The sequence below is a fragment of the Mustela erminea genome, chromosome X (assembly GCF_009829155.1).
Source record: "Mustela erminea isolate mMusErm1 chromosome X, mMusErm1.Pri, whole genome shotgun sequence".
Lineage (NCBI taxonomy): Eukaryota > Metazoa > Chordata > Mammalia > Carnivora > Mustelidae > Mustela > Mustela erminea.
In genome coordinates, this window is record NC_045635.1 from 84,054,529 (window position 1) to 84,126,617 (window position 72,089).

At 38.6% G+C, this 72,089-nt stretch overlaps 1 protein-coding gene across 8 annotated transcripts; it reads right to left on the reverse strand.

The window, feature by feature from the left end:
- Positions 1-10,533: 10,533 nt before the first annotated feature.
- TCP11X2 (t-complex 11 family, X-linked 2) lies at positions 10,534-52,903 on the reverse strand. 8 transcript variants are annotated; one of them, XM_032331595.1, is made up of 11 exons: positions 52,831-52,903; positions 52,231-52,368; positions 27,666-27,798; positions 24,677-24,797; positions 23,493-23,713; positions 22,922-22,945; positions 22,411-22,547; positions 13,924-14,141; positions 13,646-13,845; positions 12,670-12,833; positions 10,534-10,962 (listed from the first exon to the last, which is right to left on the reverse strand). In XM_032331595.1, exons 2-11 carry the CDS (start codon positions 52,355-52,357, stop codon positions 10,730-10,732), a joined length of 1,578 nt encoding a protein of 525 aa, XP_032187486.1. In that variant the 5' UTR covers positions 52,358-52,368; positions 52,831-52,903; the 3' UTR covers positions 10,534-10,729. The 8 variants fall into 8 exon arrangements, with proteins under 8 accessions (XP_032187486.1, XP_032187483.1, XP_032187487.1 ...); XM_032331592.1 differs by lacking the exon at positions 52,831-52,903 and adding an exon at positions 49,219-49,427 and having other exon boundaries at positions 13,646-13,827; positions 52,231-52,301; XM_032331596.1 differs by lacking the exon at positions 52,831-52,903 and adding an exon at positions 49,219-49,427 and having other exon boundaries at positions 10,534-10,764; positions 52,231-52,301.
- Positions 52,904-72,089: the final 19,186 nt, after the last annotated feature.

Consider the following 72,089-nt stretch of genomic DNA (forward strand, 5'->3'; position numbering starts at 1 on the left):
AACGAAACAAAAACAGAGGTCTGGAAGAGATTCTTCCCTCAAAGCTCCCAGAAGGAATGAAGTCTGCCAACACCTTGATTTCAGATACCTCACCTCCAGAAATATGAGACAATAAATTTTTTATGTGCATGTCCCAAACCTCCCAAACCTTTCCTCTTGTTTTGTGTTAGTTAGGTTAGGAGTACAGGCTTTGGTAACAGAATGCCTCTGATTCTGGGTTCCTTCACTCACTAGTCATATGATCTTATGCAATTTAACTTCACTCTGTGCCTAAATCCCCATCTGTAAAAAGGGATGCAATATTACCAATCTTGTGGTGTTATTTTAAAGATTATATGAGGTAATTTAGTTATAGATCATGTAATTGTAGCTCATGTTGTCAGTGTAATTTCTCATCTAGATGATGCTTGTGCCTGCACTCTTTGTAGGAGAATGGGTTCAGGATAGACACTGAGAAAGATAAGTAACTTCTAAATTCCAGATTTTGGGTTGTTATGCTTTCCTCCATAGCCAACTTGTGAGGTCATCCTGACTTTAAGAAAGGCATTTAAGATGGTCTATCAGCTATCCCTGAAGTTCCCAGAAGTCCAAGGCAATGGGCATCTCTTCAACTGGGAACTCAAAACAAAATCTCTCAAACCAGTGCTGAAGATTCAAATTCACATGAAGAAATTGGCAATAGGTAGACCCGAGTTACCAAGACCTTCTATTACCTCTTTGTCTCTGATTTTGGGGTTTTGAGGTGAGGTTGTATGTGAAGAGAGTCTTCTCACACTTTCAGACAGCATGTTTCTCAGAGAAATTGCCCTCCTACCTACTTATTCTACTGTTGAGGTACTCACCTTGGGAAGATAGCCATCACTCCAGCATAAAGTAGATAGTTGCCAACCATACTGCTTTGGTCCATTCCCCTGCCTAGACCATCTCAGGGCTAAGCCACCATAAGGCCATAAGGAACATGGTTTACCAAGGAGCAACTGGAAATGTAGATTAGTTACTAGGAATGGGGGCAATAGGAAATTGGGACTGGCTTGTAGTTACAAGCCATTTCTTTTTAAGATGATGGAAGTATTCTTGAATTAAATTGTGGTGATGATCATACAACATAATGAATACACTAAAAACCTATGAATTTTAAAACAGGGAGTTTTGTGTTATATGAAGTATATCTTAGTAAAAAATATAGCACAGCAGTGAAAGACTACATCATTTTAGAGAATACTTAAATTATCATAAATTTTTGGTAGAAATAAAAATATCAAAGGGCACTGTTGATAAGAGTTCAGAAAGCAATAGAGAACATGTTTGTGAAAACTGGAGAAAAGGGTAATCTTATAAATTGGCAGATAGCTCAACTTATTGTGTCTTACATTTGGGTAGAAAGCAGAACTTGTAAGGGAAGAACTTGATGATCTGAGGAGAATTCCAAGTAAAATGTTAAAGGTGTAGCCTGTTTTCTTCTTGCTGCTTATAGTAAAAAAGAAGGAAGACAGAAATTGAAGAATGTTAAACATAAAAACCCTAGTATTAATGATTTGGGAAATTCTCAGCCTATTCAAATTGTAAATGATGTCAAAACTAAGATATTCATGGGTGCCTGAGTGGGTCAGCTGGTTAAGCATCTGCCTTTGGCTCAAGTCCTGATCTCAGTGTCCTGGGATCGAGCTCTGCATTGAACCCCACATTAATCTCCAAAATGAGCCCCACATTGAGCCTTCTACTGGGCTCCCTTCTCAGTGGAAAGCATGCTTCTCCCTCTCCTTCTGCCCCTCCCCAACCCAGCTTATGCACTCTCTCAAATAAATAAATAAATAAATAAAATCTTTTAAACATAAATAATATAGTAAAATAAAACTAAGAGGTTCACTATGAGAAAAGCATGCTGTAAAGTCAAAGCCATGGGTATAGCTGGACAAGCGTTTGCTAGAGCTTTTAAAGGATGAAAATACCAAAATATTTATTTATACAGAGGTCTCTTTAAGGATATTAAACAAGTGACTCATGGAACCAATTAACCATTTCAGCAGAATCCTGTCAGAAACAAGTTTATCCAGGAAAGATTTGTGAAAGATTCTCTGGTCAAATGCAATGAATCCCTGACTTATACAAAGTAAATTCATAGCTTGATCTGAGTGGGATAGAAAAAAGATCAAATGAAGGAAGTCTGTTGGACTTCCAAATTCTGCAAGCAGGATAGAGACTGATAAAAATACTCAGCTTCAAACATGAACTCTCCTTCAAGAAAAATGGAAGAATGACCTTAAGGACAGAGCTTTGGATATAAAGGGGAAAGAGGCCAGAGCCTTCAGCCACAGAGAGTTATTCCTAGGCCTTCAAGCCTAATGGAGTTTGCCTGGTTGGATATCAAAATTGCTTGTAGGGAATGCCTCTGTTTATTTTCTCCCATTTGGAATGGGAATGTCTATTAATTATTATCTTATTCCTATTCTACCACTTTAATTCACCAATGCAGTGATAGAAATTTTTCCCCAGAGAGGCTCATACCCAGTTTCTCACATCCCTGATTAAATGATTTACATTTGAGATTTTGGACTTTTATCGATATGTAATGTGTTGGGACTTTGGGGGATATTGGGGTGAGCTGAATGTACTTTGCATGTAGGATAGATATAAATTTTATATCTATAAATGTCAGAAGGCAGACTATCATAAGTTGAATAATAATCTCTAAGGATATCCATGTCTCAGTCCCTGGAACTTGTAAATGTCTTACATGGCAAAGGGACTTTGCAGATGTAAATACGTTAAGGATATTTAGATGCAGAGATTATTCTGGTGGGATCTAAATGTAATAACAACTGTCTGTATTAACAGAAAAGGAGAGGGAGATTTGATGCAGAAGAAAAAAAAAACAGTGTGATGACTGAAGCAAGATGCTATGTGCCTGGTTTTGATGATGGAAAGATGGGTCATAGTTCAAGGAATCCAAGAATGCAGCTCTAGGAGGAAGCCAAGATTGTGGAGGAGTAGGGGACCCCATTCCAACTGGTCCCCTGAATTTAGCTGGGTATCTATCAAGCCATTTTGAACATCCATGAAATCAGCCTGAGATGTAAGAATATATATCTGGATCTCTACAACCGGAAAAGCAACTGCTTTTTGGAAGGTAGGACATGTGGAGTCATGAATCTGTGGGGAGATGTCAGAAGATAAACAAAAGGAGGGAGCCTCCATAAGCTGGCTCCTGGAAAATAATATAACACTGGAGCACAAAATCGGAATCCTTAGAAATCTGCTCTAGCAACAGACATCTCTCTCTGAAAGGGGTTCTGGAAATGAAAAGGCAGAATTCTAGGTATGGCATTGTGGTATTGGGAACTGAGGAGTCACAGACCAAACAGGAGTACCTGAACCAGTACAGTTCCTGAGCAGTGGAGCCTGGGAGCAGGTTATGGTAAGCAAGCCCAGGAGGGGACTCTCAGCTCAGGTTGCCATAAACCATGAGCCAGGCTAGTCGGTAATTCCTCTTTTTTTGAGCAGCTTGAAAAAAACTAGAACCTGTTCCCACAAATGGGCAAAAGCTTGCAGAGCAGTAGTGGCCTAGAAAGGACATTAGGACAGCACCCACACATGATCCATGAGCTTTGGGTGCATGCAGGAGCCCAGGACCACTCACAGTTTTAGAATCACAAAGGACAGTGGCACTCATGGGCCCCTGGGACTACCTCTGAGAGGGTTGCAGTGGGTGTGTACCATGGGAGGATGCAGTTAGCAGCATATATAGAAGTGGAGACTATTTGTCCTGAAGGTATATTAACAAGGGAAGACTGTAATCTTTCTGCTCTGGGCCAGAGGTTTGGGTGCTGCCATTTTTTCTCTGATCCTCTGAAGAGGTGCAGAAAGTGTCCAGGAAACAAAAGCCACACAGAGGACCAGTTTTCACTGAGACCATCCCTCTGACAGGGGGTGTGACAACTCCACTCAGGCAGGGATACTTGAGAAGCAGCATTGCATACCCCTCCCGCAGAAGACAGTCTGGAAGAACAGATACATGACAACCTATGAACCCCATAAGACTATACAATTCCAAAGTCAGGGGAAAATAATATATTGAGCTCCAGATGTTGCCTCACAACCATTTGTTTTTCTGATAAAATTCTTTTTTTTCTTTTTCCTACACTTTTTCTTTTTTTTTTCTATTTACCATTTTCTCCTTTCAACTAGATGATTAATATACTAACGTATTTCACTTTTTTTTTAATTTTTTATTTTTTATAAACATATGTTTTTATCCCCAGGGGTACAGGTCTGTGAATCACCAGGTTTACACACTTCACAGCACTCACCAAAGCACATACCCTCCCCAATGTCCATAATCCCACCCCCTTCTCCCAAACCCCCTCCCCCCAGCAACCCTCAGTTTGTTTTGTGAGATTAAGAGTCATTTATGGTTTGTCTCCCTCCCAATCCCATCTTGTTTCATTTATTTTTAACTTGTATTTTTTCATATCTGCATTTTTATAGAGATATGTGTTGTTTTAGTCTTTTTTTCACTCTATTCATTTTATCTATCTATCTATCTATCTATGCATCTATCCAGTTTCCTTGCAATTTTGAGATGTAGAGTATTATAAAACAGAGACCAAAATTCACCCAGGAACAAGTGGAACACCCTGCTTTGTCCACACTGCAAGATTATAGTCCTTCTTCCCCTCCCCCCTTTCTAAAATTTTCTTCTTGTGTATCATTTTGGCTTTGTTTTTCTGTGATGGCTTCTGACCTCTCCAGATTTTGCTAAGGTGCATTTTGCTTGGGTTGTGGTTGATATTTTGGATTATGTTCATTCTCCCACCATTGTTCTTTGGGCAAAATGACAGGGAGGAACTCACACAAAAACAAACAAAAGAAAGTGTTCTCTGCCACAGAGCTAATTGATATAGATAAAAGTAAAATGTCAGAGATAGAATTCAGGGTAGCAATCGTAAAGTTAATGGCTAGATTTCAAGAAAGCATAAGTGACAATATAGAATCTCAAAGAGCAGAAATAAGATCTAAGCAGGTCAAATGTAAAAATGCTATTAATGAGATCTGGCCTCAATGGGATACTCTAACAGCTAGGCAATGAGTCAGAAGAGAGAATAAGTGATCTAGAAGATAAGCTGATAGAAAGGATGGAACTTGAGAAAAACAGAGACAGGCAGCTAGTAACCCATGATAAAAGGCTTGGAGAGCTTAATGATGCCATGAAATGTTCCAATGTTAGAATTATTTTGAACCCTGATGGGGATGGAAAGAGAAAAGAGGTTTGAAGATATATTTGAGCAAATTATAGCTGAGAACTTCCATAAACTGGGGAAGGAAACAAGCATTCATGTCCTAGAGGCAGAGAACCCCTCCCAAAATCAATAAAAATAAATCAACACCCCAACATATAATAGTGAAGCTTGAAAATCTTATATCCAAAGAAATTATCCTGAAAGTCGGTAGGGAAAGGAGGTTCTTTACATATAGAGGAAGGTACATCAAAAGAACATCAGACCCATCCACAGAAACCTGGAGAGCCAGAAAGGCTGGCAAGCCATATTCAGGATACTAAATGAGAAGAACATGCAGCCAATAATTCTTTATCTAGGTAGGCTTTCATTAAGAATGGATGGAAAGATAAAGATCTTCCAGCACAGACAGAAACTGAAGGAATATATGACCACCAAGCCAGCCCTGCCATAATATTAAGGGGGATACTGTAAGTGAGGAGAAACCCCAAGAGTAATATAGACCAGAAAGTAACAGAGACAATATAGGTAATACAATGGTACTAAATTCATTTCTTTCAATAGTTACTCTGAAAGTAAGTGGGTTGAATGCTCCCATCAAAAGACACAGGGTTTCAGATTGGATAAAAAAGCAGGACCAAACAACATGCTGGCTACAAGAAACTCATTTTGAACCTAGCTGGCTACAAGAAACTCATTTTGAACCTAAACATGCCTCCAGATTGAAAGTGAGGGGATGGAGAACCATTTACTATGCTAATGTACCTCAAAAAGAAAGCTGGGGTAGAAATTCTCACATCAAATAAACTAGATATTAAACAAAAGACTGAGTAAGAGATGTAGAGGGACACTATGTCATACTTAAAGGGTCTTTCCAGCAAGAAGATCTAACAATTGTAAATTTCTATGCTCCCAACACCAGAGCGACCAATTATATAAACCAATTAATGACCAAGATAGAGTAACATATTGATAATAATAAAGAGTAAGAGACTTCAACACTCCACTCACAGCAACAGACAGATTATCTAAGCAGATGATCAATAAAGAAACAAGAGCTTTGAAGGATACATTGGACCAGATGGACTTCCTAGATACATGCAAAGAATTCCATCTTAAAGCAACAAAATACACATGAAACTTTCTCTGGAATAGATCACATACTGGGTCACAAATGAGGTCTCAACTGATACCAAAAGACTGAGATTATTCCCTGCTTATTTTCAGACCACAATGTTTTGAAATTAGAACTCAATCACAAGAAGAAATTTGGAAAAAACACAAACTCTTGGAGGTTAAAGAGCATTCTGCTAAAGGAAGAAAGAGTCAATCAGGAAATTAAAGAATTCAAACAATTCGTGCAAACCAATGAAAATGAAAACACATTGGTTCAAAACCTATGGGATACTGCAAAAGTGGTCCTAAGAGGGAAGTACATAGCCATCCAAGCCTTGCTCAGAAAATTAGAAAAATCCCAAATGCACAAGGTAACCATACATCTGAAGGACCTGGAGAAAGAACAACAAATAAAGCCTAAACCAAGAAGGAGAAGAGAATTAAAGATCAGATTGGAAGTCAATAAAATAGAAACCAAAAAACAGTAAACAGATCAATGAATCTAGAAATTTGTTCTTTGAAAGAAATTAATATTGATAAACCACTAGCCAGACTTACCCAAAAGAAAAGAGATAGGACCCAAATTAGTAAAATCATGAATGAAAGGGTAGAGATCACAACCAATACCAAGTAAATACAAATAATACCAAAGAAATAAAGACAATTATTAGAACTTATTACCAGCAGTTACATGCCAACAAACTGGCAATCAGGAAGAAATAGATGCATTCCTGGAAACTTATAAACTACCAAGACTGAAACAGGAAGAAATAGATAATCTGAACAAACCAATAACCCACAAATAAATTGAAGCAGTAATCAAAAACCTCCCAAAAAACAGGAGTCCAGAGCCAGATGGCTTCCCATGGAAATTCTATGAAACATTTAAAGAAGAAATAATACTTATTCTACTGAAACTGTTTAAAAAAATAGAAATGGAAGGAAAACTTCCAACTTGTTCTATGAGGCCAGCATTTCCCTAATCTTAAAACCAGATATCCCATCAAAAAGGAGAATTACAGACTAATATACCTGATGAACATGGATGCCAAAATATTCAACAAGATCATAGCCAATAGGATCCAACAGTACATTAAAAGGATTATTCACCATGACCAGGTGGGATTTATTCATGGGATGCCAGGGTGGTTCAACATTCACAAATCAATGTGATGGATTACATTAACAAAAGAAGAGACAAGAAACAAGATCCTCTCTATTGATGCATTAAAAAAAAAACATTTGACAAAATACAGCAACCTTTCTTGATTAAAACTCTTCAAAGTTTAGGGATAAAAGAAACATATCTCAGTATCATAAAATCAATCTATGAAAAGCCCACAGTTAATATCATTCTAAATGAGGAAAACTGAGAGCTTTTCCCTTTTTCACTTACAAAAGAAATTGAGAAAGACACAAATTGATGGAAAAATAATTCATGTGCATGGATTGGAAGAATAAACACTGTGAAAACGTCTGGAGAAATCTACACTTTCAGTACCATTCTTATAAAAATATCATCCACATTTTTCACAGAGCTGGAACAAACAATCCTAAAATTTTTATGGAAACAGAAAAGGCCCCAAATCGCCAGGGGAATGTTGAAAAAGAAAACCAAAGCTGGGGACATCACGATGCCTGACTTAGAGGCATATTACAAAGCTGTGATTATCAAGACAGTGTGATATTGGCACAAAAACACATAGATCAGTGGAACAGAAGAGACTCCAGAAATGGACCCTCAACTCTATGATCAAATAATCTTTGACAAAGCAGGAAAGAATGTCTGAGTTTGTGGTAATTTGTTAGCAGCCACAAAAAATAATATCAGAACCTTTAGAGATCATCTAGTGCAGTGGTTTTCAAACAATCCTCAAAACTACTTTTTTTTCCAGCTCTGCTTCTATTCAAGGTGCCTACTTTTTATCTTATTCATGGCCTTCTGGAAATATTTTTTTAAATTTTTTTAATGACCATGTAGGATTAAATAATACAATCACTGATTTAGTCCAATACACAACTTTATAGATGAAGCAAAAGCAAAAGCCCAGAAAATTTAGAAGATTTTCTCTTATTCATTCAGTCAGAGCCGACAAACAAACAAACAAAAACAAAACAAGTTCTAACTCCTAATTAGAATCTCTTGTGTTACACTGCACGAGTACTAGAAAAATAAGCTGGAGACAAACTGTAAAGGAATAAACTGTGTATGTAGAGAGGTCAGAAGAGCCCCTGGCACATAGGTGCTCATAAATGTTATATGTTATTATAATATGTACTTGCATTTGCATAGAATATTTCTGGAAGAAGACACAAGAAGTCTTGATTTCCTCTAGCTAGGAGGAATGAGACACAGGGGTGGGAGAGAAATTGACTTTTCACCATGTCTTTTTTTAAGAATGTGCATATATATATATATATATATATATATATATATATATATATATAAAACCCCTAAACAGTGAGAAGGATTGGATGGAGATATCTTATCTTGTTTAGTATTAAGGTTCCTTTCTCCTCCATGTGTACATGGAAAACAGAACCTCTAAGAAATTAGTTTTCTGGAATTGGAATTAGAAAGCATAAAACAAAGCTTCATTTCAGTCTAATGTCTATATCTACCAAGTACCTACCCATCTCTATAAAGATCCTTTCAGAGAACATTTTTCTAAGATAATCAGGTTTCCAAGATAAAGATTTTTTTAAAGATTTTATTTATTTATGAGAGCTTGAGCAAGGGGAGAGGAGGGAGGAGGGACAAGCAGACACCTTGTTGAGCAGGGAGCCTAACACATGGGTTGGGAGAGGGGATCCCAGGACCCTGAGATCATGACCTGAGCCAAAGTCAGATGCTAAACCAACTGAGCCACCCAGGTGCCCCCAAATTAAGATTTTTTAAAATTGTATAAATATTGGTAAATCAAATTTGAAAATCCAACTAGACAAAGTTCACTACCTGGCATTACATATACCACACTCACCAGCATTTGTCACTTTTCTGAGACTAAGTCACAAGATTAGAATTCCTGAATAATCCATTCCTCAGCTCCTCTGTTTCCTATATCCATCCAAAGTAAAAATATCACTCCATTAACCTAGCTGTATTACCCATCTGGAATCTACCTCTGGAGAAATTGCCTAGGGACTAAAGGAACTCAAATTCCATCTGTTATGTTTTTTTGAGTTAAGTAAATTATCCTCAGTTCTTTCCATCCCATGAAACAGTGAGGGCATTTTTTATTACCAGTTATAATGTCCCATAAGTAAATTTTTATTTTTCCCTGTCCATTCCAAACAAGTCAAAATCCAAAGTGAATTTTTTCCTTAATCTCCTAGATTGCTGTTGGTCTGTTGCAGTTGGCCTAAGAATGATAGGATGAATCTCTATAATCTCAGAAAACAAGCCCATGTCCTTGTGGACCTAGAACAATTGTCATGTGTGATTCCAGCTGAGATGATAATCATAGCCTTGTAGTTAGAGTTCCAGGCTGCAAATGAGAAGTGTGGTGGCTGCTTCCACACTTGAATACCCACACCACCTCTGTCAAGAAGAATGGGGTGTCCTAAGCCTAGAGATGTGGAAATAAGAAATAAAATAAGCTGTAGAGAAGTTCCAGGGATGAACCTGAGGCAAGTCAGTCACTGACCAAATGCTTAGATTTGGTGTTACTATAGGAGACTCCAAACCTCACCCTCAGGATCAGTTGAGATACATAAGTCCTGTGGAGGCTGAGAACTGTCCTCAACTGAATGCTTGTTAGCAGACAATATCAACTTACATCTAGTCCCCAGTTTTCATACTGCTTCATGCCACACTCCAGTACAGGAAATGGGGGCTCTTACTATTGCTACATCATTTAAAATGATAGGGAAATTTGAACTGGAAATGGGGTTCTATGTCCTCTCTTGTTCTGTAGCTCAGTAAATTTCTGATCTCCTGAGCCTATATATTCATACTCTAGATAATTCCAGTCCACAAAGAGTTTTCATAGCCCTCAAGGAAATTATTTTCTATTATGGAAAATAATGTCAGCACCTGGTGCCCTGATGTTTGCTCAACCATCAGCATACTGAAGAATTATCAGTCAGTAAAAGGAAAACTGAGGGTCTGCTGCCTTCTCAGATAATTAGAATATAAGAATACAGAATCTAGATTCAGTTGCAGCACAAAAGGAAATGATGTTTTCTTGCAGCTTGGAAGTTTATTAATAAAGGAGGTTGAACCAGTCGGTGTTACTTTCTTGAACCCTTCATCTCTGTGTCCTGGATGTAGTGAGGAAGAGGTCTAGCTGCTCTCCTGGCCACAGGTGATGTCATCCCAGGAACATTCTGAGCCCTCTCTCCTGGGTCCCTGTTGCCATAGCTAGGGTCCAGCATTATCAGACAGACTCCATTTCTGTTTCTTGTGCCTGGGCTGGAGGGATGATATTTCTTAGGATTCCAGCATAGTAGGGGCTAAATACCTGTTGATTGTGATGCATCAAATTGAAAAACTTCCAGCCTAGTTCAGCCAGTTCTCCTTCAATGAGACTAAGGCCTCCAGGGAAGTCTCGCAGAGACTCCTGCATGCCATGAACCAAACAACATTTGAGAAACAAACGGATTCGCTGATCTGTGAGCAAGGAAAAGGGGGAAGATCAAAGAGGTTTCAGGAGACATTCACAATGCTCTTGTGCTCTCTGCTCATGAAAGTTAACTAAGATATTCACTGACCTACCCATTCATTTGGATAAACTGTATAAATAAGATTTGTTTGCTTCATTTTGGAGAAGGGGTTGCTATCAAGCTCACAAAACCAATGCATGATCAAAAGATATTCAGCTAGCAAATTTCTGGATGTTCATAAGATTGTGTGGTTTTAAGTGAGCTCCTGGTATGCACTGACCTAACAAGAGGATCTCAGATATTGTACCTGATGTTAAAAGGGCATACATTACAAATAACATGGAGGACATAGGGAGATGGAGAGGAGAAGGGAGTTGAGGGAAATTGGAAGGGGAGATGAACCATGAGAAACTATGAACTCTGAAAAACAATCTAAGGGGTTTGAAGTGGCGGGGGTGTAGGAGGTTGGGGTACCAGGTGGTGGGTATTATAGAGGGCACGGATTGCATGGAGCACTGGGTGTGGTGAAAAAATAATGAATACTATTATGCTGAAAATAAATAAATTTAATTTAAAAAAACAAAATAAAAAAATAAAAAAATAAAATAAAATATGCATACCACTAAACTGGAAAAAAAAAAGATTTTTTTCTCCTTGTAGCCTAATCACACTACACTTTTTATTCAATCAAGAATGTATTTGGCAATGCTAGAAAAATAAAAATCCATGAAACTTCCTTTAAGGAAGATTGAAATTAACTTTCTATTTACTCTATAAGAGAAAATAATCAAAAACTTTCATAAGATTATGCTACCAAATAATTTAGGAAAAGTATTACAGAAGTGTTTCAAGGAATTAATTTTTAAAATATGCTATTCTTTTGCATTGTGTTATATTTGTAATCCTTCTTGGTTATATTCTGATGTGATTTCTTTACTCATTCTAAATAAATACTGTATTTTGTAGAAAAAAAAACACATAAAAACAGAGAGGGAGGCAAACCATAAGAGACTCAATGATAGGGAACAAGCTGAGTGTTGCTGAAGGGGAGGTGGGTGAGGGAATGGAGTAAGTGGGTGATGGGCATTAAAGAGGGCACTTGATGTAATGAGCACTGAGTGTTACATGCAACTGATGAATCACTAAATTCTACCCCTGAAATTAACAATTTTTTTTAAAAACACATGTATGAAATATACCTCAATAAATAAAATATATGTGGGGAAAAAAAGGCATACATTGCAACCAGTGCCCTCACATCCAAATCAGACTGTTAAAATGCAAAAGTTAGAAGAAAGCTCACCAAGTTCACTGCTTCCTTTCCAGCATGGAATATGTCCTACAACCTAAGTCAGTATCAGTTCCTTGGAGGGGAGTAGAAGCCCACACAATAACTTTTAAAGCAAATGGTTTTCCATCATAGATCTTGGACTATAGCTAGAAAATGACCAGGGATGACTTGGTAGGGTTGGGCAGACAGTATTTCACACCTGCAAAGTACATATCTTAGCTGCAGGTCCACCTTAAAACCATACATTCACTCTTCAAACTGAAAGAGATCCATTTCAATCTTGTATATTATAGATGAGAAAACTAAAGCCCAAAGACTTTCCCAATAATCATGCTTGTCAGTAACTGGCTTCCAAGGTTAAGTCTACCTCCTCATCCTAAACATTCTTGACACCCCTCCCTATCACTACTATGGGACCCTTACCAATGATGTTACGAACACAGTTCTCTTTCTTGGCAATATTCTGGAGTTGGCCTTTAAGAGATGATGTGTTTTCACTGCTCAGGGCAGTAAGGTCCATGTCTTTGAGTCCTTGATGGATTTCCCAGGACAGTTGTTCACTCACACTCACCATAGTCTCTTGAGGCCTAGATAATGGACAGAAAGCAGAATAACCCTGGCATAGGGTCAAAGCCCAGAGAGCCCCTAACAGAAGGTTGGTCCACTCTAAGCCCCCACCACTAGTAGACAGTAGGAACCCATGTACAGATTAAAAACCTTCATTGTTACTCTCAAGGTGACAACAAATTCACAAATATAGCACTATTTTAGATTTCAAAAAGAAACAAGATAAATTGGACAAGGGTTCAGGTCTATGATTGAACCCACTCAGTATACTTTAGTTCCTTAAATATTTTTTTAATTAATTTATTTATTTTCAGCATAGCAGTATTCATTATTTTTTCTCCACACCCAGTGCTCCATGTAATTCATGAGATTTTCTTGGGGGATTTTCCATAGTTGTGTTTTTCCTATTTCATCAGTTAAATTATAAATAAGTTAAGAGACCTAAACTTCTGATTTCTCTTTTTATTTTGGTTGTGGTACCCTATATGCAGTGATGATAAATCAATATTAATGATCAATTGATAAACTTCTGGATATACATACACAAACCCAGTGTCACCCATTCAAATATGTAATGACTCATTTTTAGGAAACATGATAATGAATGCTGTGTAGTAAACTAGCCTCCACACTCTCCTCTTGAGAATTTATTTTTCTCTATCCCAAGCCTCAATATGACTTATCAAAAGGCACCAACAATAATTGCAGGTGGTTCCCAGAGTCCTTTTTGTGATGTGTGATGACAAATAACCAATAATTACATTATCTGCCTATGTCCCAAAAACCATATATTATTTTCAACTCTAAAAAAATATCTGTCTATGAAGATTACCTGGAGTTAAATTCTTTTGTCAGGGCCTTGGTTATGCATTTCAGTTTATTCACAAATTCAGGTGAGCTGAATAAAACATTACCAGAGAAACTTCTGGCTACTAGCAAGACTGAGGCCAGGATGGTTAACTGGTGCAGCTGGGACTCCATCTCCTGTAGCCGTATTCTATCCATCAGGAGAGTCTTTTGAAAGAGGGAAGACTAGGTCAAGAGAGGAGGGTTCTAGTAGAGACATTAAATACTAAACAAAAAAAGCAATGCTCTAACACACATCCTTACCTCAGGGAAATCATCATTGTCAGGATCCCAGAGAAGAAGATTTAGGTAACCCTGGTATAGCACCATTGTGGGATTGGGGATTTCTGAGTTGTTAGTTGCCCAATTTGGAGGTGAACGATCCAAACTGGAGGAGCTGGGAGAGCCAAGAGAACCTGGAGATGATGTAGTGAGGTCTGTTGCTGCTTTGGTTAGCCATTTCGTGGTGCAATCAAGGAGACCTATGACAAAGAGAATATATAAGGGCTAAAATCTATGGTTTTAAGATATACTCTTGGTCAATAAATATTATTTTGTAAAATTTTCTGTCTTAGAGAAATATTTTTCGCTACCTCTTACTCAAAAAAAGAAACTTTTATTCACAATATATATTACCTTCCTCCCACAGCAAGAGTAAAAAAGGAAAATGAAATTAAAATGCCATATCTCTACCCAGAAGGATGGACTGTGAACAGAATATGTGGGGAGTAGGGGAAAGGAAGGTTACATATACTACTTAGATGTTGGTAAAGTTAAAGGATGTGTTAAAATTAGTGTTAATCCTTGTAGCTTGTGGAAGAGTAGGCTTTCTAAACTACTGGGGAGAAGAATGGAATCTGTCAATGTAACCATAGACAGGGAGAGGTGGGGTGAAAGTAAAAGAAAAACATAGGGGAAAAAAGGTAGGAAGATAAGTTAAATAGGAAAAAAATGCAGAAGTTGAAATTTTATCACAATAAGGTATTCAATTTTAGATTATTTGTCATGATGTGAATCTTAAATCTTTATATTAAATCTTTTTCCTTTGGAGAAAAAGAAATTTTATTCAAAAATTAGAAAATATCTTATTGAGAGGAGGGCAAGATGGTGGAGGAGTGGGGGATTCCATTTCAAGCAGTCCCCTTAATTTAGTTAGATATCTGTCAAGCCACTCTGAACACCCATGAAATCAGCCTAAGATGTAAGATTATACAGGAGTAGGGGATCATCAGTTGAGAGGTATGAAGGATGGAGCTGTGATTGCACAGACAGATGTCAAAGCATAAACGGAGGGTGCAGGGGACCACAAGAAGCTAGCCACTGGAAAGTAATACCACAGTGCAAAAGCACCCTGCACTTGGGGACCAGTGATAGCTTGGAGACCCGTGGTTGTGAGATGGGAAGGGACTGATAACAGCACTCAAAAAGAACAAGGGAGCTTAAGGAGCAGACATTGGGACCAGGTAGCTCCAGGCACAGCCCACAGCCCAAGGATCCACTGCAGCAGCCACCTGCCAGCTCGTGTAGAATTGAGTCAGCAGTCTCTGGGACTGGCAGCTCCTGCTGCTACCACCAAGAGGACCTGGATTGGACTGGAGCCCATGGTTCCAGGAATGGCAATGGCTGGGGCACGGGTTGCCTTCACTGGGATCTCTCCCAGTTTTGGTGGCGCTGGGGTATAGAGATAAGCTGGGGCCTTCGTTGACCACTGAGAGGGTCGCTATGGGCACATCACCTATGGGAGGCTGCAGTATTCAACGGCATTTGCAGAGGGGTGTCTGTGTGTTCTGAAGGATTCAGGGAGGAGCAGACTGTGGCTTCCCTCTGAGTCACTGGTCCAGGTGCGGACAGTTTATTTTGCTCTGACTCTCTGAAAAGGCAAAGGTGAGAAAAGCCACCAGAGGACAAAAGCTTCCAGAGAACAAAAGCCTGGAAAACTGGTTTCCATGGAGCCCAGCCCCTTGGTAAGGGGCAGGGCAACTCAGCCAAAGCAGGGTTAACTGAAAAGCAATGTGGCAGCCCCCTCCCCCCAGGAGACAAGCTGAAAGAACAAGAGGACAACAACCACAGGGTCCTCATAAAACTGTAAAACACCAACACTAAGGGAAAACAGTATATTAACCTCATTGTTTTGCCTCACAGCCTGTCTATTCCTTAAATACAACTTTTCTCTCTTTTTTAATTCTTTCTCGTGTTTCATATTTTTTAACCTATTTATCCTTTCAACTAGATGTTTAATATAACATATTCCATAGTAACTTTTTAACTTGAAATTTTTCATACATGTACTTTTTTCTTTTTATATATATATACAGACATTAGCTTCAATGTACTCCTTTTTCCTACTCTCTCTCTCTCTCTCTCTCTCTCTATATATATATATATATATATGCATACACATATACATGCACACATACACATATCAGTTTTAGTTTCCCTGTATCTCTGAGAAGTACAGTTCTCTAACAAAGAGAACAAAATTCACCCAGGAAGAATTGAAATACCCTTCTTGGCCCACATCAGGGATTATAGACACCTTCCTGTCAACCCCCATTTTTATTTTGGGTTTCTTTCTTTTGTTTTGTTTTTTGCTTGTTTTGTCAGTCTTTTTGTTTTTGATTTTGTACTTTATAAAGCTTACTCTTAGGTCTCTTCTTGGCTTTTCTTTTCTTTTTGGTGGTGACTTCCAATTGCTCCAAACCTTCCCAGGGTGCACCTTGCCTGGATTGTGGTTGATATTTTTGGTTGTATACCCCTCAAATACAACTCAATAGAATGACTAGGAGGAGGAACTCCCAACAAAGAAAAGACCCAGAGACAATGGTCTCTCCCACAGATATAATGGATATGGATCTAAGCAAGATGTCAGAAACAAGACTTCAGGGTAGCAGTTATGAAGGCAATAGTCAGTCTGGAGAAAACTATTAATGGCAACATAGATTTGCTAAGGGCAGTAATGAGAGTGGATCTGGCAGAACTTAAAAATGCTATCAATGAGATACAATCTAATCTAGATACTCTAGCAGTCAGGGTAAATGAGGCAGAAGAATGAATTAGTGATCTGGAAGACAAACTGATAGAAAAGAAGCAGGAGGAGGCCTGGAGCAAACAGTTCAAAATCCATGAAAAGAGAATTAGAGAAATAAATGACGTCATGAAACATTCCAATGTTGGAATTATTGGGATCCCTGAGGGTGTGGAGAAAGGGAGAAGACTAGAAGATATATTTGAGCAAATCGTAGCTGAGAACCTCCCTAATCTGGGGAATGAAACAAGCATTTGTGTCCTAGAGGCAGAGAGAACAAATCTAAGATCAAGGAGATCAGATTGACATCCAGGTATGTAATAGTAAAACTCACAAATCTTAGAACCAAGGAAACCATTTTAAGGGCAGTTAGGGGGGAAAGATTCCTTACGTACAGAGGGAGGAATGTCAGAATAATGTCAGACCTGTCTTCAGAGACCTAGTAAACCAGAAAGGCCTGGCAAGACATATCTAGGATACTAAATGTGAAGAATATGGAGCCAAGAATTCTTTATCCAGCAAGGCTGTCATTCAGAATGGATGGAGAGATAAGGAGTTCCCAGGACAAGCAGAGACTGAAATAACATGTGACCACTAAGACAGCCCTGCAAGAAATATTAAGGGGGTTCTATAAAAGGAGAAAGGTCCCAATAGTGATATAGAACAGAAATAAACAAATACAATCTATAGAGAAAAGGACTGCACAGGCAACATGATGACAATAAAATCATATCTTTTAATAATCACTCTCAACATGAACGGCCTAAACGTTCCCATAAAATGACACAGGGTTAGAGTTGGATAAAAAGACAGGATCCATCCACATGCTGTCTACAAGAGACTCATTTTGAACCTAAAGATGCACCCAGGCTGAAAGTGAAGGGATGGATAACCATCTTTCATACCAACAGACTTCAAAAGAAAGCTGGAGTAGCGATTCTCATATCAGACAAATTAGATTTTAAGCTAAAGACTAATCAGTGATACAGAAGGACACTACATAGTTCTTAAAGGGTCTACCCAACAATAAGAACTAAGAATTGGAAATATCTATGCCCCCAACATGAAGCAACCAACTATATAAGCCAGCTGTTAACCAAAATAAAGAGACCAATTGATAAGAACACATTAACAGTAGGAGACCTCAACACTCCACTCTCAGCAATACACAGGTATTCTAAGCAGAAAATAAAAAAAGAAACAAGAGCTTTGAATGACACACTGGACCCAGTGGACCTCATAGATATATATAGAACATTCCAGCCTAAAACAACAGAATACTCATTCTTCTCAAGCATGCATGGAACTTTATTCAGAATAGACTACATACTGGATCACAAATCAGGGCTCGACCAATACCAAAAGATTGAGATTATTCCCTGCATATACTCAGACTACAATGTTTTGAAACTGGAACTCAACCACAAGAAGTTTGGAAGGAATTCAAATACTTGGAAGCTCAAGAACCATGGTGCTGAAGAATTTTGGGTCAACCAGGAAATCAAAGGCAAACTTAAACAATTCATGGAAACCAATGAGAACAAAGACACATCAATCCAAAATATATGGTATATGGCAAAGGCAGTCCTAAGGGGGAAATACATAGCCATTGAAGCTTCATTCAAGAAAACAGAAAAATCCTGGAACACTGGAAAGAAATTTAAAAAAAAAAAGAAAAATCCCAAATGCATAAACTATCTTTACATCTTAAAGATCTGGAGAATCAACAACAAATTAAACCTAATCCACAGACAAGAATGGAAATAATTAAGGTTAAAGCAGAGATCAATGAATTAGAAACCAGAAATAACAGTAGGACTCATTAATGGAACTAGAAACTTGTTCTTTGAAAGAATTAATAAGATCAATAAACCACTGGCCAGGCTTATCCAAAAGAAAAGAGAAAGGACCCAAATTAATAAAATTATCAATGAAAAGGGAGAGATCACAACTAATATGAAGGAAATAAGTACAATTATCAGAAATTATTATCAGTAGCTATATGACAATAAATTAAGCAACCTGGAAGAAATTGATGCATTCTGAGAAACTTATAAACTATGAAGACTGAAATGGGAAAAAATGGAAAACCTGAATAGATCAATAACTAGTGATGAGATTGAAGCAGTGATCAAACACCTCCCAAAAAACAAGAGTCCAGGGCCTGTTGGAGTCCCTGAAGAACTCTACCAAACATTCAAAGAAAAAATAATACCTCTTCTCCTGAAGCTGTTTTAAAAAATGGAAATGGAAGGAAAACTTCCAGACTCTTTCTATGAGGCCAGCTTTACGTCCATCCCAAAATCAGGCAAAGAACCCATCAAAGAGAAGAATTTCAGACCAATATCCCTGATGAATATGGATGCCAAGATTCTCAACAAGATCCTAGCTAATAGGATCCAACAGCACACTAAAAGGATTATCCACCACAACCAGGTGGCATTTATCCCTGGGATGCAAGGATGGTTTGACATTGGCAAAACAATCAATGTGATAGAACACATAAGTAAGAGAAGAGAGAAGAACCACATGGTCCTCTCAATTGTTGCAGACAAAGCATTTGACAAAATGCAGCATCTTTTTGTAATTAAGCTCTTCAGGGTATAGGGATAGAGGCAACATTCCTCAACTTCATAAAATCCATCTATGGAAAACCAACAGTGAATATCAATCTCAGTGGGGAAAAGCTGTGAGCCTTTCCATTGGGATTAGGAACACAACAGTTATGCCCACTTTCATCAATATTATTCAACATAGTACTAGAAGTCCTAGCAACAACAATCAGACAAGAGAAAGAAATAAAATGTATTCAAATTGGCAAAGAAGAAGTCAAACTCTCTCTCTTTGCAGATGACATGATACTTTATGTGGAAAACCCAAAAGGCTCCATCCCCAAATTACTAGAACTCATACAGCAACTCAGTAATGTGAGAGGATACAAAATAAATGAACAGAAGTCAGTTTCTTTCTTATACACAAACAATGTACCTATAGAAAGGGAAATTAGAGAATCTATTCCATTTACAATAGCTCCAAGACCCATAAGATACCTTAGAATAAACCCAACCAATGAGATAAAGAATCTATACTCAAGGAACTACAAAACACTCATGAAAGAAATTGAAGAAGACACAAAAGATGGAAAAACATTTCATGCTCATGGATTGGAAGGATAAACATTGTTAAATGTTTATGCTGCCCAGAGCAATCTGTACTTTAAACACCATCCCAATCAAAGTATCATTGACATTTTTCAAAGTGCTGGAAAAAATAATCCTAAAAGTTATATGGAACTGGAAAAGACCCCAATCACTAAGGAAATGTTGAAAATGAAAAAAAAAAAACCAGGAGGTATCACATTGCCTGATTTCAAGCTATATTACAAAGCTGTGATCACCAAGACAGTGTGGTACTGGCACAAAAACTGATACATAGACCAGTGGAACAGAATGGAGAGCTCAGATATGGACCCTCAACTCTATGGTCAAACAATCTTTGACAAAGCAGGAAAAAAATATCCAATGGAAAAAAGACAGTTTCTTGCATAAATGGTGCTGGGAAAATAGGACAACTATGTACAGTAGAATGAAACTCGACCGTTCCCTTATACTGTATACAAAGATAAACTCAAAATGGCTAAAAAACTGCAGTGTGAAACAGGAATCCTTCAAAATCCTAGAGGAGAACACCAGCCACAGAAACTTCTTTCAAGACAGGTCTCCAGAGGCAAAGGAAACAAAAGTGAAAATAAACATTTGGGACTTTATCAAGATGAAAACCTTCTGCACAACAAAGGAAACAGTCAACAAAACAAAGAGGCAACCAGCAGAATGGGAGAAGATACTTGCAAGTGATAGTACAGACAAAGGGCTGATATCCAAGATCTATAAAGAACTTCTCAAATTCAACACCCAAAAAACAAATAATCAATTCAAAAAATGGAAAGAAGACTTGAGCAGACATTTCTGCAAAGAAGACATAGAAATATCTAACAGACACATGAAAAAGTGATCATCATTAGCCATTAGGGAAATTCAAATCAAAACAACACTAAGATACTACCTTACACCAGTTAGAATGACAAAAATTAACAAGGCAAGAAAAAACAAATGTTGGAGCTGTTGTGGAGAAAGGGGAACACTCTTACACTGTTGGTGGGAATGCAAGTTGATACAGACACTTCGGAAAACAGTGTGGAGGTTCCTCAAAAAGTTTACATTAGAGCTACCCTATGACCCAGCAATTGCACTACTGGGCATTTACCCCAAAGATACAGATGCAGTGGAAATAAGGGCCACATGCACCCCAGTGTTCATAGCAGCAATGTCCACAATAGCCAAACTGTGGAAAGAGCTGAGATGTGCTTCAACAGACAAATGGATAAAGGCGAGGCTCATATACACATGGAATATTACTCATCCATCAGAAAGGATGAATACCCAACTTTTGCATCAACATGGACGGAACTGGAGGAGATTATGCTAAGTGAAATAAGTCCAGCAGTGAAAGTCAATTATCATATGATTTCACTTATTTGTGGAACATAAGGAATAGCATGATGGACATTAGGAGAAGGAAGGGGAAAATGATGAGGGGGTGAATCAGAGGGGGAGATGAGCCATGAAAGACTATAGACTCCAGGAAACCAACTGATGGTTTTAAAGGGTGTGGGAGGATTGTTTAGCCTGGTTATGGGTATTAAGGATGGCACATATTGTATGGAGCACTGGGTGTTATACACAAACCATGAATCATGGAACACTACATCAAAAACTAATGGTACATATGTAGTGAAATGGTGCAGATGTAGTGAAAACAAAAACTAATGGTACATATGTATGGCCATCTGTATCCCAATGTTTATAGCAGCAATGGCCACGGTTGCCAAACTGTGGAAAGAACCAAGATGCCCTTCAACAGACGAATGGATAAGGAAGATGTGGTCCATATACACTATGGAGTAGTGTGCCTCCATCAGAAAGGATGAATACCCAGCTTTTGTAGCAACATGGACAGGATTGGAAGAGATTATGCTAAGTGAAATAAGTCAAGCAGAGAAAGTCAATGATCATATGGTTTCACTTATTTGTGGAGCATAACAAATAGCATGGAGGACAAGGGGAGATGGAGAGGAGAAGGGAGTTGAGGGAAATTGGAAGGGGAGGTAAACCATGAGATACTATGCACTCTGAAAAACAATCTGAGGGTTTTGAAGGGGCGGGGGTTGGGAAGTTGGGGGATCCAGGTGGTGGGTATTGGAGAGGGCACGGATTTGCATGTGGTGCAAAAATTATGAATACTGTTACATTGAAAAAATAAAAAATTAAAAAAAGGCTTAAGTGGGTAGGAGAAGAATCAATGAAACAAGATGGGATTGGGAGGGAGACAAACCATAAGTGACTCTTAATCTCACAAAACAAACTGAGGGTTGCTGGGGGGAGGGGGTTTGGGAGAAGGGGGTGGGATTATGGACATTGGGGAGGGTATGTGCTTTGGTGAGTGCTGTGAAGTGTGTAAACCTGGTGATTCACAGACCTGTACTCCTGGGGATAAAAATATATGTTTATAAAAAAAAATAAAAAAATTAATTAAAAAAAAAGCTAATGATATACTGTATGGTGACTAGCATAACATAATAAAGGAAAATTTAAAAATATATTTTATTATTGTAAGAAGGCAAACCCAAGGTGAAATCTCCCTCTACCACACTTAAATTTTAAACATACCAGGCTGCTTATCAAGGAGTTCCTGAAATTTAGCTTGTTCATACTGGACAGAATGTTCCTGCAGGTAGGGTCGAAGGCTCTGGATAGTATAGTTCACCATGTCCATTTTCATCAGGCCCAGAACATGGAAGATACCCCTGTCATAAGGAGAAATAAAATATTTACACTATGAAAGGAAATCTATTGTGGAGAGATAGAACTCAAGCAAGATTTCCTAAAATCCCAGCATTTTAGAATTAAAATGGACCTTAAAAACAATAATTCAACTTCAATTTACAAGTAAGAACACTGTGGTTAGGGGACAATGGCCACAGAGTGCATTGTTGTCAGGGGTAAGGACAAATATGTCTTCTGTCCTTTTAGTTAGCAGTGTAGAACTCTTTCCAATATTGCCACTATCTTCTCAGAATGAGTATTCAGTGGAAGGAAAAGGACCAAAGTCCTAACAACCAACTGTAAGGAGTTGGAATGATGATAATTAAATTTCTATCTAATTGGACATACTATTTACCTTTCTGGGTCTTGATTATCCCAGCTGTGAAACAAGGATAATCTTCATTGATGTCCCCTCATGGGCTTTAAGTTAAGATACATAAGAAAACATTTGGGAAAAGGCTATTTGAAATCTCTGGAAGAAAGAATCATTGTACTCTCTCTTAGCATCACTTCTTAAAAAGGGTACAATGATCTGAAGATCACCAAAAAGGCCTTGAGAGTCTGTCCTTGGAAAATAAAAGCCAATAGTCTAGGGAGCAAAATAAAAGGTATTACGGGTGCCTGGGTGGCTCAGTGGGTTAAGCCTCTGCCTTCAGCTCAGGTCATGATCTCAGGGTCCTAGGATCGAGTTCCGCATCGGGCTCTCTGCTCAGCAGGGAGCCTGATTCTCCCTCTCTCTGCCTGCCTCCCTGCTTACTTGTGATCTCTCTGTGTCAAATAAATAAAATCTTTTAAAAAAGGTATTAGTCAGTTCTTCAGTATAGAAAAGCTAAACAAGGCAGGAGCTATAACACAGTATCAGGGAGAGAGCTTTCTGACATAGTTGTTTAAGGCAGATTTCCGGGACAGTATATTTTGTTTCTCACTTTAGTAACTGCACAGGATCTGTCATGCTTTCTAGTTTCTGCACAGCTTCATCGCGGACTGGTGCACATAGGAGGGTCATCAAATTGAGAATGTAGTTAGAGAGATGAGGGACATCCAGGGCCCCATGTTCTGCTTCCTGCTTAAGGAGATCCATGTCCAGAGCATCTTCAATCTCATTTCTTAAGCGGTTCTGGTGTGGTAATAGCAGTGATAACAAGATCTGTCCATAGAAGAAAATCAATGGAGCCAAATTGTTTAGAAAGCTAATAACTCTCCAATAAAAAACCTTCTTGAAACAAAGACATCCTATTCTATGTCTTTTGGAAGTCTTGAAAATAGGTCTCTAAATTTCTTATAGAAAAATATTATTTCTTTCTGGGGCACCTGGGTGGCTCAGTGAGTTGGGCCTCTGCCTTTGGCTCAGGTCATAATCTCAGGGTCCTGGGATTGAGTTCCACATCAGGCTCTTTGCTCAGCGGGGAGCCTGCTTCCCTCTCCCTCTCTCTGCCTGCCTCTCTGCCGGCTTGTGATCTCTCTCTCTGTCAAATAAATAAATAAAATCTTAAAAAAAAAAGACTACTATCTCTTTCTGTTTGGGGGCCAGTTATAGTTCAAGGCTTCACTGGTATCAGTAATAACAACAATGCTATATAATATTCTGATCATAAGGATATGAAAATATGAATAAAAATAAGTGTGATAAAAATAAGTGCAGGATATAAAATATATAAAATACACACCACCACAAGGTGATTGAAGCACTCTTAATAAGGAATAAAGACATTTTTAGGTTATTTCTACTTCAAAGATCAAAGATAAAATAAGTAAAGGAACCATTAAAGGTCACTGGAAATAGCCTTTTGACTCAAAAGTATAAGCCTTTTGGCTCAAAAGCCCTTGTGGGCAAGGGATCCTTTACTCACTTATGTGCTTCTTAAAAACAAAACATAGTAAGTGATTAGTGAAAATCTTTTTAACTGAATGACATACTGTGCCATTATAGCAACATATCACCTTTTGAGCTTCATATCATGCAAAGAAAAAAAGCTTCTCTAGATGGTCTAAGTAATGGACTATGTTCAGGGAGGCGTTACACAACTTAAGATATTGGTAATCATCAACAATCCAAAGATTTGGTATGTTCAGGAACTTAACATCCACAAATGAGAGGGTTGTTACTCACCTCCTTAACTTCTTTTAAAAGTTCAAGAGCACAGGTGAAGTCAGGGGGAGTACTCAATAGTTGCTCCTTCAGATGGTCCCAAAAAGCATTGTACATTGTCTCCATGAACCTGCCTTCCAAACTGTAAAAAACGTTTAAATGAGCAAATTGCTCTTTACCCAGAGAACTGATAATAATCAGGATAATAATTTCTTAAATACCAAATAGCATTTAGTATCATGAAAGATCACTGAATTGCCAAGCCAAGAACTATAGTTAGCTCTTGAATGAATAAGCTAAATTTAGTGTCAAATGCAAAGATGTTAGCCAAATCCTCTCAGGAGGGTATCTCAAGGTTCCAGAGAAGCTCTCATCCTGCAGTAGGAAGAACCATGAACTAGGTAGGGAGTTAAGCCCTTGAGTTCTAGCCCTGCTTTTGCATCGAACATAAGTGTGTGCCTTAGTTTCTTTTTTTCCAGACAAAAAAAGAATTTATATTATACACTCCCATATACAAAACCTCAAAACAAGCAAAATAATCTGTGGTGTTAATAATCAGAATACTGGTTACCTTTGGGGAGAATGGTTAACTTTCATTGGTAAAGTGCTGTGTGCCTTAGTTTCTATATCCATAGACTTATAGGTTCAACTAGATGTTCTTTTTCTTTCCATTTTGAAATCGAAGAAAAAAAATTCCTCCTTGATTACCCCTTATCATCTCCATTCAAACCTGTTCCTTGTTTGGAACCAGAAAGCTTAATCCTTTTCCCTCAAAAAATACAAAAATGTACATGATCTTGTTAAAACTTTTACAAACAATTACAAAGATAAATGTCAAAAAAAAGTCAAAGTTTATCTCTCAACACACCAATCCCATTTGTGAGATAATACATACATAATTGCTGTGTACTGGAGTCCTTCTAACTGCTTTCTCCTGAAACATTTTATCTACTTGGTCACCAAATTCCAGAGATTTTGCTTCCAAAATACCTCTATCTATTGTCATTTCCTACCTGAACTATTGCAGTAGCCTGTTAAATGGTCTTCCTTCCCCAACAAAGTCTTATGCAATGCCACATATTCTTGCTAAAATCAATTATTTTTCTAAGATATACATCTGGTCATGTTGGCATGCTCATTTGAAGTCCTCTCTGGGCTCCCTATCACCAGCAGGATACACGGTCTCTAAGACCGTTTAGGATCCTCTTCTGTCACTTCTACCTTATTGCCTTCCTTCTTCTAACACACTGCTCCAACAATAACAACCTACTTAAAATGAATATATAATTTCTTTCACTATTCTATGCCTGTGACATGACAGTTCCAGTTCTGGGAGAATCCTTCCTCACCTATCCCCACCCCCACCCTGGACCACCTGAAAATCATCCATTCATACTCCAAAACTAAAGTGTTACCTTATGAGGAAAGTCTTTCTTGACACTTCTTGGGCAGCTGAACACAAACACAGAATTCCATATACTAGATGCCAGAGAACTTATCATTGCACAGTAGCTATCTACTGTTTGACTATCTCTGATACAGAAGCCTCTTGCGGTAAAGCTAGCATCCTAGTCACCTATATGTTCCCAGCATTAAGGATTGTTCTTTTCACCTAGTTGGTACTCAGTTTGTTGTACAACTATATGACAATAAAATTTTCCTTAGAATCTATAACTATAATTAGTGTTATTTTATAAGACCAAAGGTAAAACCAATAGTCAATATCTATATATGAAATAGATAAACCCATATTCTATTTCAACTTTGTTTTTGTTATACTTTTTGCATTGTTACACTAGAATAAGGCTGTTAATAACAGAACAACTAAAAATCAAGCTCTGAATAGTATTATTCCTTCTGCTTCATTTACCCAACCCTTATCACCACCACAACCCCCAGCCACTTTAACAGATCTTCACTCTCCTAGTTTCACTTTCTCTGCACCATAGCCAGCAGGAAAAAAATTAACTCGAGTTTCAGAGATGGTAGAGGTGAGGAATATGCTAGGAGATTGGTCTTTTGATGGAAACCTCTTTTGGAAAAGCTGTGCCTAGCATGAGTACCTATTAACAACAGGTAAGGGAAAACTAAGAAATGTGAAGATCAAAAGAAACACAGAGCAAAGTGTTTTAGAAATAGAACCCCTAAAGTGGGAAATTAGAAATGCTATACAATTAGGGCACAACAAATTAATTTATGCATTTAACTATTAACAAGCTATTAGAAGTATTTAATTCAGGGGTGCTTGGGTGGCTCAGTGGGTTAGGGCTTCTGCCTTCGGCTTGGTCATGATCTCAGGGTGCTGGGATTGGCCCCACATTGGGCTCTCTGCTCAGCGGGTAACCTGCTTCCCCACCCCCTCTCTCTATGCCTATCTCTCTGTCTACTTGTGAGCTCTGTCTGTCAAATAAATAAAATATTTTAAAAAAGAAGTATTTAATTCATAAAATTTTATTTGTGTCTTGCAACATGAATGTAATTAATAAGAACCAGAATAAAGCCTGATTTTAGACAGGCATTCTTTATCAATGTAGTTCTGATCTTAATTCCGAGAATTTTTATTAAGCTACTTATAAGGCAGAAATGTTCTCTGAAATTTTTTCTCATGAAGAGTTGGCAATACCACTATTAGAAAGGTACTCTTTTCACCAGTACCTCTTTGATCTGCAGACAAAAGAATAACTTTCTTGAGCTATTTCTTCCAAGGCTGTCTAAAAAGATCAAAATTAACTCTGTATTTCATTATTAACTGGGATACCAAAACAAACATTCTGACAACAACATCTTTGGTTTAATTCCTGTTTAAATATATTTTTTTCTGCTTTGACATGAAACTAATAATTACACTGGTAATTACACTCCTCTCTTTTATTTGTTGGTACCATTTAAGACGTAGTCAAAATTAACTGTATTAATAAAAACGCTTCAATCCTGATCAAGAGTCATTTGTGTTATATACTTATCACAAGAGGAGTAAAATAAAAAAAAAAAAAAATAGAAGAGTCCATACCTGTTGGGAGGTAAAATACTCTCTTCCATACAGAAATCTTGGTTTACCATTATTTCATGAGCAATGCTAAGTTTAGAAACTTCATTAACTGTCTCTATCAGATCTGTGACAGAAAGTACTTCAGGTCTGCTCTCTGGAAAAAGTACAGCAGTCATTAACAGAGATCCATTACAAGTAAAATTTCTATTTTTTATAGATTCTCTCAGTGAAGTAAGGCCCCCAAGTTTAGATCCATAGAGAAGATCTTACATAGATTCACTCAATCATTCTAGTATTTGAGGTTTTCTGAACTTTTGCCTTTCAATAACATTGGAATTCTCAGAGAAGTCAAGCATGAACAAGTTTATGAAAAGCAAAAAGTGAAACTGATTTCAGAACCCTTTGCTTGAAATGTTAAAATAGTAAGTAAAAAACAGCAAAGAAACACTGGTAAATTATGGTTTATAAAATAAGTAATTATCTAGGGGCACCAGGGTGGTTTAGTCAGTTAAGCATCTGACTCTTGATCTCAGCTTAGGTCTTGATCTCAGGGGTGTGAGTTCAAGCCCAATATTGGGCCCCATACTGGGCATGGAACCTAGATAAAATAAATAAATAAACAATTTTCTAAAAGTTGCTATTTCTGGAACACTAAAAGAAATTTTCAAAAAAATAAATAAATAAAGTGGGGAGACAAGATGGCTGGGAAGTAGGAGGTGCCATCTCAACCTGTACCCTAAAGTGAGCTGATTACCTACCAAAGAACTCCGATCACCCATGAATTCAGGCTGAGATCAGAATTATACATATCTGGATCTCTACAGGGGCAGAAGACGCAAGTGGGCAGGTAAAGTGGAGTGGGAATGTTGGACTGATATCCGAAGATAAACAAAAGGGGGAGGGAACCACCAGAGGCGACCGATTGGAAAGTAATACCCCAATCCGAGAGTGCCCTGCTTCTGGGGAACAGCATTAACTTGGAAACTGGCTGAAAGCACTCAAAAAGAGCAAAGGATTGTGGGGGGAAATTGTGGGAATTGGGGCAGCTAGGGACAGGGGCTTAAGTCCCCGGACCCAGGACAGCCTCCCCTGGCACTGAGCCAGAGAGTGCAGCAGAGAAACAAAGTCTTGGTCCCTGAGCCACCAGCGCACCCAAGAACAAGTGGGGTCTGGCTCCCATGAAGGGCTGGGACCCTTGCCAGCCTGCAGAACATGGCACCGTACTATCAGAGCCTGAGATGCACACTCCTCACACTCTCCCCTGAGAGAGGTGTGTGAAGGCCCAGCCCGGTGCTCTTAGACCCGCGCCATACTATCAGAGCCTGAGACATGCATGCCCCACAACCTACCTTAAGAGAGGTGTGCCTAAGCCTGGGGCTCTTAGACCCAGAAAGACCAGGCACTCCCAGCCTGGGCCAGGGGAAAAATCTCAGTGTGTGATTGCTGTTTGGAACCTCTCCGGTGGTCTGGAGCTGCCCAGACAGCCGCCACTGAGGGGGTTTGGGGTAAAAGCAGGAGATCCTGTGTCCCCAAGGGACTGCGACTCAGAACCTGCTCTGTCAGCAGCCAAGGGGGAATTTATATGGGCTCTGCAGCACCCACAGGGGAGCAGAATGAGGCTTCTCTCTGAGAGGGAAGTCGTGGTGCAGTTTGCTTTCCTCTAAACCTCGAAAAACTATCAAAAGCTGTCAAGGTGAGAGAAAACAAATGAACAAACATAAAAACCTCCAGACAACAAAGGCCTGAAAAAACTGGTTTCCTCAGAGCCCACCCCCTCGGGGGTGAGAGGACTTAACTCCAGGAATATCATTGACTGAAAACCCACGTGGCAGGCCCCTCCCCCAGAAAATCAAACAGGAAAGAAAAAAAAAAAGATGACAAGAGAACAAGCACCACTACTTCATAGATACAACTTTTATTTTTAACTCATTCCCAATATTCTGGTTCATTTTTTAATATAGATAATTTTTTAACCTATTGACCATCACAGTGAGATGTCCAGTACATCAAATTCCATAATAACCTTCTAACCTGAAATTTTTTATACATACACCTGTGTTCTTCTTTTGCTTCTCTATTTTTAAATTTTTTTTAATTTTAGTTTAGTTTAGTCTAGTTTATTCCTTTTTATTTTTATTTTCTAATATTCATATAGACGTAAACTTCAAGGTAACTCCCTTTCCTCAATCAATGCTACCCCTATAGGTAAACCAATTTTTAACCCCCCTTTATCTTAGGAAAGTTGAGGCCTTCAACAAAGATATCAAGATACATCCGGGAAGAATCAAAATAAGCCCCCTCGCCCACACTAAGAATTTATTACCACTCTCCCACCTTTTTCTTCTGCCAGTGTTTCTGTGTTTTTGTGTTTGTCCTGATAGTATATAAATGTTATACTTGGGGTTCTTTTTGACAAGGTTCTTCCTTTATTTGTGTATTGTATATATATATGTATATATATATATATATATATAATTTTTCTCTCTTGTCATATACTTTTAGCAGTCTTTTTGTTTGTCTTTGTTTGTATACTTCCTAAATCTTACCTTGGGGCCCATTTGGGCTGAACCTTCTCTTTTATCTTCCCTTTCTTTCCTGTCCCTCTCTCTCTCTTTCTTTCTTTTTCTTTTCTTTTTTCTCTCGTTTGGGTGGGGAATCATGATAGCTCAGAAGTGTTCCAGGGTGCAGTTTGACTGCACCACGGTCAATATATCCAGCTACATCTGTTCAGTCATCTCTCACAAAAATGACAAGGAGGAGGAATGCCCAACAGAAGAAAAATACAGAGGATGGGCCTTCTGCAACAGAGCTAACGGATATCGACATAGACAATATGTTGGAAAAGGAATTCAGGCTAACAATTTTCTAGGCAATAGCTAGGTTGGAGAAAGCCATGGATGACCAAATGGAATTGATTAGGGCAGAACTGAAAGCCACCAAGTATGATGTTCACAAAGTTAGGGCAGAACTGAAAGCCACCAGGAATGATGTTCAAAATGCTCTCAGTGAGTTCCAATCTAATCTAAATTCTCTAAAAGATAGTGTAACTGAGATAGATGATCAAATTAGTGATCTGGAGGCCAAACAGATAGAGAGAAAAGATCAGGAGGAAGCCTGGAACAAACAGCTTAGAAGCCATGAAAACAGAATCAAGGAGATAAATGATGCCATGAAACGTTCCAACGTCAGAATTATTGGAATCCCTGAAGGGGAGGAGGAAGAAAGAAGTCTAGAAGCCATAGTGGAACAAGTTGTCTATGAAAATTTTCCCAATCTCACGAATGGAACCAGCGTTCATGTACTAGAGGCAGAATGGTTTCCCCCCAAGATTATAGATTCTCGAAAGTCCCTGAGACACATAATAGTAAGAATGAAGAATTATAATTGTAGGCAGACACTCTTGAAAGAAGGTAGGACAAATAAGGTCCTTATGTACAGAGGAAAGCCCATCAGAATAACCTCAGGCCTGTCCACAGAGACCTGGCAAGCCAGGAAGGGCTGGCAAGATATATTCAGGGCACTAACGGAAAGAACATGCAGCCAAGAATACTTTATCCTGCAAGACTGACATTCAAAATGGATGGAGAAATCAAGAGTTTCCTAGACTGGCAAGGCTTAAAAGACTATGGAATCACCAAGCCGACACCGCAGGAAATATTAAGGGGGGTTCTATAAAAGAGGAAAAATCCTAAGAATAGCATTGAACAGAAATATAGAGAAAATCTACAGAAAGAAAGACTTCAAAGGGAACACTATGTCAATAAAAATGTATCTATCAATAATGACTCTCAGAGTGAATGGCCTAAATGCACCCATCAAATGACACAAGGTTACAGATTCCATAAAATGACAAAACCCATCCATATGTTGTTTTGGAGACCCGTTTTGAACCTAAAGATATACCCAGACTGAAAGTGAAGGGATGGAGAAGCATCTTTCACGCCAATGGGCCTCAAAAGAAGACTGGGGTAGCAATTCTCAAATCAGATAAATTAGATTTTAAACTAAAGACTGTAGTCAGAGATACAGAAGGACACTACATAATTCTTAAAGGGACGATCCACCAAGATGATCTAGCAATTGTAAATATCTATGCCCCCACTATGGGAGCAGCCAATTACATAAGAAAACTGTTAATCAAGATAAAGAGTCATATTGATATGAATACATTAATAGTAGGAGATCTTAACATGTCCCTCTCAGAAATACACAGATCATCGAAGCAGAAAATCAATAAAGAAACAAGAGCATTGAATGACACATTGGACCAGATGGACCTCATAGATAGATACAGAACATTCCACCCTAAAACAACAGAATACTCATTCTCAAGTGCACATGGAAACTTCTCCAGAATAGACCACATACTGGGTCACAAATCAGGACTCAACCTATACCAAAACACTGAGATTATTCCCTGCATATTATCAGATCACACTGCTTTGAAACTGGAGCTTAATCACAAGGAAAAGTTCAGAAGGAACTCAAACACCTGGAAGCTAAAGGCCACCTTGCTTAAGAATGCTTGGATCAACCAGGAGATCAAAGAACTGAAATAATTCATGGAAACCAATGAGAATGAAGACACTTCAGTCCAAAACCTATGGGATACAGCAAAGGCAATCCCAAAGGGGAAATACATAGCCATCCAAGGCTCCCTCAAAAAAATTGAAAAATCCAGAACACACCAGCTGTCTCTACACCTTAAAGAATTGGAGAATCAACAACAAATCAAACCAATTCTACACGTTAGAAGGGAAATCATCAAGATTAGAGCTGAGATCAATGAGGTAGAAACCAGAGATACAGTAGAACGTATCATGAAACTAGAAGATGATTTTCTGAAAGAATCAATAAGATCAATAAACCATTGGCCACATTAATCCAAAAGAAGAGAGAGAAAGCCCAAATTAATAAAATTATGAATGAAAAGGGAGAGATCACAGCTAACACCAAGGAAGTAGAAACAATCATTAGAAGTTATTATCAACAGTTATATGCCAATAAGCTAAGCAACCTAGATGAAATGGATGCATTCCTAGAAAACTATTATAAACTCCCAAAATTGAACCAGGAAGAAATTGACAAACTGAATGGACTGATATCTAGTAACGAGATTGAAGCAGTGATCAAAAACCTCCCAAAATACAAGAGCCCAGGACCTGACAGGTTCCCTGGGGAATTCTACCAAACTGTCAAAGAAGAAATAACACTTATTCTCCTGAGGCTATTTCAAAAAAATTAAAGCAGAAGGAAAACTTCCAGACTCTTTCTATGAAGCCAGCATTACCCTGATCCCCAAAGACACTACCAGAAAGGAGAATTCCAGATCAATATCACTGATGAATATGGATGCTAAGATTCTCAACAAGATCCTAGAAAACAGGACCCACCAGCACATTAAAAAGATTATCCACCAGGACCCAGTGAGATTCATCCCTGGGCTACAAGGATGGTTCAACATTCACAAATCTGTCAATGTGATAGAACGGATTAATAAGAGAAGAGAGAAGAACCACATGGTCCTCTCAATTGATGCAGAAAAAGCATTTGACAAAATCCAGCATCCGTTCCTGATTAAAATGCTTCAAAGTATAGGGATAGAGGGAACATTCCTGAACTTCATCAAATCTATCTATGAAAGACCCACAGCAAATATCATCCTCAATGGGAAAAAGCTTGCAGCCTTGCCGTTGAGATCAGGAACACGACAAGGATGCCCACTCTCACCACTCTTGTTCAACATAGTATTAGAAGTCCTAGCAACAGCAATCAGACAACAAAGAGAAATAAATGGTATCCAAATTGGCAATGAAGAAGTCAAACTCCCTCTCTTCGCAGATGACATGATTCTTTATATGAAAAATCCAAAAGACTCCACCCCCAAACTACTAGAACTCATACAGCAATTCAGTAATGTGACAGGATACAAAGTCAACGTACAGAAATCCGTGACTTTCTTATACACTAACAATGAAAATACAGAAAGGGAGATTAGAGAATCGATTCCATTTACTATAGCACCAAGAACAATAAGATACCTGGGAATAAACCTAACCAAAGAGGTAAAAGAACTGTATTCGAGGAACTACAGAACACTCATGAAAGAAACTGAAGAAGACACAAAAAGATGCAAGACCATTCTATGCTCTTGGATCAGAAGAATAAACACTGTTTAAATGTGTATACTGCCTAGAGCAATCTATAATTTTAATGCCATTCCTATCAAAATTCCACCAGTATTTTTCAAAGAGCTGGAGCAAATACTCCTAAAATTTGTATGGAATCAGAGGAGACCCTGAATCGCTAAGGAAATGTTGAAAAACAAAAATAAAACTGGGGACATCATGTTACCTGATTTCAAGCTTTACTACAAAGCCGTGATCACCAAGACAGCATGGTACTGGCATAAAAACAGACACATAGACCAGTGGAACAGAGTAGAGAGCCCAGATATGGACCCTCAACTCTATGGGCAAATAATCTTTTACAAAACAGGAAAAATTAAAAAAAGACAGTCTCTTCAATAAATGGTGCTGGGAAAACTGGACAGCTATATGTATAATGAAACTCGACCATTCTCTTACACCATACACAATGATAAACTCAAAATGGATAAAAGACCTCAACGTGAGACAGGAATCCATCAGAATCCTAGAGGAGAATATAGGCAATAACCTCCTTGATATCAGCCACAGCAACTTCTTTCAAGATATGTCTCCAAATGCAAAGGAAACAAAAGTGAAAATGAACTTTTGTGACTTCCTCAAGTTCAAAATCTTCTGTACAGCAAAGGAAATAATTTAAAAAAAAAAAACAGAGGCAACCCACGGAATGGGAGAATATATTTGCAAATGACAGTACAGACAAAAGGTTGATACCAGGATCTATAATGAAATCCTCAAACTCAACACACAAAAAACAGATAGTCATATCAACAAATGGGCAGAAGATAGGAACAGGCACTTCTCCAATGAAGTCACACAAATGGCTATCAGACACATGAAAAAATATTCATCATCACTAGCCATCAGGGAGATTCAAATTAAAACCATATTGAGATATCACCTTACACCAGTTAGAATGGCCAAAATTAGCAAGACAGGAAACAACATGTGTTGGAGAGGATGTGGAGAAAGGGGAACCCTCTTACACTGTTGGTGGGAATGCAGGTTGGTGCAGCCTCTTTGGAGAGCAGTGTGGGGATTCCTCAAGAAATTAAAAATCGAACTTCCCTATGACCCTGCAATGGCACTACTGGGTATTTACCCCAAAGATACAGATGTTGTGAAAAGAAGGCCCATCTGTACCCCAATGTTTATAGCAGCAATGGCCATGGTTGCCAAACTGTGGAAAGAACCAAGATGCCCTTCAACGGATGAATGGATAAGGAAGATGTGGTCCATATACACTATGGAGTATTATGCCTCCATCAGAAAGGATGAATACCCAACTTTTGTAGCTACATGGACAGGACTGAAAGAGATTATGCTGAGTGAAATAAGTCAAGCAGAGAGAGTCAATTATCATATGGTTTTACTTATTTTGTGGAACATAACAAATAAAATGGAGGACGTGGGGAGATGGAGAGGAGAAGGGAGTTGAGGGAAATTGGAAGGGAAGGTGAACCATGAGAGACTATGAACTCTGAAAAACAACCTGAGAGTTTTGAAGTGGCGGGGGGTGGGAGGTTGGGGGAACCAGGTGGTGAGTTATAGGGAGGGCACGGATTGCATGGAGCACTGGGGGTGGTGCAAAAACAATGAATAATGTTACAGTGAAAAGAAATAAAAAAATTTTTTAAAATCTATGAGAGACTATGGACTCTGAAAAACAATCTGAGGGGTTTGAATTGGCGTGTGGGTGGGAGGTTGGGGTACCAGGTGGTGGGTATCATAGAGGGCACGGAGGCATGGAGCACTGGGTGTGGTGAAAAAATAATGAATACTGTTATGCCGAAATTAAATAAAAAATACATTTAAAAAGAAGAAAAAGAATCTATATTTAAAAAAAAAAGAACTGCAAAGCTTGGGGCATCTCGTTGGCTCAGTTGTTAAGTGTATGATTCCTGATTTCAGCTCAGATCATTGTATCAGTGTGTGAGATAGAGCCCTGCATATGGCTCCACACTGAGCATGGGGTTTGCTTAAGATTTTCTCTCTCCCTCTCCCTTTGTTCCCCCTACTCAATCTCTTTCTCTCTCTCTCAAAGAAAAAAAAAATGAATCGTAAAACTCATGACAAAGAGATGGTCTACTTGTGCCCATTTACTGCTTATTTTTATAAGTGAATTGCTTTGTTATTTAAATTCAAATAGCAAGCATACTTAGTTTCAGATGTAGTGTTCAATAACTCATCAGCTGTGTGTAACAACCAATGCTCATCACATCGTGTGCCTTCTTAATGCCCATCCCCCAAAACCCCATCCCCCTATGCACCTCCCCTCCAGCAACCCTCAATTTGTTTCTTAGAGTCGAGTCAAAAGTCCCTTATGGTTTGTCTCAGTCTCTGGTGACTTCCCATTCAGTTCTCCCTGCATTCCTCTATGATCCTCTGCACGTTTCTTACATTCCACATATAAGTGAAACCGTATAATTGTTTTTATCTGACTGAAGTGTTTTGTTCAGTGTATTACCCTCCAGTTTCTACCACATTGATGTAAATGATAAGAGTTCATCCTTTCAGATGATTGAATAATATTATTGTATATATATATACCACATCTTATTTATCTATTCTATTGATGGACATCTTGGCTCTTTCCACAGTTTGGCTATTGTGGTCATTGATGCTATGAACATTGGGGTGCATGTGCCCCTTAAGATCACTACATTTGTATATTTGAGGTCAATACTTAGTACTGCAACTGCTCAGTTGTAGGGTACCTCTATTTTTAACATCCCAAGAAACCGCCATACTGTTTTCCAGAGTGGCTATACCAGCTTTTATTCCCACCAACACATTCCCACCCTTTCTCCACATTCTCAACAAGATTTGTTGTTTCCTTACTTGTCAATTATAGTCATGCTGACTGCTGTGAGGTGGTATCTGATAACGGTTTTCATTTGTATTTCCCTGATGTCAAGCGATGTGGAGCATTCTTTCATGTGTCTCTTGGTCATTTCTTTGTTTTCTTTGGAAAATGTGTGTTCTTGTTTCTGCTCATTTCTTTTTTTTTAATTTTTTATTTTTTATAAACATATATTTTATCCCCAAGGGTACAGGCCTGTGAATCGCCAGGTTTACACACTTCACAGCACTCACCAAAGCACATACCCTCCCCAATGTCCATAACCCCACCCCCCTTCTCCCAACCCCCCTCCCCACAGCAACCCTCAGTTTGTTTTGTGAGATTAAGAGTCACTTATGGTTTGTCTCCCTCCCAATCCCATCTTGTTTCATTGATTCTTTTCCTACCCACTTAAGCCCCCATGTTGCATCACCACTTCCTCATATCAGGGAGATCATATGATAGCTGTCTTTCTCCGCTTGACTTATTTCACTAAGCATGATACGCTCTAGTTCCATCCACGTTGTCGCAAATGGCAAGATTTCATTTCTTTTGATGGCTGCATAGTATTCCATTGTGTATATATACCACATCTTCTTGATCCATTCATCTGTTGATGGACATCTAGGTTCTTTCCATAGTTTGGCTATTGTGGACATTGCTGCTATAAACATTCGGGTGCACGTGCCCTTTTGAATCACCACGTTTGTATCTTTAGGGTAAATACCCAGTAGTGCAATTGCGGGATCAAGGGTAGTTCTATTTTCAACATTTTGAGAAACCTCCATGCTATTTTCCAAGTGGTTGCACCAGCTTGCATTCCCACCAACAGTGTAGGAGAGTTCCCATTTCTCTGCATCCTCGCAAGCATCTGTCATTTCCTGACCTGTTGATTTTAGCCATTCTGACTGGTGTGAGGTGATATCTCATTGTGGTTTTGATTTGTATTTCCCTGATGCCCAGTGATATGGAGCACTTTTTCATGTGTCTGTTGGCCATCTGGATGTCTTCTTTGCAGAAATGTCTGTTCATGTCCTCTACCCATTTCTTGATTGGATTATTTGTTCTTTGGGTGTTGAGTTTGCTAAGTTCTTTATATTCTGGACACTAGTCCTTTATCTGATATGTTGTTTGCAAATATCTTCTCCCATTCTGTCAGTTGTCTTTTGATTTTGTTAACTGTTTCCTTTGCTGTGCAAAAGCTTTTGATCTTGATGAAATCCCAATAGTTCATTTTTGCCCATGCTTCCCTTGTCTTTGGCGATGTTCTTAGGAAGATGTTGCTGCGGCTGAGGTTGAAGAGGTTGCTGCCTGTGTTCTCCTCAAGGATTTTGAAGGATTCCTTTCGCACATTGAGATCCTTCATCCATTTTGAGTCTATTGTTGTGTGTGGTGTAAGGAAATGGTCCAATTTCACTTTTCTGCATGTGGCTGTCAAATTTTCCCAACACCATTTATTGAAGAGGCAGTCTTTTTTCCTTTGGACATTCTTTCCTGCTTTGTCGAAGGTTAGTTGACCATAGAGTTGAGGGTCTATTTCTGGGCTCTCTATTCTGTTCCATTGATCTATGTGTCTGTTTTTGTGCCAGTACCATGCTGTCTTAATTATGACAGCTTTGTAATAGAGCCTCAAGTCCGGAATTGTGATGCCACCAACTTTGGCTTTCTTCTTCAATATCCCTTTGGCTATTCGAGGTCTTTTCTGGTTCCATATAAATTTTAGAATTATTTGTTCCATTTCTTTGAAGAAAATGGATGGTGCTTTGATAGGAATTGCATTAAATGTGTAGATTGCTTTAGGTAGCATAGACATTTTCACAATATTTATTCTTCCAATCCAGGAGCATGGAACATTTTTCCATTTCTTTGAGTCTTCCTCAATTTCTTTCATGAGTACTTTATAGTTTTCTGAGTATAGATTCTTAGCCTCTTTGGTTAGGTTTATTCCTAGGTATCTTATGGTTTGGGGTGCAAATGTAAATGGGATTGACTCCTTAATTTCTCTTTCTTCTGTCTTATTGTTGGTGTAGAGAAATGCAACTGATTTTTGTACATTGATTTTATATCCGGACACTTTTTGAATTCCTGTACAAGTTCTAGCAGTATTGGAGTGGAGTCTTTTGGGTTTTCCACATATAGTATCATATCATCTGAGAAGAGTGATAATTTGACTTCTTCTTTGCTGATTTGGATGCCTTTAATTTCCTTTTGTTGTCTGATTGCTGAGGCTAGGACTTCTAGTACTATGTTGAATAGCAGTGGTGATAATGGACATCCCTGCCGTGTTCCTGACCTTAGCAGAAAAGCTTTCAGTTTTTCTCCATTGAGAATGATATTTGCAGTGGGTTTTTCATAGATGGCTTTGATGATATTGAGCTATGTGCCCTCTATCCCTACACTTTGAAGAGTTTTGCTCAGGAAGGGATGCTGTACTTTGTCAAATGCTTTTTCAGCATCTATTGAGAGTATCATATGGTTCTTATTCTTTCTTTTATTGATGTGTTGTGTCACATTAATTGATTTGCGGATGTTTAACCAACCTTGCAGCCCTGGAATAAATCTTGCTTGGTCGTGGTGAATAATCCTTTTAATGTACTGTTGAATCCTATTGGCTAGTATTTTGGTGAGAATTTTCGCATCTGTGTTCATCAAGGATATTGGTCTATAGCTCTCTTTTTTGATGGGATCCTTGTCTGGTTTGGGGATCAAGGTGATGCTGGCCTCATAAAATGCGTTTGGAAGTTTTCCTTCCATTTCTATTTTTTGGAACAGTTTCAGGAGAATAGGTATTAGTTCTTCTTTAAATGTTTGGTAGAATTCCCCCGGGATGCTGTCTGGCCCTGGGCTTTTGTTTGCTTGGAGATTTTTAATGACTGTTTCAATCTCCTTACTGGTTATGGGTCTGTTCAGGCTTTCTATTTCTTCCTGGTTCAGTTGTGGTAGTTTATATGTTTCTAGGAATGCATCCATTTCTTCCAGATTGTCAAATTTGTTGGCGTAGAGTTGCTCATGGTATGTTCTTATAATAGTTTGTATTTCTTTGGTGTTATTTGTGATCTCTCCTCTTTCATTCATGATTTTATTTATTTGGGTCCTTTCTCTTTTCTTTTTGATAAGTCTGGCCAGAGGTTTATCAATTTTATTGATTCTTTCAAAGAACCAGCTCCTAGTTTCGTTGATTTGTTCTATTGGTTTTTTTTTGTTTTGTTTTGTGTTTTTTTTGGTTTCAATTTCATTGATTTCTGCTCTGATTTTATGATTTCTCTTCTCCTGCTGGGCTTAGGGTTTCTTTCTTGTTCTTTCTCCAGGTCCTTTAGGTTTAGGGTTAGGTTGTGTACCTGAGACCTTTCTTGTTTCTTGAGAAAGGCTTGTACCACTATATATTTTCCTCTCAGGACTGCCTTTGTTGTGTCCCACAGATTTTGAACCATTGTGTTTTCATTATCATTTGTTTCCATGATTTCTTTTCAATTCTTCTTTAATTTCCCGGTTGACCCATTCATTCTTTAGAAGGATGCTGTTTAGTCTCCATGTATTTGGGTCTTTACAAACTTCCTCTTGTGGTTGAGTTCTAGCTTCAGAGAATTGTGGTCTGAAAATATGCAGGGAAAGAGCCCAATCTTTTGATACTGGTTGAGTCCTGATTTAGGACCGAGGATGTGATCTATTCTGGAGAATGTTCCATGTGCACTAGAGAAGAATGTGTATTCTGTTGCTTTGGGATGAAATGTTCTGAATATAATGTGATGTCCATCTGGTCCAGTGTATCCTTTAAGGCCTTTATTTCCTTGTTGATCTTTTGCTTGGATGATCTGTCCATTTCAGTGAGGGGAGTGTTAAAGTTCCCTACTATTATTGTATTATTGTTGATGTGTTTCTTTCATTTTGTTATTAATTGGTTTATATAGTTGGCCGCTCCCACGTTGGGGGCATAGATATTTAAAATTGTTAGATCTTCTTGTTAGACAGACCCTTTGAGTACGATATAGTGTCCTTCCTCATCTCTTATTATAGTCTTTGGCTTAAAATCTAATTGATCTGATATAAGGATTGCCACTCCTGCTTTCTTCTGATGTCCATTAGCATGGTAAATTCTTTTCCACGCCCTCACTTTAAATCTGGAGGTGTCTTTGGGCTTAAAATGAGTTTCTTGGAGGCAACATATAGATGGGTTTTGTTTTTTTTTATCCATTCTGATACCCTGTGTCTTTTGATTGGGGCATTTAGCCCATTAACATTCAGGGTAACTATTGAGAGATATGAATTTAGTGCCATTGTATTGCCTGTAAGGTGACTGTTACTGTATATGGTCTCTGTCCCTTTCTGATCTACCACTTGTAAGCTCTCTCTTTGCTTAGAGGACCCCTTTCAATATTTCCTGTAGAGCTGGTTTGGTATTTGCAAATTCTTTCAGTTTTCGTTTGTCCTGGAAGCTTTTAATCTCTCCTTCTATTTTCAATGATAGCCTAGCTGGATATAGTATTCTTGGCTGCATGTTTTTCTCGTTTAGTGCTCTGAAAATATCATGCCAGCTCTTTCTGGCCTGCCAGGTCTCTGTGGATAAGTCAGCTGCCAATCTAATATTTTTACCATTGTATGTTACAGACTTCTTTTCCCGGGCTGCTTTCAGGATTTTCTCTTTGTCTCTAAGACTTGTAAATTTTATTATTAGGTGAAGGGGTGTGGGCCTATTCTTATTGATTTTGAGGGGCATTCTCTGAACCTCCTGAATTTTGATGCTCGTTCCCTTTGCCGTATTGGGGAAATTCTCCCCAATAATTCTCTCCAGTATACCTTCTGCTCCCCTCTCTCTTTCTTCTTCTTCTGGAATCCCCATTATTCTAATGTTGTTTCATCTTATGGTGTCACTTATCTCTCGAATTCTCCCCTCGTGGTCCAGTAGCTGTTTGTCCCTCTTTTGCTCAGCTTCTTTATTCTCTGTCATTTGGTCTTCTATATCGCTAATTCTTTCTACTGCCTCATTTATCCTAGCAGTGAGAGCCTCCATTTTTGATTGCACCTCATTAATAGCTTTTTTGATTTCAACTTGGTTAGATTTTAGTTCTTTTATTTCTCCAGATAGGGCTTTTATCTCTCTCGAGAGAGATAAATATCTTCCATGCCTTTTTCAAGCCCGTCTAGAACCTTGAGAATTGTCATTCTGAACTCTAGATCTGACATATTACCAATGTCTGTATTGATTAAGTCCCTAGCCTTTGGTACTGCCTCTTGTTCTTTTTTTTGTGGTGAATTTTTCTGCCTTGTCATTTTGTCCAGATAAGAGTATATGAAGAAGCAAGTAAAATACTAAAATGGTGGCAACAACCCCCGGGAAATATGCTTTAACCAAATCAGAAGAGATCCCAAATCATGAGGGGGGAGATAGGGGATAAAAATAGGTTCAAAATGAAAGAAAGAAAAAACTTTTAAAAAAACGAAAAGAATTTAAAAAAGAAAACGAATAAAGAAAACTATAAAAAAGAAAAATATATATATTAAACTAGTTTAAAAACGTTAAAAAATAAAAGGGTAAAAGTTAAAAAAAATTTAGCAGAAGAAGAGAAAAAAAATGAAAAAGAAAAAAATTAAATTAACTGCAATACTAAAAAATCACAGGGAGAAAGCCATGAGTTCCGTGCTTTGCTTTCTCCGCCTCTGGAATTCTGCTGCTCTCCTTGGTATTGAAACTGCACTCCTTGATAGGTGAACTTGGTCTTGGCTGGATTTCTTGTTGATCTTCTGGGGGAGGGGCCTGGTGTAGTGATTCTCAAGTGTCTTTGCCCCAGGCGGAAGTGCACCGCCCTTACCAGGGGCCGGGCTGAGTAATCCTCTCGGCTTTGCTTTCAGGAGCTTTTGTTCCCTGAGCGCTTTCCGTAGAGATCCTGAGGACGGGAATACAAATGGCCCAGAGGAGTAGAGAGCCCGGGGCCCCACTCCTCAGTGTGCCCTCAGAGAACAGCGCCTGGTAACTCCTGTCTGCCTGACCTCTGGCCGCGCTCCGAGCTCACTGAGCCTGTGACTGTTTCAAGGTAACCCCCAGCTGTGAGCTTACTGTCGGCTCTGTCTCTGAGCCAGCTTTCCCGTTCCAGTACCTGCAAGCTCTGCGACACTCAGACACCCCTGATCCTTCTGTCACCCTGCGGGACCTGAGGCCACGCTGACTCTGCATGGGCTTCACCCCGGTTTAGCCTCTGGAGCGATGCCCCTCAGCGGAACAGACTTTTAAAAGTCCTGATTTTGTGCTCCGTTGCTCCGCTGCTTGCCAGGAGCCAGCCCCTCCCCCCGGGGACTATCTTCCCGTCGCTTTGGATTCACTTCTCCGCCAGTCTTACCTTTCAGAAAGTGGTTGTTTTTCTGTTTCTAGAATTGCTGTTCTTCTTCTCTTCGATCTGCCAATGGATTTGCAGGTGTTTGCAATCTTTAGATAAGCTATCTAGCTGATCTCCTGCTAGCTGAAGTAGTCTCAGCCTGCTACTTCTCCGCCATCTTGACTCCTCCCCCCCTTTCTGCTCATTTCTTAACTGGATTAGTTTTTTTTTTTTTCTGGATATTGAGTTTGATAAATTCTTTGTAGTTCTTGTATGCTAGCCCTCTTTCTGATATGTCATTTGCAAATATCTTCTCCCATTCTAAAATTTGACTTTTAGTTTTATTGACTGTTTCCTCTGCTCTGCCGAACATATCTTGATGAAGTCCCAAAAATTCATTTATGCTTTTGCTTCCTTTGCCTTTGGATATGTGTCTAGCAAGAAGTTGATGCAGTTGTATTTGAAGAGGTTGTTGCCTGTGATCTCCTTAAGGATTTTAATGGATTCCTGTCTCACATTTAGGACTTTAATTGTTTTTGAGCTTGTCTTTGTATATGGTGTCAAAAAAATGGTCCAGTTTCATTCTTCTACCTATAGCTATCCAATTTCCCAGCAACATTTATTGAAGAGACTATCATTTTTCCATAGCTATTTTTTCTTGCTTTGTCAAAGATTAGTGACCATCAAGTTGATTGTCCATTTCTGAGTTCTTTATTCTGTTCCATCAACCTATGTGTCTGCTTTTGTGCCATTACCATACTGCCATGAGGATAACAGATATGTAATATGGCTTGAAGTCCAGAATTGTGATTCCACCATTTATGGATTCCTTTTCAACATTCCTCTGGCCATATGGAGTCTACTCTGGTTCCATAACAAGTTTTAGGATTATTTGTTCCAGGTCTGTGAAGAATGTTGATGGAATTTTGATAAGGATTTCATTGAATGTGTAGATTGCTCTGGATAGCATAGACCTTTTAACAGTATTTATTCTTCCAATTCACGGTCATGGAACATTTTTCCATTTCTTTGTGTCTTCCTCAATTTCCTTCAAAAGTTTCTGTAGTTTTTAGGGTACAGACCCTATAGCTATTTGTTTAGGTTTATTCCTAAGTATCTTATGGGTTTTGGTGCAATTGTAAATGGGATTCATTCTTTAATTTCCTTTTCTTCTGTCTCATTGTTGATGTATGGAAATGAAACTGATTTCTGTGCCTGATTTTGTATCCCACCATGTTGCTGAATTGCTGTATGAGTTCTAGCAATTTTGGGGTGGAGGTTTTTGGGTTTTCTACATAGGGTATCATGTCATCTGCAAAGAGTGAGAGTTTGATTTCTTCTGTACCAATTTGGGTGCCTTTTATTTTTTGTTGTTGTCTGATTGCTGAGCTAGGGCTTCCAGTATATGTTGAAGAACAGTGGTAACAGTGAGTATCCCTGTCATGTTCCTGACCTCAGTGGAAAAGCTCTCAGTTTTTCTCCATTGAGAATGATATTCACTGTGGACTTTTCTCAGATGGCTTTCACGATATTGAACTATGTTCCCTCTATCCTTACACTGTGTAGAGTTTTAATCAAGAAAGGATGCCATATGTTATCAAATGTTTTTTCTGCATCAGGTGAGAGGATCACATGGGTCTTGTTCTTTATTGTATTAACGTGATCTATCGCATTGATTTATTTGGGAATGTTGAACAACCCTTGCAGCCCAGGAATAAATCCCACTTGATCGTGGTGAGCAATCCTTTTAATGTTCTCTTGGATCTTATGGGCTAGTATCTTGGTGAGAATTTTGGCACCCATGTTCACCAGGGATATTGGTCTGTAATTCTCCTTTTTGATTGGGTCTTTGCCTGGTTTTGAGATCATGGTAATGATGGCCTCATAGAAAGAGTTTGGAACTTTTCTTTCCATTTCTATTTTTTTGAAACAGCTTCAGAAGAATGGGTATTAGTTCTTTAAATGGTAGAATTCCTCTCAGAAGCCATCCAGCTCTGGACTCATGTTTACTTTTGTTCTTTCCTTCCACTCAAAGAATTCCCTTTACTATCTCTTCCAGGGCTTATTTAGTGGTCACAAGCTCCTTTAGTTTCTGTTTGTCCTGGAAGCTCTTTATCTTTCCTTCCATTTTGATTGACATCCTTGCTGGATCATGTATTCTTGGCTGCATGTTTTTCTCATTTGTTACCCTGAATATATCACACCAGCCCTTTCTGCCCTGCCAGGTCTGTGGATAAGTCCGCTGCCAGTCTCATGTTTCTACCATTGTACATTAAGGAGTTCTTGTCTTGAGCTGCTTTCAGTATTTTCTTGTTATCTCTGAAATTTGCAAGCTTCACTATTGTATGTTGAGGTGTTGATCTATTTTTACTGATTTTGGTGGGGGGGTTCTCTCTACCTCCAGGACTTGAGGGCCTATTTCCTTTCCCAGATTAGGGAAGTTCTCAGCTGTGATTTGCTCAAATATACCTTCTGTCCCACTCTCTCTTTCTTCTTCCTCTAGGACCCCAATAATTCTAATATTGTTTTGCTTTATGGTATCAGTGATTTCTCGAAGCCTCGCCTCATGGCCCATTAGTTGTTTTGCTTTCTCTTCTTCAGCTTTCTTTCATTCCATCATATTGTCCTCCATGTCACTGACTCTTCTGCCTCATTTACCCTAGCTGTTAGGGCATCCATGTTAGACTATCTCAGTTAAAGCATTCCTAATTTCAGCCTGATTAGTTTTCCTTTCTTTGCTAGGACATTCTCTAGTGTCTTTTATCCTTTTTTCAGCCCAGCTAGTGGTTTTATAGTCATCATCCTGAATTCCAACTCTGACCTTTTACTTATGTCCATATCGATTAGATCTGTGGTAGAGGGTATTGCATCTGTTTTTTTTTTTCCTTTGTTGTGAATTCCTCCTTCTAGTGATTTTTCCCAGAGAAGAATGGATGAATGAGGGAATAGAATAAAAAACATCAACGACGACCTAAGCAAAATACACACTAGAAGAATCTGAAAAGGTCAGAAACTAAAAAAGAGAAGAAAAAGAAGAAAAAGCAGGGAGGAGAGAATACAATCTCCCAGGTGGACAAAACAGGGTGATCCACTTGGTCCTGGGTGTATTTTTGTCTGTTTGTTAGAAGACAATAAATCCCACAAGTATAAAGAAAGCAAAACTTATATATACAAAAATAAAATTGAATACAGTGAAAGGAAGCCAAAATGAAGACTATATCTATAAAGTAAATGTAAAAATGGAATTAAAAATAGACTTGAGAACAAAGAGTTAACAAAATAAGAAACTAGTTGAAAAGGAAAAAAAGGAAAAGGACATTTAAAACTGAAAGATAAACAAATCATAGGGAAAAAAATACTTGAATTCAATATACTATTTTCCCCTAGCACTGGAATTTTGCAGTTCCATGTGCTTGGTAAACTTGGTATTCCCCTGACGTTCCAGCTGGTCTTCTGGGGGATGGGCCTGCTGTGTTGATCTTCAGGTGTCTTTCGCTGGGTGGAATTGCATCACACTTGCCAGGGGGCCAGGCTCAGTGTAAGCTGCTTCAGGTTGTTCTATGTGGCTTTTGTTCCCTGCCACTTCAGAGGATGAAAATAAAATTGGCTACGCCCCGATCTCTAGCCCTGGAACTGAAAGATCATGGCCCCCTCTTTTCAGTAAACCCTCAGGGAAAAGCAGCCTTCACTTTCATGTGCACAAACTCTGCAGACTGTTACAGTGTGTGCACTGGTGCCAACCCTCTCTGGGGAGGGTCACTGTAGGCCTGCTTCTTGCAGGGCTTCTGCATGGAGAGCAGTTGCCAGATCATGTGTGCACCCCCACTGCTCCTCCTGGGGCAATGTGAAGGGTTGCCACATTTTTGCCCTTTGCAGGGTCCTTGCATGAACAGCGGTCACCCCATAGTCCGAGGTTTGAGGTTTATGGCAAATTGAGCTGAGAGCCCACTCCTGGGCTTGCTGACCACAGCCAGTTTCCCCACTCCAGTGCTTGGGAACTCTTTCAGCTCAGGCACCACCCCCCCTTCTTTCTGTGACCCCAGGGATCCTAAGGCCACACTGTCCCGCCTAGGATTGTGCCCTGGTTCACCACCTGAGCACCTTTTAGGCAGGGCTGCCTCTTACTGGAGCAGACTTCTAAAAGTTCTGACTTTGTGCTCTTGGGCGATATCACTTTTGGGTAGCTGTCTTATGGAGGCTCCTCCCCCTGCTGTTTATCTTCTGATATACTGCCTCTTAGATTCCCTTCTACACACCTCCCACCTTGCAAAAAGTGGCCGCTTTTCTATTTGTGGAATTTCAGAAACTCTTTTCTTGCATCTCAGCTTGACTTCATAGGTGTTCAGAATGACTTGATGGTTATCTGGCTAAATTCAGGGAAGCAGATGAAATGAGGTGTCCTAGTCTTCTTACATCTTGCTTCCCTTAACTAATTTTAAATTTAAAACATCATGTCACCTTCTAATGGATGCAGAAACAACATTTGAGAATACATGACCTCAGCACATGATTAAACTCTCAAAAAAGTAGTTTCGGTTAGAACGTATCTTAACACAGTAAAGGGCAACATCATACTCAATTGTGAAAAACTCAGAACTTTCTCCCTAAGATCAGGGACAAGACAAGGATGTCCACTCTCACTACTTTAATCAACATGGTATTGGAAGTCCTAGCCACAGCAATATGACAACAAAAAGAAATAAAAGGCATCCAAATTGGTTAGGAAAAAGTAAAACTTTCACTATCTGCAGATAGCACAATACTACATTTAGAAAACTCCAAAGACTCCATCAAAAAATTACTAGAAGTTTAGTAACATTTCAGGATACAAAATCAATATACAGAAATCTGTTGCATTTCCATACCCTACTAATGGAGTAGCAGAAATAAATTAGAAAACAATCCCATTTATAATTGCACCAAAATAATAAAATGGTAAGAATAAACTTAAAAGAGGAACTTAAAGACCTCTACTTTGAAAACTATACAACAGTGAAGAAAGAAATTGAAGATGACACAAACACATGGAAAGTCACATCATGTTCATGGGTTGGAAGAAAAAATACTTTTAACATGTTTGTATTTCCAAAGCAAGCTACACAAACATTCAACCTCTATCAAAATACCATTAAATTTTTTCATAGTACTAGATCAAATAATCCTAAAATGTGTATGGAACCATAAAATACCCCAAATTGCTAAAGCAGTCTTATAAAACAAGAACAAATGTGGAGGTACCACAATCCCAGGTTTTGAGATATACTAAAAAACTATAGTCCTCCAAGCAGTATGGTCCTGGAACAAATATAAACACACAAATCAATGGGACAGAATAGAAAGCCCAGAAATAAATCTATACTTTTATGGTCAATTAATCTATGACATGAATGCAAGAATATGCAATGGGAAAAGACCATCTCTTCACAAATGTTGCTGTGAAAACTGGACAGCCACATGCAAAAGAATTATACTGGACCACTTTCTTACATCACACACAAAAATAAACTCAAAATAAATAGAAGATCTAAAAGTGAGTCCTAAAATTCCTAACAAAATCATAGGTAGTAATCTCTTTGACATCCGGCATAGAAACTTTTTTTTGATATGTCTCCTTTGTCTAGGCAAACAAACACAAATTTAAACTCTTGGGACTGTGCCAAAATAAAAAGCTTTAGTACAGTGAAGGAAATCATCAATAAAAAAATAACTCATCTAATTGGAGAAAATATTTGCAAATGATATACCTAATAAGGATTAATATCCAAGATATATAAAGAATTTTTACAACTCAACACCCCCCAAAAGGAATAATCCAATTAAATAATGGGCAGATGATATGAATAGACATTTCTCTAAAGAAGACATCCAGATGGCCAACAAACACATGAAAAAATATTCAACATCACTGATTATCAGGGAAATGCAGATCAAAACTACAATGAGTATCACTTCACACCTATGAGAATGACTAAAATAAAAAACAAGAAATAGCAAGTGTTGGCAAGGATGTAGACAAAAAAGAACACTCGTGTACTGTTGGTGGGAATGCAAACTGTGTAAGGTGGAGCAGCAACTATGAAAGACAATATGGAGCTTCCTCAAAAAATTAAAAATAGATCTGTTCCCTTAGCAAGTTTCAAGGGCACTATACAGTATTATAACTACAGTCGCCATGCTGTACATTAGATCCTCATAACCTATTCATCTTGTAACTGAAGGTTCTTACCCTTTGACCACTATCTCCCCATTTGCCCCACCTCCCAGCCACTGGTAACCATCATCCACTATTTGTTTCTGTGAATTCACTTCTTCATTTTTTAAAAGTCCATGTATAGATGATAGCACACAGTATTGTTCTTTCTCCTTCTGGCTTTTTTCACTTAATATAATGTCCTCTAGTTTCATCCATGCTGACACAAATAGCAGAATCTCCTTCTTTTTCATGACCAAATAATATTCACATTTGCTTTATCATTAAAGTATAATGGATATACAATATTATATTAGTTTCATGTGTACAACACATTAATTTGACAGTTATACACACTACTCAGTATTACTCAACTAGTGTAATCACCATCTGTCACTATACCCTGTTATTACAATATCATTGAGTATATTCTTTATGCTGGACTTTTCATGTCCATGACCCACATTTTCTTCACCCATGCAACACTTAAGTTGTTTCATTGTCTTGGCTACTGTAATGAACATGGGGTGCAGATATCTCTTTGAGATCCTGTTTTCATTCCCTTTGGATATATGCCCCAAAGTGGGATTGCTGCATCACATGGTAGTTTTACTTTCATTCTTTTTGGAAAAAAAAAAAAAAGAGGCTGTATCAATTTATGTTTCTACCACTGTACAAGGGTTCCATTTTCCCCACAACCTTGACAATGCTTGTTATATAGTCTTTTTTTATTTTTTATATTAGCAATTCTAACTATGACATAATAACTTTTCATTGTGGATTTGATTTGCATTTCCATGATCATTTGGAAAGATATCTATTTAGGTCCTGTTTCCATTTAAATTTTTTTAATTTTTAATTTTTTATTAAGATATAATGTACTTTTAGCCCCAGGAGTTTACACACTTCACAGCACTCGCCATAGCACATAACCCTCCCCAATGTCTGTAACCCAACCACCCTCTCCCTACCCCTCTACCCCCGGCAACCCTCAGTTTGTTTTGTGAGATTAAGAGTCTCTTATAGTTTGTCTCCCTCTGAACCCATCTTCTTTCATTTTTTCCTTCTCTATGCCACAAACCCCCATGTTGCCTCTCAAATTCCTCATATGAGGGAGATCATATGATAATTGTCTTTCTCTAATTGACTTATTTCGCTCAGCATAATACCCTCTAGTTCCATCCATGTCGTTGCAAATGGCAAGATTTAATTTCTTCTGATGGCCACATAGTATTTATATATGCCACCTCTTCTGTATCCTTTCATCTGTTGATGGACATCTAGGTTCATTCCGTAGTTTCGCTATTGTGGACATTGCTGCTATAAACATTGGGGTGCACATGACCCTTCGGATCACTACATTTTTACCTTTAGAGTAAATACCCAGTAGTGCAATTGCTGGGTCATAGAATAGCTCTATTTGAAACTTGCTAAGGGAACAGATCTTAAGCTTGCTTATCAAAAAAAATTCAGGTGGGTGCCTGGGTGGCTGAGTTGGTTGGGCGACTACCTTCAGCTCAGGTCATGATCCTGGGGTCCAGGGATTAAGTCTCACATCGGGATCCCAGATCCACGGGAGTCAGCTTCTCCCTCTGACCTTCTTCTCGCTCTTGATCTCTCTCACTGTCTCTCTCTCAAATAAATAAATAAAATATTACCAAAAAAATTCAGGTGGTTGTGAGGTGATGTGTTCATTAATTTTATTGCAGTCATCATTTTATAATGCATATGTATATTAAATCATCAGATTGTACACTTAAAATATATGTAATTTTATGTGCTCATTATACCTTAAAAAATCTGGAGAAAATGGTTGCAATGATAAATATTATGTTATGTGAATTTTACCACAATTGAAAAAATAAATAAGTAATCAAAAAAATTAAAAATAGAATTTCCATGTTACCCAGTAGTTCCACTACTTTATATTTACCCAAAGAATATTAAAGCATTAATTCAAAAAGATATATGCATCCCTAAGTTTATTGCAGCCTTATGTACAATAGTCAAATTATGGAAGCAATGCAAGTGTCCATCCATAAAGGAATGGACAAAGACGATGTGGTGTATATTCACAATGGAATATTAGTCATAAAAAAATGAAATCTTTCCATTTGCAACAACATCAATGGATCTAGAGGGTATAATGCTAAGTGAAATTAGTTAGAGAAAGACAAATATCATATGATTTCACTTATATATAAATTTAAGGAACCAAACAAGAACAAAGTAAAAAAGAGAGAAACCATGAAACAGACTCTTTTTCTTTGAAACAGACTCTTAACTATAGAGAACAAACTGATGCTTACCAGAAAGGAGGTGGATGGGGGGATGGGTGAAATAGGTGAGAAAGACTAACAGTATGCTTACAATAATGAGCACTGACTAATGTATAGAATTGGTGGATCAGTATATTGTACATCTGGAACTAATATAACACTAGATGTTAACCATACTGGACTTAAATTTTAAAAAAACTCTTAAATATACAGAAAAAACTGGTGGTTGTCAGAGAGTGGGCATGTATGGGGGATGAGTGAAATAGGTGAAGGGGAATAAGAGTGCAATGATCATGCACGGAGTAATAAAATTTTTGAATCACTGTGTTGTACATCTAATATAATTAACATATACACCTAATATAATATAAACTAATATGTTCACCTAATATAAATTAATATAACACTGCATGTTAATTATTCTTGATTTTATAAATAAATAATAAATAAATAAATAAATATGCAATCTATTTCCAATGTTTTGAACTCACTCAAACACTCCAAGTCTTGGCAAGCACAAGTTATGATGCTTTGTTGGCTGCTTTATAGCCAAAATGTCTTTTAATTTTACTTGCCAGTAAGGGTCCTTGGTCCTCTATGTAAATATTGAAAGGGGAAAAAAAGACAACAAAAATAATAATCCAAAAGAGGAATAGTCGAAGAATGAGAAAGGAAAAAATGCAAGGTTGCAGGAGATTTTCATGCTCCTTAAAGACCCTTAAGCCACAGGCAGTCTATTCCTTCAATGTAACTATTATTAAGCACTACCCCAGGATGTGTTGATAGAATTCTAGACCTACCAGCAGAGTGGTCATCTAAACAGAAGCTCTTGTTTTCCTGGCTCTGCCCTGGTGTTTTAGGCTTATGAGCCCTACTCTCTGCCTCACTGGGATCATTTTGGAACATGTTTTCCTCAATTTTGGGCATCTTGATGTTATCTGGAATTAGGGAGACAATAAAAGGTAAGCTTTTTATAGTATAATATCTGGCTCTGACCCAGGGATGAGCGGGAGGAGAGGACTTCGGCTGCCATTGTGTGTGTTGATGACAGAACCTACTGATCCCAGTTAAGGAGGTCAGGAACAAGGGCCTCGAGGGCCTCAAGAGCCTCTTACTGCAATAGCTAATGTTCTCAAACAACCCTGGGAGAAGGCGAACTTGAAAATAGTGTGACTGCTTTTCCTTAAATTAAAGAAGTTAGGGGTAGAGCAAGCCGAAGAGGAAATTAAGGCCCAGAGATGGACAATGACTTGTGAGAGAACACTGCCCAGTAATGGTGTACTTAGGAGAGGAAACTTCTTCAACTCTGGCTGTCTTTAATTAATCCAGGAATTTCCCCCTTCCTCCTTAACTTCACCCAGACCCGCTTTGACTATGAAGAGAGTGGAATCCAGACTCACGCAGCAAGAGACCCCTCTTGGACCCGGACCCTGGTCCTTCACCTCCTGCCAGTCCTTGACCCGCTGCCCTGAAGCTGCATCTGCTATTGAAGCCCTTTCGCCCCTTCAATATAGTCCTGGAGCATACCATGACAGACAGGGCAGGAGGGGAGATCAAGCAGGAAGGGACTGGGTGGAACCATGGAAATGATGAGACCTACCTGAAGCACACCCCTGCCAATGACGCCAAGTGAAAGAGTCCAAAACCTAAAAACAAAGGGTGGCCAGTCTCCCTTAGCAATGTGGGTTTTTTGCCCAGGGTACCATGGGAACCAAGAGAGCAGGAAAGGCAAACAGGGAAGCACCATCAATGATGGAGATAAGAACCAGAGATTCCTCATGTGGAGGCTTCAGGCTCATATCCTTCTTCCTAGGCTTGAAGTCCCAGAAGGGCTTGAAATTAATTCTCTTAAGTCCTGTTCCTTCCCCATAGGTAAGGTAGTGTCCCAAACTATTAATCTCATTCCCCCAGGAAATAAAACATTAAACAACCTTTTAGATAGGAAAAGGATCGCCAGTTTTTGTTTGTTTTACCTCATGCTGTTCACGTGGCCTTAGAAATGAAGAATCAACAGGGTTGCAGAATTCCAGAATTTCATTCTGATTTTTTTTTCTTTAAGTCTATACAATGTGAAGTAGACATGTATAAGCTGTTAAACTCTTATTTTACAAATATGGAAACGAATTTTTTTTTAAATCCTATTTTTTTTATTATATAATTTTTTATTTTTTATAAACATATATTTTTATCCCCAGGGGTACAGGTCTGTGAATCACCAGGTTTACACACTTCACAGCACTCACCAAAGCACATACCCTCCCCAATGTCCATAATCCCACCCCCTTCTCCCAAACCCCCTCCCCCCAGCAACCCTCAGTTTGTTTTGTGAGATTAAGAGTCACTTATGGTTTGTCTCCCTCCCAATCCCATCTTGTTTCACATACCTCAATATCATCAAAGCCATCTATGAAAAACCCACAGCAAATATCATTCTCAATGGAGAAAAACTGAAAGCTTTTCCGCTAAGGTCAGGAACACGGCATGGATGTCCATTATTACCACTGCTATTCAGCATAGTACTAGAAGTCCTAGCCTCAGCAATAAGATAACAAAAAAAATTAAAGGCATCCAAATGGGCAAAGAAGAAGTCAAACTATCACTCTTTGCAGATGATATGATACTATATGTGGAAAACCCAAAAGACTCCACTCCAAAACTGCTAGAACTTATACAGGAATTCAGTAAAGTGTCAGGATATAAAATCAATGCACAGAAATCAGTTGCATTTCTCTACACCAACAGTAAGACAGAAGAAAGAGAAATTAAGGAGTTAATCCCATTTACAATTGCACCCAAAACCATAAGATACCTAGGAATAAACCTAACCAAAAAGGCACAGAATCTATACTCAGAAAACTATAAAGTACTCATGAAAGAAATTGAGGAAGACACAAAGAAATGGAAAAATGTTCCATGCTCCTGGATTGGAAGAATAAATATTGTGAAAATGTCTATGCTACCTAAAGCAATCTACACATTTAATGCAATTCCTATCAAAGTACCATCCATCTTTTTCAAAGAAATGGAACAAATAATTCTAAAATTTATATGGAACCAGAAAAGACCTCGAATAGCCAAAGGAATATTGAAAAAGAAAGCCAGAGTTGGTGGCATCACAATTCCAGACTTCAAGCTCTATTACAAAGCTGTCATCATCAAGACAGCATGGTACTGGCACAAAAAGAGACACATAGATCAATGGAACAGAATAGAGAGCCCAGAAATAGACCCTCAACTCTACAGTCAACTAATCTTCGACAAAGCAGGAAAGAATGTCCAATGGAAAAAAGACTGCCTCTTCAATAAATGGTGTTGGGAAAATTGGACAGCCACATGCAGAAAAATGAAATTGGACCATTTCCTTACACCACACACAAAAATAAACTCAAAATGGATGAAGGACCTCAATGTGCGAAAGGAATCCATCAAAATCCTTGAGGAGAGCACAGGCAGCAACCTCTTCGACCTCAGCCGCAGCAACATCTTCCTAGGAACATCGCCAAAGGCAAGGGAAGCATGGGCAAAAATGAACTATTGGGATTTCATCAAGATCAAAAGCTTTTGCACAGCAAAGGAAACAGTAAACAAAATCAAAAGACAACTGACAGAATGGTGGAAACGAATTGTTTTAAAGGGTTAATCATAGAAGCTGTGTGGTAAAGGGTCAAAACCATATGTTTAAGACAGAGCCTAGGTTTTGGTTTTGTGTTTCTAACTGAATTTCTGACAGTTTTCCATTACAATTAAATTATAAGCCTTGGAGATCATCTAGGACCTGAAGATGCTGGAACAGATAATTCTAAGAGCACTCATGTTGCTCACTCTTTACTCATAGTTTACTCTTTCTTTCTACTGGCCAGTTGCCAAAGTGATATGCAGACACCTGAATTGACCCCTTTCTAAATTTTGGAAAAATACATATATTTTTAAAAAAATATGTATACATTACAGTATTCCATCCCACTCTTTAATCCTGACTTAATTTTTTATTTATTTATTTATTTATTTATTTGACAGACAGAGATCACAAGTAGGCAGAGAGGCAGGCAGAGAGAGAGGAAGGGAAGCAGGCTCCCCGCTGAGCAGAGAGCCCGATGTGGGCCTCAATCCCAGGACCCTGGGATCATGACCTGAGCCGAAGGCAGAGGCTTTAACCCACTGAGCCACCCAGGTGCCCCTGACTTAATTTTTAATCCATTAACCTTTTTTCCATAAAACAAGACTATAATTTGGCCAAATTCTCATCCAAATCCTTGGCTTGTTAGTGCCTATAGTGATGTGGGGATATCTTGCACAGCATGTGGATTTTGAGAAAGGAAGTTGTAGAAGGGAGCTTTCTGGCTGAGGGAAACTCCACTCCACTCTCCAGGTCCAAAAAAATATGAGGGATCTTGGCCAAAAAAACCAGAAATCAACTTGATTTCTCTTCTTAAAATTCAGATTTCTACTTGGTTTGTTTCTAAGAAAAAGAAGACCTATAATGACACCAATTCACTTCCTCACAAAAATGCATTGTTTTAAAAGACTCCCCCTAATGATGCCTGAAATTCTATTAGTATTAAAATCATATAAGTTGAACTTTCCTTTTTAAATAGGCTATATTTTATAGAGAAGTTCCAGGTTCACAGCAAAACTAAGCAGAAAGTACAGTAATTTTCCATATGGCCTGGGCCCCACATATGCATAGCTTCCCACATTATCAACATTCCCCATCAGAGTGTTACATTTGTTACAACTGATAAACCTACACTGGTACATTATCACCCAGAGTCCACAGTTTACATTAGGGTTTAGTCTTAGTGTTGTACACTGTTTCTGGACAAATGTACAACATGTATCCGCCAGTATAATATCATACAGAATAGTTTTACAACCCTAAAAATTTTTTGTGCTCTGCCCATGTATTTTCCCCTTCTGCCTAGCCCCAGACAACCATTGATCTTTTAATAGTTTTGCCTTTTCCAGAAGATCATATAGTTGGAATTACCCAGTAAGTTATCTTCTCAGAGTGCTTTCATTCACTTAATAATAGGCATTTAAGTTTTCTCTATTTCTTTTCATATCTGGATAGCTCATTACTTTTTAGCTCTGAATAATATTCCCTTGTCCAGGTACATACAGTTTATTTATCCATTCATCTACTGAAGGACATCATGGTTGCTTTCAAGTCTTGGCTTTATGAATAAAGTTTCTAGAAATATTTTTGTGCAGCTTTTTGTGTAGCATTAATTTTGGGTAAATACCATGGAGGGTGACTCCTGGATCATATGGCAAGAAACTGCCAAATTGTCATCCCAAATGGCTCTGCTATTTTAATTTTTTAAATTTTTAATTTCAAATTTCACTTATTTCTGGTATATAAGAAAGGAATTCACTTTTGTATATTAACGTTATCCTATAGCCTTGCTATAATCACTTATAAATTGCAGGAATTTATTGACTCTTTCAGATTTCCTACATAGAATATCATGTTAACTGCAAACAAAGACAGTTTTATGTCTTCATTCCCAATTTATATACTCTATTTCCTTCTCCTGGTGCATTAGCTGGAGGCTCCAGTACAATAATAAGAGTGGGTAACCTTGTCTTGTTCTTTGTCTTAGATGAAAAATACTTAGCTTTTCACTGTTGAGTATGATGTTAGCTGGGGATGTGTCAGATGTGACTTTATTATGTTGAGGTTCAATCCTTCTATACCTAATTTGCTGAGAATTTTTATCTTGAAAATATTTTAATTTTGTCTTTTTCTGCATTTACTGAGATGATTGTGGTTTTTATTCCTTCATTTTGTTAATACGGTATATCACATATTGATTTTTGTATATTTTGACCCATGCTTGCATTACAGGGATAAATCCTACTTTATTTATTTATTTTTAAATTTATTTTTTTATTTTCAGCATAACAGTATTCATTATTTTTGCACCACACCCAGTGCTCCATACAATCCGCGCCCTCTATAATACCCACCACCTGGTACCCCGACCTCCCACCCCCCGCCCCTTCAAAACCCTCAGATTGTTTTTCAGAGTCCATAGTCTCTCATGGTTCACCTCCCCTTCCAATTTCCCCCAACTCCCTTCTCCTCTCTATCTCTATCTGAGTGAAATAAGTCAAGCAGAGAGAGTCAATTATCATATGGTTTCACTTATTTGTGGAACATAACAAATAGCATGGAGGACATGGGGAGATAAATCCTACTTTATCATGTTGTATTATACTTTTAAAGTGCTGTTGAATTTGATTTGCGACTATTTTGTTGAGGATTTTTGCATCTAGGCTTATCACAAATATTGGCCTGTAATTTTATTTTACTGTAGTGTCCTTCCATATCTTCAATATCAGGGTAATGTTGACCTTGTAAAATGATTCTATATTTCTTCAATTTTTTGGAAGAATTTGAGAAAGATTGGCATTAATTTTTCTCTAATTGTTTTGTAGAGTTATCTGTAAAGCCAGCTGGTTCTGGGTTTTTCTTGGTTGGGAGATTTTTAAAAAAATATTTTATTTATTTAATTGACAGAGAGACACAGGGAGAGAGGAAACACAAGCAGGGGGAGTGGGAGAGGGAGAGAAGCAGGCTTCCCTCTGAGCAGGGAGCCCCAGTGTGGGGCTCGATCCCAGGACCCTGGGACCGTGACCCGAGCCAAAGGCAGATGCTTAATGACTGAGCCACCCAGGCTCAATTTGGTTGGGAGATTTTTAAAAATTCTTTATTTAAGTGGCACCTGGGTGGCTCAGTGGGTTAAAGCCTCTGCCTTCGGCTCAGATCATGATCTCAGGGTACTGGGATCGAGCCCCGCATTGGGCTCTCTGCTCCTCGGAAAGCCTGCTTCCTCCTCTCTCTCTGCCTGCCTCTCTGCTTACTTGTAGTCTCTGTCTGTCAAATAAATAAATAAAATCTTTAAAAAATTCTTTATTTAAATTAAACTTAGTTAATATATACTTCATTATTAGTTTCAGGGATAGAATTTTGATTACTGATTCAATCACTTTATTCATTATTGACCTGTTCAGATTTTCTTTTTCTTTATGATTCAGTCTTGGTAGGTTTTAGGTTTCTAGGAATTTTTCAATTTCTAGATTATACAATTTGTTGACATATAATTATTCATAAAATCCTTTGGATTTCTGCAATACTAATTTTATAGTCTCATCTTTTGTTGCTGATTTTATATGAGTCTTCTTTTTTCTAAGTCTAGCTAAATATTTGTCAATTTTGTTTATCTTTTCAAAAATTCAGCTCTTAGTTTTAGTGATCTTTTCTATTGTTTTTCTTTTTATATACTACTCTATTTTATTTACATTTTTAGACAGAGAGTGAGTGGCAGAGGGGCAGAGAAAGAGAATCTTAAGCAGGCTGCAAGTGTGATACAGAGCTAAATCTCACAACCATGAGATTTTGACCTGAACCAAAACATCGAATCAGATGTTTAAATGACTAAGGCACCTAGGCACCCCTCTATTGTTTTTCTATTGTCTATTTCATTTATTTATGCTCTTATCTGTTATTTTCCTTCCCTCTACTAACTTTGGGTTCAGTTTGTCCTTTTTCTAGTTCCTTGAGGTGTAAAATAAGGGTTTATTTATTAGTAAGAAAGGATCATGTTTTGAAGCAGAAGATCCAGGTCACTTTGTACACAGAATTTTGTTATGTTCAATAAACCTGGTTGGAGGAAAGCTTGGCTTTTCTCTGGATTCTTTAAAAAAAGTAAGGAGAATAAAAAACAGCCTTTATATGGGTTATATCTGCCAATATTTATTTTATTAATTATTAAAGCTAGATTTTAAAAATGTTTTTGTCAATTCTTCTTTTTTTAGTTAATTTTGTTTTTTCAGTGCTCCAAGATTGATTGTTTATGCACCACACCCAGTGCTCTATGCAATACGTGCCATGCCCTCCTTAATACCCACCACCAGGCTCACCCAACCGCCCATCTCCCTTCCAAAACCCTCAGTATGTTTCTCAGAGTCCACAGCCTCTCATGCTTTATCTCTCCCTCTGATTTTCCACTGTTTTTGTTAATTCTTTTAAAAATTACCATAAAATACCAATTACATCATATAAACATAAATTAAAAATTTACATGAAAAATATGAGGAAATGCACAATTTTTATGTACTTAAAAATTTTTACATATCTGTCCTAATAGAAATTCCTATGTCTTCTTTGCACTAAATCCCTAGCCATATTATATGTAATATATCTATGAAATTTCCCACCTTGTGGAGAATGAGATTTAAAAAGGTAAGTACAGGGGAGCCTGGGTGGCTCAGTGGTTTGGGCTGCTGCCTTTGGCTCGGGTCGTGATCTCAGGGTCCTGGGATCGAGCCCCGCATCGGGCTCTCTGCTCCGCAGGAAGCCTGCTTCCCTCTTTCTCTCTCTTTCTCTCTAGCTGCCTCTCTGCCTACTTGTGATCTCTGTCTGTCAAATAAATAAATAAAATCTTAAAAAAAAATAAAATAAAAATGAAAAGGTAAGTACATCTATTATGTAAATAGTTTACACCTTTCAGATCCTTCAAAAAGCTAAACTAGAGGGGAGGAGTCAAGATGGCGGAGAAGTAGCAGGCTGAGACTGCTTCAGCTAGCCGGAGATCAGCTAGATAGCTTATCTAAAGATTGCAAACACCTGAAAATCCATCGGCAGATCGAAGAGAAGAAGAACAGCAATTCTGGAAACAGAAAAACAACCACTTTCTGAAAGGTAGGACCGGCGGAGAAGTGAATCCAAAGCGACGGGAAGATAGACCCCGGGGGGAGGGGCCGGCTCCCGGCAAGCGGCGGAGCAACGGTGCACAAAATCAGGACTTTTAAAAGTCTGTTCCGCTGAGGGACATCGCTCCAGAGGCTAAACCGGGGCGAAGCCCACGCGGGTTCAGCGTGGCCTCAGGTCCCGCAGGGTCACAGAAGGAGCAGGGGTGTCTGAGTGTCGCAGACCTTGCGGGTATTGGAACGGGAAAGCCGGCTACAGAGACAGAGCCGACAGTAAGCTCACAGCTCGGTGTTACCTTGAACTGGTCGCAGGCTCGGAGAGCTCGGAGCGCGGCCGGAGGTCAGGCAGACGGGAGTAACTGGGCGCTGTTCTCTGAGGGCGCACTGAGGAGTGCGGCCCTGGGCTCTCGGCTCCTCCGGGCCTGAGACCAGGAGGCCGCCATTTGTATTCCCGTCCTCCGGAACTCTACGGAAAGCGCTCAGGGAACAAAAGCTCCTGAAAGCAAACCCGAACGGATTACTCACCCCGGCCCCGGGTAAGGGCGGTGTAATTCCGCCTGGGGCAAAGACACTTGAGAATCACTACAACAGGCCCCTCCCCCAGAAGATCAACAAGAAATCCAGCGGAGACCAAGTTCACCTACCAAGGAGTGCGGTTTCAATACCAAGGAGAGCAGCAGAATTCCAGAGGAGGAGAAAGCCAAGCACGGAACTCATGGCTTTTTCCCTGTGATTTTTTTTAGTCTTGCAGTTAATTTAATTTTTTTCTTTTTCATTTTTTGTTTTTTTTTTCTCGCCTTCGGGTAAAATTTTTTTTTTTAACTGTTACCTTTTTCTTTTTTAACGATTTTTTACTAGTTTATCTAATATATATATTTTTTCTTTTTTACATTTTTCTTAGGTGTTTTCCTTTTTTTTATAATTCTTTTCTTTTCTTTTTTCTTTTTTTTTTCTTTTTTCTTTTTTTTTCTTTCTTCCTTTTTGAACCTCTTTTTATCCCCTTTCTCCCCCCTCACGATTTTGGATCTCTTCTAATTTGGTTAAAGCATTTTTTCCTGGGGTTGTTGCCACCCTTTTAGTATTTTACTTGCCCCTTCATATACTCTTATCTGGACAAAATGACAAGACAGAAAAATTCAACACAAAAAAAAAGAACAAGAGGCAGTACCGAAGGCTAGGGACCTAATCAATACAGACATTGGTAATATGTCAGATCTAGAGTTCAGAATGACAATTCTCAAGGTTCTAGCCGGGCTCGAAAAAGGCGTGGAAGATATTAGAGAAACCCTCTCGAGAGATATAAAAGCCCTTTCTGGAGAAATAAAAGAACTAAAATCTAACCAAGTTGAAATAAAAAAAGCTATTAATGAAGTGCAATCAAAAATGGAGGCTCTCACTGCTAGGATAAATGAGGCAGAAGAAAGAATTAGTGATATAGAAGACCAAATGACAGAGAATAAAGAAGCTGAGCAAAAGAGGGACAAACAGCTACTGGACCACGAGGGGAGAATTCGAGAGATAAGTGACACCATAAGACGAAACAACATTAGAATAATTGGGATTCCACAAGAAGAAGAAAGAGAGAGGGGAGCAGAAGGTATACTGGAGAGAATTATTGGGGAGAATTTCCCCAATATGGCAAAGGGAACGAGCATCAAAATTCAGGAGGTTCAGAGAACGCCCCTCAAAATCAATAGGAATAGGCCCACACCCCGTCACCTAATAGTAAAATTTACAAGTCTCAGTGACAAAGAGAAAATCCTGAAAGCAGCCCGGGAAAAGAAGTCTGTAACATACAATGGTAAAAATATTAGATTGGCAGCTGACTTATCCACAGAGACCTGGCAGGCCAGAAAGAGCTGGCATGATATTTTCAGAGCACTAAACGAGAAAAACATGCAGCCAAGAATACTATATCCAGCTAGGCTATCATTGAAAATAGAAGGAGAGATTAAAAGCTTCCAGGACAAACAAAAACTGAAAGAATTTGCAAATACCAAACCAGCTCTACAGGAAATATTGAAAGGGGTCCTCTAAGCAAAGAGAGAGCCTACAAGTGGTAGATCAGAAAGGAACAGAGACCATATACAGTAACAGTCAACTTACAGGCAATACAATGGCACTAAATTCATATCTCTCAATAGTTACCCTGAATGTTAATGGGCTAAATGCCCCTGTCAAAAGACACAGGGTATCAGAATGGATAAAAAAACAAAACCCATCTATATGTTGCCTCCAAGAAACTCATTTTAAGCCCGAAGACACCTCCAGATTTAAAGTGAGGGCGTGGAAAAGAATTTACCATGATAATGGACACCAGAAGAAAGCAGGAGTGGCAATCCTGATATCAGATCAATTAGATTTTAAGCCAAAGACTATAATAAGAGATGAGGAAGGACACTATATCATACTCAAAGGGTCTGTCCAACAAGAAGATTTAACAATTTTAAATATCTATGCCCCCAACGTGGGAGCAGGGAACTATATAAACCAATTAATAACAAAATCAAAGAAACACATCAACAATAATACAATAATAGTAGGGGACTTTAACACTCCCCTCACTGAAATGGACAGATCATCCAAGCAAAAGATCAGCAAGGAAATAAAGGCCTTAAACGACACACTGGACCAGATGGACATCACAGATATATTCAGAATATTTCATCCCAAAGCAACAGAATACACATTCTTCTCTAGTGCACATGGAACATTCTCCAGAATAGATCACATCCTCGGTCCTAAATCAGGACTCAACTGGTATCAAAAGATTGGGATCATTCCCTGCATATTTTCAGACCACAATGCTCTAAAGCTAGAACTCAACCACAAAAGGAAGTTTGGAAAGAACCCAAATACATGGAGACTAAACAGCATCCTTCTAAAGAATGAATGGGTCAACCGGGAAATTAAAGAAGAATTGAAAAAAATCATGGAAACAAATGATAATGAAAATACAACGGTTCAAAATCTGTGGGACACAACAAAGGCAGTCCTGAGAGGAAAATATATAGCGGTACAAGCCTTTCTCAAGAAACAAGAAAGGTCTCAGGTACACAACCTAACCGTACACCTAAAGGAGCTGGAGAAAGAACAAGAAAGAAACCCTAAACCCAGCAGGAGAAGAGAAATCATAAAGATCAGAGGAGAAATCAATGAAATAGAAACCAAAAAAACAATAGAACAAATCAACGAAACTAGGAGCTGGTTCTTTGAAAGAATTAATAAAATTGATAAACCCCTGGCCCGACTTATCAAAAAGAAAAGAGAAAGGACCCAAATAAATAAAATCATGAATGAAAGAGGAGAGATCACAACTAACACCAAAGAAATACAAACTATTATAAGAACATACTATGAGCAACTCTACGCCAATAAATTTGACAATCTGGAAGAAATGGATGCATTCCTAGAAACATATAAACTACCACAGCTGAACCAGGAAGAAATAGAAAGCCTGAACAGACCCATAACCAGTAAGGAGATTGAAACAGTCATTAAAAATCTCCAAACAAACAAAAGCCCAGGGCCAGACGGCTTCCCGGAGGAATTCTACCAAACATTTAAAGAAGAACTAATTCCTATTCTCCTGAAACTGTTCCAAAAAATAGAAATGGAAGGAAAACTTCCAAACTCATTTTATGAGGCCAGCATCACCTTGATCCTAAAACCAGACAAGGATCCCACCAAAAAAGAGAGCTATAGACCGATATCCTTGATGAACACAGATGCGAAAATACTCAACAAAATACTAGCCAATAGCATTCAACAGTACATTAAAAAGATTATTCACCACGACCAAGTGGGATTTATTCCAGGGCTGCAAGGTTGGTTCAACATCCGCAAATCAGTCAATGTGATACAACACATCAATAAAAGAAAGAACAAGAACCATATGATACTCTCAATAGATGCTGAAAAAGCATTTGACAAAGTACAGCATCCCTTCCTGGTCAAAACTCTTCAAAGTGTAGGGATAAAGGGCACATAGCTCAATATCATCAAAGCCATCTATGAAAAACCCACCACAAATATCATTCTCAATGGAGAAAAACTGAAAGCTTTTCCGCTAAGGTCAGGAACACGGCAGGGATGTCCATTATCACCACTGCTATTCAACATAGTACTAGAGGTCCTAGCCTCAGCAATCAGACAACAAAAGGAAATTAAAGGCATCCAAATCGGCAAAGAAGAAGTCAAATTATCACTCTTCGCAGATGATATGATACTATATGTGGAAAACCCAAAAGACTCCACTCCTAAACTGCTAGAACTTATACAGGAATTCAGTAAAGTGTCAGGATATAAAATCAATGCACAGAAATCAGTTGCATTTCTCTACACCAACAGCAAGACAGAAGAAAGAGAAATTAAGGAGTCAATCCCATTTACAATTGCACCCAAAACCATAAGATACCTAGGAATAAACCTAACCAAAGAGACACAGAATCTATACTCAGAAAACTATAAAGTACTCATGAAAGAAATTGAGGAAGACACAAAGAAATGGAAAAATGTTCCATGCTCCTGGATTGGAAGAATAAATATTGTGAAAATCTCTATGCTACCTAAAGCAATCTACACATTTAATGCAATTCCTATCAAAGTACCATCCATCTTTTTCAAAGAAATGGAACAAATAATTCTAAAATTTATATGGAACCAGAAAAGACCTCGAATAGCCAAAGGGATATTGAAAAAGAAAGCCAACGTTGGTGGCATCACAATTCCGGACTTCAAGCTCTATTACAAAGCTGTCGTCATCAAGACAGCATGGTACTGGCACAAAAACAGACACATAGATCAATGGAACAGAATAGAGAGCCCAGAAATAGACCCTCAACTCTATGGTCAACTAATCTTCGACAAAGCAGGAAAGAATGTCCAATGGCAAAAAGACAGCCTCTTCAATAAATGGTGCTGGGAAAATTGGACAGCCACATGCAGAAAAATGAAATTGGACCATTTCCTTACACCACACACAAAAATAGACTCAAAATGGATGAAGGACCTCAATGTGCAAAAGGAATCCATCAAAATCCTTTAGGAGAACACAGGCAGCAACCTCTTTGACCTCAACCGCAGCAACATCTTCCTAGGAACAACGCAAAAGGCAAGGGAAGCAAGGGCAAAAATGAACTATTGGGATTTCATCAAGATCAAAAGCTTTTGCACAGCAAAGGAAACAGTTAACAAAATCAAAAGACAACTGACAGAATGGGAGAAGATATTTGCAAACGACATATCAGATAAACGACTAGTGTCCAGAATCTATAAAGAACTTAGCAAACTCAACACCCAAAGAACAAATAATCCAATCAAGAAATGGGCAGAGGACATGAACAGACATTTCTGCAAAGAAGACATCCAGATGGCCAACAGACACATGAAAAAGTGCTCCATATCACTCGGCATCAGGGAAATACAAATCAAAACCACAATGAGATATCACCTCACACCAGTCAGAATGGCTAAAATAAACAAGTCAGGAAATGACAGATGCTGGCGAGGATGCGGAGAAAGGGGAACCCTCCTACACTGTTGGTGGGAATGCAAGCTGGTGCAGCCACTCTGGAAAACAGCATGGAGGTTCCTCAAAATGTTGAAAATAGAACTGCCCTATGACCCAGCAATTGCACTATTGGGTATTTACCCTAAGGATACAAACGTAGTGATCCAAAGGGGCACATGCACCCGAATGTTTATAGCAGCAATGTCCACAATAGCCAAACTATGGAAAGAACCTAGATGTCCATCGACAGATGAATGGATCCAGAAGATGTGGCATATATACACAATGGAATACTATGCAGCCATCAAAAGAAATGAAATCTTGCCATTTGCGACAACATGGATGGAACTAGAGCGTATCATGCTTAGCGAAATAAGTCAAGCAGAGAAAGACAACTATCATATGATCTCCTTGATATGAGGAAGTGGTGATGCAACATGGGGGCTTAAGTGGGTAGGAGAAGAATAAATGAAACAAGATGGGATTGGGAGGGAGACAAACCATAAGTGACTTTTAATCTCACAAAACAAACTGAGGGTTGCTGGGGGGAGGGGGTTTGGGAGAAGGGGGTGGGATTATGGACATTGGAGAGGGTATGTGCTTTGGTGAGTGCTGTGAAGTGTGTAAACCTGGTGATTCACAGACCTGTACCCCTGGGGATAGAGTATTATGCCTCCATCAGTAAGGATGAATACCCAACTTTTGTAGCAACATGGACGGGACTGGAAGAGATTATGCTGAGTGAAATAAGTCAAGCAGAGAGAGTAAATTATCATATGGTTTCACTTATTTGTGGAGTATAACAAATAGCATGGAGGACATGGGGACTTAGAGTGGAGAAGGGAGTTGGGGGAAATTGGAAGGGGAGGTGAACCATGAGAGACTATGGACTCTGAAAAACAATCTGAGGGTTTTGAAGGGACGGGGGGTGGGAGGTTGGGGTACCAGGTGGTGGGTATTATAGAGGGCACGGATTGCATGGAGCACGGGGTGTGGTGCAAAAATAATGAATACTGTTATGCTGGAAATAAAAAAAAATGTGGATTTAAAAAAAAAAAAGCTAAACTAGAGAGGTCTCAGAACTGTTCAATTATTAACTTATTATTTCACAAATCAATTATGGGACAAACTCATTATTTCCTTTTGAGCAAATTGTACTACAGATACATTAAATTTGATAATGCTTAGTTCATGTAAAAAAAGATATTTTTAAAAATCAACAGACCATCACAAGTTCAAAAAATGAAATAGATAAAACTTTACTGGGGGGCACCTGGGTGGCTCAGTTGGTTAAGCGTCTGCCTTCCATTCAGGTCATGATCCCAGATCCTGGGATAGAGCCCAAATCAGAATCTCTGCTCAGCAGGGAGTCTGATTCTCCCTTTTCCTCTGCCTTCCACTTCCCCTGCTTGTGCTCTCCCTCTCTCTGCCAAATACATAAATAAAATCTCTTTTAAAAAATGATACTGGGCTACAGTTCTTATTATGAAAACTTTAGGTGACTAAAAATAGCTTTAGTTTCTGATGCTCAGATCCTTCTGAGTACAGCTTATGTGCAGCTACTGTTCTTAGTGGTGGACTATCTGCACTCAGACACAATGTGGTTGGCCAGTTCCCTGTACTTCAGCTCTTTGGACCCTGGACAGCTATTGACCCCCTTGAAGACAACAATCAAAAGCTTTTGTAATGAGCCAACTGAGGAGCCTTTTCTGGGATACACCGAAAAATACCATTAAGGAAAAAGTTCATTATATATCTGGCCTTTTATAAAATAGTGATCTTAGGATATATCTGTCTCAATAGCATATATTTTTCTTCTACTCCAGGGTTTCAGAGGCATTTTCATTAGATCCCCTATTGTTATGCATAGAAATTTTAACAGGAAGTTCAGGTATTGTGGAAAAACGTTTTCAGTACCTTGGAAAAGCGTAACAGTGGCTGGCGACAGGGTAGGATCTACTTATAGGCCTTGTATTCAAATGATGTATCGAATAAACTCAACATCTAACTAGATAAGATGCAGTGCAACAAAGCCTGCCAATAAACCACACCACATTAAATGTGATTGGATAGTCTTCTTATCTGGCATAGAAGACAAGGAATAACCAGATTGCTAGAAGCTTCCTGTGGTTTTCATTAAAGGCACTTTGAACAGACTGCTATCTACAGTACCAAAATAATGTAGAGATAAACTAACTCTACATATGGTTTGGGGGCTTCATTGCATTACTGCTCTGCAAGAATCTTCTCCCAGACCTGTATTATAAAGCCTTTCCTTTGGAATGCACTTTTCTTTCCTATCTCTCTACAAAGCTGCCTGTCCCTATGTTAAGCCCATGAGAATGGGAACATGTGTTTCCTCAATTGTCCACGTAACTCAACTTAATTATCCCAATAACCCTTTGTGGAATAGACTCTTTTTAGCCTCATTTTAAATGAGGTAGAAGACAATGAGAAACTAAGTAACCTGTCCAAAGATAAAACTGCTAATACATGGAAAATCATGGATTCAAATCCAGGTTGGTCTGAGTCCAAAGCCCAAGCACTTGAACACTGCCTCTGTCATATTCTCTGTGTGGTGATGTTGTCTTCAATGCATGGCTACCCAGACAGTCTGAGGTGATCCCACATTTACAACAAGCCTTTCCATAGCCTGATCTTTTCTTCAAAGGCTTTATGATTAGCTCAGAGGTATAAAAGCAAAAAACTCAAGCCAATCTTCCCACAAAGGTGTTTTCTTGTGCAATCACTGAAAAAGATTGTTCAAGCAGTAGCTAACAAGCTCAACACTTCCTGTGTGCAATTCTATATTGAAATAGCTGTATAAAACATATACAAATCCATTCCATGTTTCATAACTGCATCCAATATACTGTGGGGGGAAGGTGGAAAGTAGAGAGTGGGAAAAGATTTCATTTTGGAATAAAACAGCTATTATTTGATGACCCACATACAGTTCTCTACATTTAAACATTGCTACAGAAACCTGAATGTTGTTCCCATATGAAGAATACATAGTTATACACCAGAGGAATTGGTGACCTCATCAATCATTACTTTTGCCTTCAATTAGTTACCACATAGTTATGTCACTACTCTTTCCTGGCTATTTAGAGATGTTTCCTCACCATTTCATATTACTGGCAAGAACAAAATATTCAGTGAAATAGTAAAGGTGAAGACTTTATTATTATTATTATTATTATTATTATTATTGAAAAGGACAATTTCTTAAACATTGGTAGTCCATGTGGCACCTATTAAACAGAAGATATAACAAACCAGAACTTAACCTACCACGACCTTGGCAGTTTACTGCACTCTCTTTCCTTAACACCCTTATAGATTACACTCCTATTTAAATGATGTTGTTCAAACCAGGCATTGCTAAACTAATAAGAGTCACCACTGACTATGACAGGACCCATCCATATGTTGTCTACAAGAGACCTATTTTGAACCTAAAGATACACCCAGACTGAAAGTGAAGGGATGGAGAAGCATCTTTCATGCCAATGGGCCTCAAAAGGAGGCCGGGATAGTGATTCTCATATCATATAAATTAGATTTTAAACTAAAGACTGTAGTCAGAGATATAGAAGGTCACTACATAATTCATAAAGGGACAATCCACCAAGATGATCTAACAATTGGAAATATCTATGCCCCTAATATGGGAGCAGCCAATTACATAAGAAAACTATGAATCAAGATAAAGAGTCATATTGATATGAATACATTAATAGTAGGAGATCTTAACATGCCTCTCAGAAATAGATCATCGAAGCAGAAAATCAATAAAGGAACAAGAGCATTGAATGACACATTGGACCAGATGGACCTCATAGATAGATACAGAACATTCCACCCTAAAACAACAGAATACTTATTCTTCTCAAGTACACATGGAACCTTCTCAAGAATAGACCACATACTGGGTCACAAATCAGGACTCAATTGATACAAAACACTGAGATCATTCCCTGCATATTCTCAGATCACAATGCTTCAAAACTGGAGCTTAATCACAAGGAAAAGTTCAGAAGGAACTCAAACACCTGGAAGCTAAAGAATACCTTGCTTAAGAATGCTTGGATCAACCAGGAGGTCAAAGAAGAACTGAAACAATTCATGGAAACCAATGAGAATGAAGACACTTCGGTCCAAAACCTATGGGATACAGCAAAGGCGGTCCTAAGGGGGAAATACATAGCCATCCAAGCCTCCCTCAAAAAAATTGAAAAATCCAGAACACACCAGCTATCTCTACACCTTAAAGAACTGGAGAATCAACAACAAATCAAACCAACTCATAAGAAGGGAAATCATCAAGATTAGAGCTGAGATCAATGAGGTAGAAACCAAAGATACAGTAGAACGTATCAATGAAACGAGAAATTGGTTTTGTGAAAGAATCAATAAGATCGATAAGCCATTAGCCACACTAATCCAAAAGAAAAGAGAGAAATCCCAAATTCATAAAATTATGAATGAAAAGGGAGAGATCACAACTAACACCAAGGAAGTAGAAACAATCATCAGAAGTTATCAACAGTTATATGCGAATAAGCTTAGCAACCTTGATGAAATGGATGCATTCCTGGAAAACTATAAACGCCCAAAATTGAACCATGAAGAAATCAACAACCCGAATAGACCAATATTTGGTAACGAGATTGAAGCAGTGATCAAAAACCTCCCAAAATACAAGAGCCCAGGACCTGACAGGTTCCCTGGGGAATTCTACCAAACTTTCAAAGAAGAAATAACACCTATTCTCCTGAAGCTGTTTCAAAAAATTGAAGCAGAAGGAAAACTTCCAGACTCTTTCTATGAAGCCAGCATTACCCTGATCCCCAAACCAGGCCAAGACCCTAACAAAAAGGAGAATTTCAGACCAATATCACTGATGAATTTGGATGCTAAGATTCTCAACAAGATCCTAGCAAACAGGACCCAACAGCACATTAAAAAGATTATCCACCAGGACCCGGTGAGATTCGTCCCTGGGCTACAAGGATAGTTCAACAATCGCAAATCTGTCAATGTGATAGAACAGATTAATATGAGAAGAGAGAAGAACCACATGGTCCTCTCAATTGATGCAGAAAAAGCATTTGACAAAATCCAGCATCTGTTTCTGATTAAAATGCTTCAAAGTATAGGGATAGAGGGAACATTCCTGAACTTCATCAAATCTACCTATGAAAGACCCACAGCAAATATCATCCTCAATGGGAAAAAGCCTGCAGCCTTCCCGTTGAGATCAGGAACACGACAAGGATGCCCACTCTCACCACTCTTGTTCAACATAGTATTAGAAGTCCTAGCAACAGCAATCAGACAACAAAGAGAAATAAATGGTATCCAAATTGGCAATGAAGAAGTCAAACTCCCTCTCTTCGCAGATGACATGATTCTTTATATGAAAAATCCAAAAGACTCCACCCCCAAACTACTAGAACTCATACAGCAATTCAGCAACGTAGCAGGATACAAAGTCAATGTACAGAAATCCGTGGCTTTCTTATACACTAACAATGAAAATGCAGAAAGGGAAATTAGAGAATCGATTCCATTTACTATAGCACCAAGATCCATAAGATACCTGGGAATAAATCTAACCAAAGAGGTAAAGGAACTGTACTTGAGGAACTACAGAACACTCATGAAAGAAACTGAAGAAGACACAAAAAGATGCAAGACCATTCTATGCTCTTAGATCAGAATAAACATTGTTAAAATGTCTATACTGCCTAGAGCAATCTATACTTTTAATGTCATTCCAATCAAAATTCCACCAGTATTTTTCAAAGAGCTGGAGCAAATAATCCAAAAATTTGTATGGAATCAGAGGAGACCCCGAATCGCTAAGGAAATCTTGAAAAGCAAAAATAAAACTGGGGGCATCACATTACCTGACTTGAAGCTTTACCACAAAGCCATGATCACCAAGACAGCATGGTACTGGCATAAAAACAGACAAACAGACCAGTGGAACAGAGTAGAGATCCCAGATATGGACCCTCAACTCTAAGGGCAAATAATCTTAGACAAAACAGGAAAAAATATACAGTGGAAAAAAGACAGTCTCTTCTATAAATGGTGATGGGAAAACTCGGCAGCTATATGTAGAAGAATGAAACTCAACCATTCTCTTACACCATACACAAAGATAAACTCAAATTGGATAAAAGACCCCAACGTGAGACAGGAATCCATCAGAATCCTAGAAGAGAACATAGGGAATAACCTCCTCGATATCAATCACACTAACTTCTTTCAAGATATGGCTCCAAAGACAAAGGAAACTAAAGCGGAAATAAACTTTTGGTACTTCCTCAAGAACAAAGGTTCTGCACAGCAAAGGAAACAGTCAAAAAAACAGAGGCAACCCACGGAATGGGAGAAGATATTTGCAAATGACAGTAC

Excerpts from the sequence above, each read along its gene's own strand:
- TCP11X2 (XM_032331591.1), bottom strand. The coding sequence starts at position 49,405 with ATGAAAAAGAAGGAGATTCTGCTATTTGTGTCAGCATGGATGAAACTA. Across the intron at positions 27,799-49,218 it reads TGGTTACCAGTGGCTGGGAG|AGAGCAGACCTGAAGTACTT; the intron begins GTGGGGCAAATG and ends TACTTTTTCCAG. Across the intron at positions 22,548-22,921 it reads GATAATCAAGACCCAGAAAG|GGGTATCTTCCATGTTCTGG; the intron begins GTAAATAGTATG and ends TCCTTATGACAG.